Raw genomic sequence first — 72089 nt, forward strand, 5'->3', positions numbered from 1 at the left:
CTTTAAAAATTTTAATTTAAAGGAACCAAACAGTTTTCAAACCCCCAAACATATTAAATTTAAAAATTTTTTTAAAAAACTCAACCCCGGGGCACATAAAACAGATATATGATATTGAGAAATATACTTAGAAATAAAATGAAGATCGTACATTTGAGTGACGCAACATGTATCATGCCACTTTAAGAAGGATTAATTTTTTTTTGATCATGTAAAAATAACATTGTGATGAAGTACAAGGATTTCTTTTTACATCTGCCACATATCAAATTACGGTTTTAGAGCATAAAAATCTGTAAAAGGGGTAAATTATTCCTCTGTCTTTGTTTTTAATTTATTTAGACAATTTGCATTACATTTTATTGATTTAGAAGTCAGTGATATAAAGAGGCTAACTGGAATATTATGTTTGTATCTATCATGTTGACAATGATCATGTACAACAAAATGAAGGAATTTATTATAGTGACAAATATATCACAACAAATATTTCTCTAACAAAGTCTACAACCTTTCTAATTAACATTAATATGTTTTGAAGAACAAACAACAAATTTGGCACTTCTTACAAATAAAGTTACATGACATGATTTTGTTCTCTGTAGAAAATTGTATAAAAACATATCATTTTATCATGTCATAAGTGGACATAAAACAATTTAATTTTGATCAAATATGAAATGTGATGGTACCCTGATTGTTCGCTATAGAAAAAGCCTAGCACAGGTGACATATTAAATGTAACTGGCAAAATGTGTTAGAAATAATAAAGCACTGTAACTATAACTGTGCTTGGCGTGAACAAAATATTTTATGTCACACATTATCATGTGATATATCACTAAAACATTGTCCCAAATTTAGCAATATAAGGGTGCATAACTTATTCTATTCCACCTCACATTACTTGTTTACTAGTATGCTCAAAATATATACATCTCAACTGAGTTTAACAAACATTCGACAATCACTTAACAATGAGATAAATCAATCATTGTCTGTAAAATCTCATCAATAACAACAAAATTACATGAAAATTGCAGACACGGTTTTTATTGGGTTTGTACATAAATGATAATGAAGAAGTGGAACATTCCTCACTCCCTTTAGCACCGGCTTAAGCGGTACTCAATTTTCAACACTCAAAATTGTTGTAAGCCATGCTCAATTTCTTTATTAATTCTCACAAAGCGAGAAATATCAATGCCATAATCAGAATATGTGATATACTAAAAACTGTGATACCATCATTATTTACTCAAGTCCAATAAATTATAGTTTCCTGTCCAGATCAGAATACATTTTACCATCATTATTTACTTGAGTCCAATAAATTATAGTTTTCTGTTCTGATCAGAATACATATTACCATTTTTATTTTATTTTTATTTATTCAAGTCCAATAAATTGTAGTTTTCTTGTCAGGCTCAGAATATTTATACTATCATAAAGTACTGGAGTCCAATAAATCGTTGTTTCCTGTGCACGACTGTTGAGGAGAGGGTTTAGTCCAGTTTCTTATTTGTTGATTAATGTCCAATAACTGGCTATATAACAAACCAATATCAAACTCCACTTTTGTTAGTACAAATACACCTGAAACATAGCAATCATAGTAGTTTTAATATCTTGATAATTACATTTTTACATTAACAAGATATGTTTGTAAAACATGTATGCCCCCTATCGGCAGCCAATTAGTCATGTGATCAGGTTATTATGACTGACTTTTGACCTAGTGATCAAAAATCAATAAGGGTTAATTACTGGTCATGACTAGTCACTAGGTAATTGTAACTGCAAAGGTTGTGTGCAACAATTTTATGACAATGTTATTTCAAATCTTACCAAAAAATATATATGCATAAATTTTATGAATCACGTATGCCTCATTAATGACAGTCAAGTTGTTATATTACATAAGATGATAAGACCTGGAAATGTGCATACCAAAAGGATTTTAGGCAACTTGAGTTGTTGAGTTATTGGTCAGAATCAGTCTTTACATTCAAGGTCAATATGACATTGATCATTGACCCATAAATCATTAGGGGTTAACTACTGGCCAAGACCAATGCACCTGTGAAGTTTGAAGGTAAAAGGCCCGTGAGTTTGGATATTGATCAAAAAACGTTGTTACCTATATATCTTGACCTCTGACCCCTTAACGCCAAAAGTCCATTGAGGTCATCTTTTGACCAAAAGCAATGCATCTGTGAAGCTTCAAGGTCAATGGTCCATGGGTTGTCCAGTTATTGATAGAAAACCATTTTTAAATACATGGTCAATGCAACCTTGACCTTTGTTCCCCTGACCCCAAAATCAGTAGGGGTCATCTACTGGCTAAGACCAATGCATCTTCAAAACTTGAGAACCAACAGCACATAGCTTGTCAAGTTATTGATCAGAAACCGTTTTTACCTACAAGGTCAATGCAACCTTGATCTTTGACCCCTCAAGCCCAAAATCAATAGGGGTCATTTACTGGTCAAGTCCAATGCACCTACCAAGTCTGAGAGCCAACAGCCCATGGGTTGTCAAGTTATTGATCAGAAAGTGTTTATACATACAAAGTCAATGTGACCTAGGCCTTTGACCCCTTGATCCTAAAATCAAATAGGGTCATCTGCTGGCCATGAACAATCATCAAAGCAAGTTTGAAGTTCCTAGGCCTAAGCGTCCTTCTGTTATTGATTGGAAACCGTTTCAACCTATAAGGTCAATGTCACCTTGACCTTTAACCCCAAAATCAATAGGGATCATCTGTTGGTCATGAAAATTATCATACCAAGATTGAAGTTCCTAAGCATAAGTATGCTTTAGTTATTGTTTAGAAACAGTTTTTGCCTACAACGTCAATGTGTCCTTGACCTTTGATCCCTTGACCCCAAAATCAATAGGGGTCAACCACTGGTCATGAACAATTATCATACCAATTTTGTAGTTCCTAGGCGTAAGCGTTCTCTAGATATTGATCGGAAACCGTTTTTACCTACAAGGTAAATGTGACCTTGACCTTTGACCAACTGACCTTAAAATCAGTAGGGGTCCATCACTAGTCATGAACAATCATCATACCAAGTTTGTAGTTCCTAGGCCTAAGCATTTTTTAGTAATCTATCGAAAACCGTTTTTACCTACAAGGTCAATGTGACCTTGACCTTTGACCCCAAAAACAGTAGGGGTCATGTGCTGGTCATGAACAATCATCATACCAAGTTAAAGTTCCTAGGCCTAAGCATTCTTTATTTATCCAGCGGAAACCATTTTTACCAACAAGGTCAATGTAATCTTGACCTTTATTCCCTTGACCACAAAATCAATAGGGGTCATGTGCTGGTCATAACAGTCATCTTACCAAGTTTGAAGTTCCTAGGCCTAAGCATTCTTCAGTTATTGATTGGAAACCTTTTTTACCTACAAGGTCAATGTGACCTTGACCTTTGACCTTTTGACCCCAAAATCAATAGGGGTCATTTACTGGTCAATGAGCAATCATCATACCAAGTCTGAAGTTCCTAGACCTAAATGTTCTTTAGTTATCACTCGGAAACCATTTGGTCTACGGACCGACAGACAGACAAATGCAAATCAATATACCCCCACTTCTTTGAAGGGGGGCATAATTTATGATACAATAGTAACAATATTAAAGATAATCAAGAATAATTGCAGTTTGTTTAAGATAACTAACATGCTTGAAGGGATTTCTCTAAAAAAGATCTTTTACAACTATGAAATATTGATAATATGACAGTACTGGTACCTGTTTTCTTTTCAGCCATTTCAATACAAAATACGTTGAGCAGGGTTACAAGGTCATCATCCTGTGATTGTCCAAACATGTCACCAGGCCACATTGTCCTGAAATGTTTCTACATTCTTATAATAAACTGGAAACCTTAGAGTGAAGTTTGAATGTAACTTTTCCTTTAGTGATGAGCAACAAGGTGTCACCAATGTAATATAAAAGGATATATGTGTGCTGTAATGATGCAAGTGAGGCTTTAAATCGTTCCAAGACAAGGAAATTGAATTTAATGAAATGGAGAAATTTATATTTTAAATACTTGTCATAATAATTAGTTAGAAAGGTTTATTCATGTCAGTACCAGTGTTTATTGATAATTAGCATAAGACTGACATTTTTTTCCTTTATTTATGTTTACAACTGTTTTCAGATATCAAAAATATGGAAAAGTACTTTTAGTCCATTTTCTTGTGAAAATGGTTAGAAGTCATAGATTTTCTACAGATTAATACGCTGTTGATGTTAAATACTGGTTTCAATAAATTGCTTATAAACATAAATTTTTCTATGGATATCTAAAACAAAATACTTAAATAGTTCGCTACCAAACCATACCTGAAAGATCTGACAAGCTGTATTGCTTTTTGGTATTGTTGACTTTTGATATACTCTGTAAGACTGGAGAATGCATCTTGTTTTGTGACTGGTTTAGGGGAGTTTAGGGGAGTCAACATTCAGGCGTGATGCCTGACCATTCTCTAGCTCTGACATGGCAGCAGTGACTTCCCCTTTGATACTCTTCACTTGTACAGAAATATCATTTACCTAAATATAGCAAACGATACACATATTTTGTCAAGCATTTTAACTTTATTGCCTATAATTTAAGTTTTGTTCTATGCTAGTGTAATCAGCTGAATTTCCCTTAGAACAGACAAACAAAAGGGCAATGTTTTTCCATATTTAGGCAGTGTGACCTAGTTTTTGACCCCAGGTAACACATATTCAGACTTGACCTAGAAATCATCAAAACAAACTTGCCAACCATATATTAACAGGATATTTGGATCACAACAGTAGCCACTAAAGAGTTACTGTGCGTTTAGGATATTTATTTAGTGATGCGGTGGTCGAGACCACTATAAAGGTGTAAAACAGTTATTATCTTGTGTTTATTATCTTAATTTCAAGCAGGCTTGCCATACAAATTAAAATATTGACAAATTTACCAAATGTTGGCGTAACGCAGCAGGTACAGTTGTCAGGTAAATGTCTCGTTATGTATCATTGCAAGACAGCAAGGTTCGGTCCCAAAAAATTCTGTATAATTATCAATCGAGTAAGAATATGTAAGAATATTTTTTTTTCTTGTAAAGATTATATGTGCTGTGTTATTTTCTATTAACTTCTCATTTCACTTTGTTTTTAAATGTTGTCATATTTAGCAAGTTGGTGCGACCTTATACGGAATGCATACATGTACATAAATTGTTTCAACTATTGTTAAGTTGGCACGAAATATTTGTGCACTGCAAAAGTACAATGACTACTATACTAAATATATCACACTACACAGGATAAAAATCATTATTTCGGTTTATCAAGATCATTCATTTGGATATTATAACAAAACTGCCTTTATATTCCAATTCAATTGAGAAAGAAACAAGAGGGTCATGATGGCCCTGAGTCGCTCACCTGAAACAACTGCTTTACAGGGTTGAAATGTCAATATATTCTAATATTAAATTTGAGCATAGAATACGTTTAAACAATAATTTGAAGAAATGCCATGACCTGGGGCATTTAAGCTTGAGCTTAAACCTCGTGCTAATCAAATTAATATGAGCAAACTTGATAAAAGACTACCTAATAATGCTACAAAGTTTGGTGATCATCTATCAATTAGTTCAGTAGGAAATAATGTTCGAAGGTTTTTTCTATTTTTAGATTCAGTGGCCCCTAAAAGGGGCTAATCAAATTAATATAAACAAACTTGATAAAAGAGTACCCAAGAATTATACAGACAAAGTTTGGAGATCATCCATCAATTGGTTCTGAAGTAGGAGATGTTTCAAGGTTTTTCTATTTTTAGCTTTAGCGGCCCCTAAAAGGGGCCAATCAAATAAATGTAAGCAAACTTGATAAAAATAACCCAACAAGAGCTGTCGGTAGGACAGCAACGCTCGAGTATTCTTAGTGCTTAATAGTAAGAAAGCCTTGATAATGTAAAATTTCCTAAGTTTCCTAACAAAAGGGAATTTTTCTTTCTTTAAATCCATGTATCAGTTATAGGCCTTGGAGAGTGTCCTATTATGCTCTCAAAGAGTATAAAATTTCATCTTGTTTCAAAGCCCTATGTCAATTGACTTTTTTTTAGGTATTACAAAAACTTAAACAAAAATTCGAAGTAGAAAAAGGGGCATTTTTCTGTCAAAATGCATGATAGAGTTACATCCTCCTGTCTACAAGTTTGGGTCATGATGGTGAACAAGTGTGCAAAGTTTCGAAGCCATATGTCAATGGTTTTTGAAAATATTTGAGGTATTACGGAAACTTTTACATAAATTCTAAATCAAAAAAGGGGCATAATTCCGTCAAAATCCTTGATACAGTTACCTCTACCTGTCTACAGTTTGGGGTCATGATGGTGAATAAGTGTGCAAAGTTCCAAAGCCATATGTCGATGGACTTTGAAAATATTTGAGGTATTACAAAAACTTTAACATAAGTGGTTACGCGGACGCTGACGCTCAGGTGACTACAATAGCTCTACTTATTATTATCAAATAGTCAAGCTAAAAATGCTACAGACAAAGTTTGGTTATCATCCATTAATAGTTCTGTAGAAATAGACATTTAAAGGTATGTTTACTTTTAGCTGTTGTGGCCCCTAAAAGGGTCAAATCAAAATAATATCAGCAAACTTGATAAAAGACTACCCAAGATTGCTGCAGACAAATTTGGTGATCATCCATCAATTAGTTCTGTAGAAGAAGATGTCTAAGGGCTTTTCTTTGGTTCTGGTGAGCTAAAAAAAGGTTTGACAACTTGTGAGGCTCGAACTCATGATAAAAAATAATTTGTATGGCATCCTATTTACTTTACCAACATTGCCAATTAGCTTTCTTATCTTGAATCATATTCGCGTCTAAATACATGGTTTTACCTATTCAGACAAAGGTTGTAAACTTTTGTGTACACAAAAAAGCAACGTCACTCTCACATTATCATACACAAAAAATGCAACGTCACTCTCACATTATCATAGCAGCACTGTAACAAGAATTTTCTATTTTTAGCTCCAGTGACCTACTTTTCCATCAGAGATGACCAATGTTCAAACTCCTTCGAGCAATAAACTAGGCAAGCATCCTGACAAAGATTGATGATGAGAGTCAAAAATGTGACCACTAGAGTATTGTTTTTCCATATTTGGACAGTGTGACCTAGTTTTTGACCCCAGGTAAACAATTTTCGAACTTGACCTAGAAATCATCAAAACAAACTCTTTCAGACCAATATCCAGAATATTTGGATCAAAACAGTAGCCACTAGGGTGTTAAGAGTTTTCTATTATTAGCTCCTGTGACCTAGTTTTCATCCGAAATGACCCATGTTCGAACTCGTCTGAGCAATTACCTAGATAAGCCTTCTGACAATGTTTGATGTTGTAATGATGAAGAAATTCAAGAGGGTGCCATCATCGGGGGAAATGATGGCTTTACTTTTTTGGGATAGTCAGGGAATTATCATGATTGACTATCTTGAGCAAGGTCTAACCATTAACTGTACGTACAATGCAGATGAATTGAGACGTCTGTGTCAAGAAATCACGCGTAAAAAGAGGGGCAAACTGTCTCAAGGCTTTCTGCTCCTGCATGACAATGCCAATGCACCAGCTTACATATCCAAAGTTGTTATGGCTGCTGCAACTGACCGCGGTTTTAAAATTCTTCCCCATCCCCCATATTCTCCGGACTTGGCACCCTCTGACTTCTACCTGTTTTTGAAACTGAAAACCAAGCTTTGTGGTAGACCTCTTTGAAGCAATGAAGGTCTCAGGGAGGGGGTTAATGTGTTCTTTGAGGACCAAAATAGAGAGTTCTATTTTGAATGGTTAAACAAGTTGGAGCACAGGTGTGCAAAGTGCATTGATGTACAGGGCGATTATATTGAAAAGTAAGACAATTAGTTGGGTTCTCTGACTACTGGAAGTACATCGGGCGTGCAACTATGGCCTTGACCTTTAATGTAAGGTCAAGGTGTTATGAATGACATATCATCTTATTATTGTCAAAATTTGTGCAAGGTTATTTTTAAATCTCTTGATAGATGAAAAAGTTCTGGATCGGACATCACAAATGCCTTTGAATAGACAATGTTGACCTTTTATCACCAAGTGTGACCTTGATCTTGAAGTAGGCGTCTGGTTGTTGCGCTCAAAACATCATCTTCTTACTGTGAACATAGGTGCCAAGTATTTTCAAAAGCCCTTGATGGATGAGAAAGTTATGCACTTGAAATAAAATATACCCTGCAACAGACTATGTTAAACTTAAATGTCCAACTAAGGCCTTGACCTTGGAGGTAGACTAGTTGTTGCGCATGACACATCGTCTTACTATTGTGAACATTTGTGCTGAGTATTTATGGGTAAGAAAGTTATGGATCGGACACATATATACATGTACCTTCAAATAGACAATGTTGACCTCTAATCACCATGTGTGACCTTGACCTTGGAGGTAGGGGTCCGGTTGTTGCGCATGACACATCATTTTACTATTACAACTTGAACTATTACTAAATGTGATAAACCCTGAACATGCTGAATATTTTAAATGGACTTGTCCCACTATCATTTTTTGGGACTGTCCATTATCAATTTTAGGGATATCAATTTGAATATTTAAAGTTTGCTAGCTCTGTATAGAGCCTGTTCAGACTGCACGGACGTGCAAGCTGGCCTGGCTCTATACTGGTGGCAAAGGCTTAACCATTTCGGTTCCAGCACTTTAAGGGTGAATCCTTCGCAAGACAGCTTCGGAAATTAGGATGTTACTAGTAACAGAATACCTTGTACAAGAATTGAAATAGAGTTATTGTTATGGGCAAATAAAGATAGTTGCGGTTCTTGTGTGTTGCATTTCCTTTCAATGCAGTTGGCCATTGATGAAATTTTATTGATTTACTCTGTAATAAGTCCATAAAGACAAGGAAAAGGAACAAAGGGCAATAAATATTGAAGATGGAGTTATGGTTATTGTACACTGCACTTCCTCTCATTGTGCGTGACCATTGTAACAAGTTGTATTGAATTCCTACAACCAGTTTTCAAGTTATGCACTAGACAAAAAAGTAACAAAGGGCAATAACTGTAATAAGTCCAAATAGAGTTATGGTTCTTGTGCACTGCACTTCATCTCACTGCCCTTGATCATTGTATAAAGTTTCATTGAATTCCAACCATTAATTTTCAAGTTATGCACTGGACAATAAAAAGTAACAAAGGGCAAAAACTTTTAAATAAGTCAAGAATAGAGTTATAGTTTCTGTGCACTGCACTTCCTCTCAATATACTTGACCAGTGTATGAAATAGTATTGAACTCTAACTGGCAGTTTTCAAGTTATGCTCTGGACAAGAAAAAAGCAATGGAAAAGTAACAAGGGCAATAACTTTATAATTACTCCGGCAGGATTTGTACATGCATCAAATGCCAAAATTCAAGGACTTTTTAAGTACTATTTAAGCACATTTTCCCATTTTTCAAGCACAATTGTTGCACATATACCTACACAATCTTCAACCTAAAATGGATAGTTTATTCGACATTTTTTGTTGAATATTCATTTTCAGGAATTTATGGAAGGGCGTATCAAATACACATTAGTTTAAAACAACTGCAATTTGTCCACTTACTGTGACCTTGTGTAACATTTCATTGATTTTGATAGTAAATTGGAGCATTCTTTTTTATTTTGTTAACCATTTATTTGTATCGAAACTATGTCATTCTGTGATTTAAACTTTTTCAAGCACATTTTCAGCAAATTTTAGCACATTTTAAGCACTTTTCAAGAGAGTTACCAAATGCAAGGACTTTTAAACACTTTTTGCATTTTTAAGCACATTTTAAGAAAGGGACTCAAATTTAAGCAATTTTAAGACTGTACGAACCCTGTCTGGACAGAGTTATATTTCTTGTGCACTGCACTTCCTCCTATTGTGCTTGACCATTGTATGAAGTTGTTTTGAATGCCAACCAGTATGTTTTAAGTTATGCTCCGGGCAAGGATAAGTATCAAAGGGCAATATTTCTGTAATTTGTCAAACTTGAGTATTGGTTCTTGTGCACTGCACTTCCTCTTAATGAGCTTGACAACTTGGATTCCAACAAGTAGTTTTCAAGTTATGCTCCAGACAAGGAAAAGTAACAAAGGGCAATCACTCTGTATTGACAAGGAAAAGTAACAAAGGGCAGTTACACTGTAATTAGTCAAGATGGAGTTATGGTTCTTGTGCACTTTCTCTCAATGTGCTTGACCATTGTATGAAGTTATATTGAATCTAACTTTTAATCTTCAAGTTATGGCCCGTACAAAAGAAAGCAATGGAAAAGTAACAAAGGGCAATAACTCTGTAATTACTTTAGATAAAGTTATGTTTCTTTTGCACTGCACTTCCCCTTATTGTGCTTGACAACTGTATTAAGTTGTTTTGGATTCCAACCAGTAGTTTTCAAGTTATGCTCCGGAAAAGGAAAAGTTGCAAAGGGTAATAACTCTGTAATTAGTCAAGATGTAGTTATGGTTCTTGTGCACTGCACTTCCTCTCAATGTGCTTGACCACTGTATAAAGTTAAATTGAATTCAAACCATTAGTCTTCAAGTTATGCTCCGGACAAGGAAAATGCAACGAACCGCTGGACCGATAAATGACATAGTTATGGAAGGAGAGGGGACAAATACACACCGCAAGGAAGAGAATTACAAATAATATTTACCCAAAACTTATATGCAATTGTCACGGTTCAGAACTGTTCACTATTTAGGGGAGAAGATGTGTAAGCGGCCGGATAGCTCAGTCGGTAGAACCGCGGAACGGTATTCCGAGGGTCCCGGGTTCGAGTCCCGGTCAGGCTGCACATTTTTCTCACCCTGTGACATTTGGCGCCCAACGGGGGACCGTGACTGCTTATAGCTCAGAGTTCAATTAGCATTGCTCTGTAGCTTTGTGAAATTCGAGGACGAATTTCAATATTGTGGTGAAGTATGTCACGGTTCAGAACTGTTCACTATTTAGGGGAGAAGATGTGTAAGCGGCCGGATAGCTCAGTCGGTAGAACCGCGGAACGGTATTCCGAGGGTCCCGGGTTCGAGTCCCGGTCAGGCTGCACATTTTTCTCACCCTGTGACACAATCATAATGAAACAAGAGCTGTTGGTTTGACAGCAACGCTCGACTATTCTTAGTGCTTGATAGTAAAAGAGCCTTGATGATGTAAAGTTTCAAAAGGGCCAAATTTTCCTTTAAATCCATGTTACTGTTATAGGCCTTGAAGAGAGTCCTATTATGCTCTCAAAGAAGAGTATAAAATTTCAACTTGTTTCAATAGTATATGAAAATATCTGGTATGCAAACTTTAACGTAAATTCTAAGTCAGAAAAGGGGTATAATTCTGTCAAAATGCTTGAAACAGTTATCTCCTCCTGTCTACAGGTTGGGGTCATGATGGTGAACAAGTGTGCAAAGTTTCAAAGCCATATTTCAATGGACTTTGAAAATATTTGAGGTATTACAAAAACTTTTACATAAATTCTAAGTCAAAAAAGGGGCATAATTCTGTCAAAATGCTTGACACAGTTATCTCCCCAAGTCTATACCTTGAGGTTATAATGATGAACAAGTGTGCAAAGTTTCAAAGCCATATGTCTCTGGACTTTGAAAATATTTGAGGTATTACAAAAACATAAACGTAAATTCTAAGTCGAAAAAAGGGGCATAATTCTGTCAAAATGCTTAAAACAGCTATCTCCTCCTGTCTACAGGTTGGGGTCATGATGGTGAACAAGTGTGCAAAGTTTCAAAGCCGTATGTCTAAGGACTTTGAAAATATTTGAGGTATTACAAAAACTTTAACGTAAATTCTAAGTCGAAAAAGGGGCATAATTCTGTTCAAAATGCTTGATACAGTTATCTCCTCCTGTCTACAGGTTGGGGTCATGATGGTGAACAAGTGTGAGGGGTCATGATGGTGAACAAGTGTGCAAAGTTTCAAAGCCATATGAATGGACTTTGAAACTATTTGAGGTATTACAAAAACTTTAACGTAAATTCTAAGTCGAAAAAGGGACATAATTCTGTCAAAATGCTTGATACAGTTATGTCCTCCTATCTACTGGTTGGGGTCGTGATGGTGAACAAGTGTGCAAAGTTTCAAAGCCATATATCAATGGACTTTGAAGTATTACAAAAACTTTAACATAAGTGTTTACGCCGATGCGGACGCGGAAGCCGACGCTCGGGTGACTACAATAGCTTTACTTATTCTTATCGAATAGTCGAGCTAAAAATTATGCATTGAGATGTTCTACATATAATAAGGCAAAATATACTTAACATGGCAGCTATGATGACCCTAGATATCTCACATGACATCTTTTGCAAGAAAATGGTCAATTTTTTTCAATGTAGAAAAAGGTAATTGAGTCATATTTGGGTGTGTAATTTAATTGTTGTTTTGTATGAAAAAAAATCTTAAAAAGAAAGTTTAAACCACTTGAGCAAAACTAGAAAGGGTTTATGTCACAAAAACATAATTATGTCTCCCAAAACTAGTTATGGTACTGATCCCTTATGTCAATATTCCGCCAGCAGTTTGAACTGTTAAACTACACACAATATTTTCATATTTATAGTTCTAGCGGCCATTTTGTTCAGAGGGCCTGGACTTTCCAGCGATAGGAACAACTAGGGATTGTACTACTTTTTCCTGTGAAGTTTCATTAAGGTAGACCATGGGTAATGGGCACCATAAGGAACTGTAAAATTGACAACATAGGACAGTTATATGCCTTCAAGGTCACCTGTATGCAAAATTTAAATAAAATTTACCGTGTGGTGTATGAGTTATGGATATATTTCTGAACTAAGACTTTGCCATTAGAAGGACTTATTTTCAGAAATGAGGAAACTGTAAATAATCTGTAATATCATCATTATAAAAAATGTTTTTCTATTGCTCATTGTTAAGAAACAAATAATAACATTCAGGTAACACATTCACAAGCAAAATGTTTGTTTCTAAACAAAATGTTCTTAATACGTATAAAAATGTTACCCTACCCCACCCACTTTTAACACTAATTTTACCATTTCCCTATCTAAAATGCCTTATTCAAAATATCCCTTAAATTTATCGAAATGAGGGTCTGTTTTCAAAGTTTGCCTAAATTTTATCAAAGGTATATTAGTTGATCATGCGAAATATAAAATACTTTTACCGTGTAGTTTTTATTTTATCAAACTTTGAAAATATCTGGTATCATATTTGCTATAAATTTTGGCATTATTTAGCAAAAAAAACCTAAAATAATTATATAATTTAAATCAAACTTTTTTTCTTCCATAAGGGATCAGAGAGATACATAAATAACGTTAAAAAGAAAAAAAAAAGAAAGAAAAAAAAGTTGCCCCTTCTGGGGTTTGAACCCACGCCCCTCAATTTCAATGTAGTTTACAAGCGATTCTAGCCTATTTGAATACTCTTCATAGTACAGGTAATGCATTACCCATGGTCTACCTTAATATCCCATTACTACCAAAGGGGCGGGTCCCCTGAGGACAAATATTCCGATCCGAACCACAACATAAGACAGATTTTATTGTTACCAGTCAGCCATCAATTAGTTTATTTTTTCAAAACATATATATCGAAAAAAATATGTCCCTTTTACTTTTTTTATTTCACCACTTCTAAATAGTTTTTCGCCATACACCATGCACTTGAATCAAATCAGCTAAATAGAAGTCTGTTATCTTATTTATAATCTGCCAAGTTTGAAATTAATACAATTTTAGAAATCAGTGTTAACAAAAACAATGAAGTAATGACCCTATTAAAATGTCATAAAGGCAGAAATCCAATAGTAACAGCAAAATATTTACGTTAAACTTGTAGAAAAATAAAGACATTACAGTGGATGATTTCAAACCTGTGACACAATTTTGAGGAAAACTTAAGGTAGGATGATTTCCTTTTTGTTTCTTTTAATATTTAAATTAGGCATAAACTGCTCTTTTTAAAGCATAATGGTTTTGGTTTTAAGCTCTATGGTATTAAAATACTGTTAACAAATTTAGGTTAATGAAATTTCAACACATTATTGAATAGGACCTTTTTTAAACAATGTTTAATACATAAAAGAATATAAATAGCAGTTTTAAACAGTAATGATGATTGCACAAAATTCATGCGATTTTTATTCCATATTTTTTAGTTTTGTGCTGTCAGTCTGTCGGTATGTTTGTCTGCAGACAACATTTTTATTATATACTTATAAATGAAATATTGAGAAATATTGATGAAATAAAATGCGTATTTTCATTTTCCGTATTTTCACTATAAAAATTTATTTTTCACTGCAGTGAAACATATTTTCCGTATTTTCACTGGTGTCTTGCCGGACTACTTTCTTTTAAATTCTGCCAGTACACAAAATTTAAGGGAAAGTCTTTCAAATTTTAATGTCAAAAAAGAGAAAAATGTATATAATAAACAGAAAATTTAAGTTTTTATATAAATACATGATTTATTTTCATCTTGTGGCATGAAAATTACTATATTTCACTCGTGGCTACCGCCACTCATTTATTTTCATACCACTCGATGAAAATAAATCATGTATTTATAAAAAGAATTTGAATATCCTCTATATATTGAACACAACATCTAGTTTGTATAGGCTTGTCATAGTTAATTTATTTATATTGTTTCCCCTTTTACTACCTTATCAGAAATATAACTGCTGCCTAAAAATTAATTATCAATATAATAAAAACAGACAGAAAAAAATTATATGCAATATAAAAGAATATTTTGGATAAACAAATTTAATTGTTTTGGCTGGCCAGGAAACATTCGAAACAAAGGCTTTTCATTCTCACATACAAAACAAAATAACTTTGGCCCGAAAATGAGGTAAAAAAAAAACAAGAGGGCCATGATGGCCCTGAGGTCGCTCACCTGTATATAGGCCCCCAGAGTGGGCCAGTTTAAACCCCAGGGCTTTTATTTGAACAAACTTGGAAAACACCCATTAGAAGATGTTTCATGATGTTAAGTTTTTACTACACACATAAAATGAAAATCATATAATGAAAAACAATGACATCCTTCTTCTCCATCGCCCCCCCCCCCGGACAGGGCCAATTTTAACCCAAGGGTTTTTATTTGAACAAACTTGGTAGACACCCATAAGAAAATGGAAGATGTTTCATGCTAAACATCTAAGCTCTAGCTCATTGGGTTTTTTAAAAGAAGATTTTTTAAGTTTTTACTATACACATATAGTTAAAAACAATGACACCCCTGGGGCAGGGCCAGTTTTGACCCCAGGGCTTTTATTTGAACAAAATTTGTAGACACTTACTTAAGAAAATGTTTCATGCTTAATATCTAAACTCTAGCTATTTGGGTTTTTTCAAAGAAGATTTTAAGTTTTTGCTATACACATATAAGGAAAATCAATAATCCCCGGGGCGGGGCCAATTTTGACCCGAGGGCTTTTATTTGAACAAACTTTGTAGACACTCACTAGAAGATGTTTCATGCTTAATATCTAAACCCTAGCTATTTGGGTTTTTTCAAAGAAGATTTTTTAAGTTTTTGATATACACATATAAGGAAAATCAATGACCCCCGGGGCGGGGCCAATTTTGACCCCAGGGCTTTTATTTGAACAAACTTGGTAGATACTCATTAGAAGATGTTTCATGCTAAATATCTTAGCTCTAGCTCTTTGGGTTCTTTAAAAGAAGATATTTTAAGTTTTTACTATATGCATATAGGGAAAATCAATGACCCCCTGGGGCGGGGCCAATTTTGACCCCAGGGCTTTTATTTGAACAAACTTGGTAGTCACTCACTAGAAGATGTTTCATGCCAAATGGCTAAGCTCTAGCTCTTTGGATTTTTTTAAAAAGAAGACATTTAAAGTTTTTTTTCTTTTGGTTGCCATGGCAACCAGAGTTCTGCATGGAATTAAATTCTTTGAACAATTTTAAGAGGTGACTACCAAAGGTACATGCCTGTGAAGTTTGGATGAAATTGGCGTAGTGGTTTATGAGGAGATGTCATTTAAACTTTAAAGTAAAAGTTTACGGACGGACGACGGACGGACGACGGACGGACGACGAACGAAAAGCTATCACAAAAGCTCACCCTGTCACTTGGTGACAGGTGAGCTAAAAAAAGCTTAAGCATTAAGCATAAGTATATACAATTCAGTCAATAGCCCATATAAAATGAAATGCAGTTTTTATTTCTTCTTTTTATTAAATTTTGTAATAAATGAACCTTATATTTGATGTCAAAAAATGTAATAATTGTGATAATTTAGGCTCATGAAAGTTTCATTGATGAGGTACGAAATTCTCAATTCTTCAATTAAAATAGTTAATGTCATTTTGCCTGTCACAATATTTCATTTGCCTGTCAAAATGGCTTTCTGACATACATGTATTTGTACATATTTCATTTTTGTTTGTCACAATGGCATACTTACATATTTGTACATATTTCAATTTGTTTGTCAAATTTGCACTTTTATAGATGTGTACATGTCACAATGGCATACTTACATATTTGTACTTTATGTGTAAATTGTATACTTAAAAACCTGTAACAATTGCATATTTGTACATATTTTATTTTGTCTGGCACAATGGCATACTTAGTCATTTGTACATATTCTCTTTTGTCTGTCAAAATGGCATACTTATATATTTGTATATATTACTTTTTTGTCTGTCACAATGGTATTCTTACAAATTTGTACATTCGCCTTTAACAATGGCATACTTTTATATACAGTCGACTTTCGTTGTCTTGAAGTCATTGGGACCGTCCAAAAAATATCGAGATAACGAAATTTCGAGATAAACGTATAAGGTTTGAACAAGGTAGTAACTGATTTTTACAAAGGCATGTGTATACCTTAAGTCAAATAAATTAAAAGTATGATATCACCATGTCTTGTTTTTTTAGCCTTATATCCCAAAGTCTATATTTAACAATTTTAAATTAGCAGATGTTTACCAGCGGAAAAATGGAAGTCTGTGATAAAAACACATAGTGAGGTTTACTCAGTAATACACCACTATAGTGAAAACGTTTTCAACATGGTCGATCCAGACATCCTCCCGAGTTGGTTATCCAGACCATTCTCGAGATAGTTATACCGCTGTTTGATTTTTTTTGATGTTGTAAAACAATATTGCAACGATAATGTTTCTATACTGAATTTTTTTTTCATTTACATCTAAAGTCACAATGAATTTAATAGTGTTTAAATATTTTAAAAAATAGTGGAAGATTCACTCATTTTGGACATAAGTCAATCAATACATTAATTAGGTAAACTTTCATGAAAAAAGCTCGACTTGTTACAAACATAGTCATCCTTTTGACACATGCTATTAAGTGATTATTGTCTGGTTTGTGTTTTTCACACCTCTGCAGGGAGAGACAAAAAATTTATAGTTGAGATAAAGAAAGGATAATAGCGTGAAAATTACTGTCGGGGCTGAAATTTTACTTCGAGATACTGAAAATATCAAAATAAAAATATCGAGATAAACAAATATTTCCAATATAGATAAAGAAGGAAGAAAATCGGGACTTTCAAAATTTCATTGAGATAACGAAATATCGAGAAAAGCGATGTCAAGATAACGATAGTTGACTGTATTTGTACATCATAAATTAAGTGTTAGTTTGATGAGATATGATAACACAACAAATATTTTGACATTAACAAATACATAAATATAAATTTAAATGAAAACCAATATGGATCTTATTATGAAGTAAGAGTGTTATACATGTATTATAAGAACAAGTCTAAGATGTCTTATAGATAATAGATTTTTTTTGCTCAACCTTTTACCTCAAACAAGCCATAAATGTAAGCAAGGTACTACCTATGTTTTGAATTGTCTGCTAGAGTATGACATAATTACATATATACCAAAAGGCAATTTGACAAACATGCAATACACAGTAATCTATTATTATACATTTTAGGTAAAACATGGCAGTCTCAGGAAAGAAAGCATCAAAACAATTTTCATCATCTACAACATCCATGGCATCAGATGAAGATCTTCAAATTTACTGCCAGCCTTGTGACGAGGAAGGACCTAGACTACCTGCCCATGGTTACTGCACTGACTGCAAGGAACACCTCTGCAAGAATTGTTTTACAGCACATAAAGTGAGTAGGCTTTCAAAACATCACACACTTCAGGACGCTACTAATATGCCTAAAGTATTGCAGCAACCCTCAACATCCATTCACACAGGCCAGTCTGATGTCCTGACCACACCCTGTCTTAAACATCCACAAGAAATGATCAAGTTCTACTGCAATGACCATAAAAAATTACTTTGCAGTGTTTGTGTTACCCTTGAACATCAAGCTACTTCCTGCAAAGTTGATTATATACCAGACATTTCTGGTGATATAATAGACAGCAAACAATATCAAGATATTCTAAAAACATTGAATCACACTTCTGACCAATTTCAACAGATGGTAGAAGATGTCAAGAACATGACAAACAAATCAAACAGCTCTCTCAAAGATGCATTAGCAGCAATCAAAAAGTTTCGGCAAGAAATCAACCAAAGACTAGATGAACTTGAGAGACAGGCTGAAGATGCAGCTAAAGGCATAGAACAAGAAAACAACAAACATCTGAAAGCAGCAGAAACAACATATGAAGATATAACCAAATCTCTGAAAACATCATCAGATAACATCAAACAACTCAACACATCAAAACAGGCCAACAAACTTTTCATGGAACTTAAACTTGCAGAGAAAACAATACAGAATGTGGAGGGAAAAACTCAACAACTTTTATCATATGATATCAAAGAGCACAACTTTCGATCAAATGATGTCATATTAAATTTCCTTAAAACAGAGAAGTCACTGGGTACATTGTCACATAAAACTTTTCATAAAGAATGTCAGTCTGTACAAATAAAGTCTAGACAAACTTCACATGCGAGAAAGATCAGTGTGGAGACATCAAAAGATGAATACATATGCTATATAACAGGAATGACTCTGCTGACTCCTGGTCTTCTTATCATCACTGACTACAATAACGATGCTGTTAAGATGGTGGATATCAGCAGTCAATCTGTGTCTGATCAACTACAACTAGATGATATACCATGGGATATCACCACAGTAACCAGTACTGAACTTGCTGTCACACTTCCTGACAAACAAACAATACAATTTATATCAATCTCATCAAACAAACTCATAAAGAAGCACACTGTGAAGGTTGATGGAGAATGTTATGGTATAAGCTGTTATCAAGGTAAACTTGTTGTGTCATTCCTTAATCCTGCAAAACTTCAGATCTTTGATATGAATGGCACTATACTGACAACAATTGATGGAAAAAATATTTTCAAATATCCATGGTATATCACATGTAACAGAAGTTCTATCTATGTATCTGACTGGGACATGAAGACAGTAACAAGATTAAACTGGCAAGGTGATGTGATAGGTAGTTATAGTGGTATGAGTGATCCTAGAGGAATGTCACTGTCAGATGATGGTACTGTCTTTGTGTGTGACTGGGAGAGAAATGTTATAGAAGAGATATCAGGAGATTGTTCTACAGGAAAGGTGGTGCTGCAGGATCTGAAGAGACCATGGGCTGTATGTTGGTGTGGAGAAACAAAGAAGCTGTATTACAGCTGTAATGCTTTAGATGCAAAATATGACAACTTCATTCACATCTATAAACTGTCGTAGAACAATACAACTTTAACTGTATTTTATCAAAACCAGTTAATACCCAATTCACTGCCTATGTTTGTTATTTTGTCAACATTTAAGTGGGTAGATCTACAGTAAGCACATTTTCCATAAGTGTTTTAAAAAATTGCTATAAACAAAAGAAATGTATCATTTGGAAATTGTATTTAAATATTGCTTGGGAAAAAGTGTTATTAATGTTTTAACTAGTATACATAGTATGAAACATGTATATGATGGATAATAATATTTTGTTATAGAACATTTTTATTATCTGCAATATAAATATATGTATTATCGGATCATGTGTCTCACACCTGCCAACAAGATTCATAGAAATTTTTTTTGTGGTTTGTATTTATATCTAATACTAAACACTTTCAACATCATAATTTTTTGTTTTACAAATCATCCATTATAGACCGATTCACTTTACAGTAAGCCATTAAAAATAAAATTGGTTTTGTCATATAATCATATTACAAATTTAGGGAAGAACTGCTTTAAAATATTTAAAAGCCTATGTGATTTGGTCACATGCTCTTTAATTAACATTACGGTTGAATGATCTGAGGAAATCTTATGCTGATGAAGAACTTGTGTGATGATTTTACAAGAAAGCTACAATATTGAATAATGGTAATGAAAATACTGAATAATGATAAATTTTACATTTACTATCTGTAAATAGTAAAAAAATAATAAAAAAATAATTATTCAACTGCAAATTTTAAATACCTATTTTATGCATATTGATAATGTAATACATTTTTTGAAAAGACTTTTAAAAGAGATTTGCTTGGATATATCATTTGAATACTTTATCACCAAATGGAACAAATTGCAAAGTTCTGTTTTAATGCATTTCTCTTTTTATTTCTGTAAATAACTAAAAAGTATTTTTTATATACCTTAGTCGTTTTTTTAGTGTTTTTACTTAATAAAGTTTTACCAGTGTTTCACTTAATATTTGTTTTACTGGTGTTTCACTTAATATTTACTAACTGAAATACTTGAACAATCCTGAATTTAAGCGAGTAAGCACTGTGACTTAAATTTGTTTTCTTACATAGATACACATGTTATAATTTATGTATAAATTTTGTACAGGACAATGTGATGCTACATGCCAGATACCTATGCTCTTAACATTATAGTTTTATAGAAAAATTTGTAAAGATTTTATTTTTAAACATTTTTAGCTCATATATCCCATGTGTGCAATGGACTGACATAATCTATATAACTTTTGTACAGGACAATGTGATGTTACATACCAGATACCTATGCTCTTGACATTAAAGCTACATTTAATAAATTTCATAAAAAAACTGACATTGCATTAATAAATTGGGTTTCATATCGATACCAGGTCTTATTTTAGTGTCCAGGCAACTAAAATGAGTTTTAAAGGCATAAAAAAGGGTAACCTCATTGTGGCGAAATGGGAAATACAATTTCTGTTTGCATGAGAAACTCCGCCTTCGGATCATCCGTACATCAATATTGAATCAACAAACATGACTATAAGTAGTAATCCTAATTTAACGGTATATTTCCCACATTGTAACGGATGTTTTTATACAAATTTAATCTATTTATGAGATGATTACTTTTTCTGAACCCCAGGCTTAGTGCACCGTGAAGCTAAAACGGTAAAAGTGTGTTTGCACAAGAAAATATCATATTTGCTGTGTTCCGGATAGGAACTATTAAACTGTGACGTAGCGCATACATGAACTCATAATAGGCTTCATTTGCATGTTAAAATTCGTATACGAACTTTAGTGTTACCGTGGGGTTTTCCGTTTAAAATCCTAATTTATGAACAATATTTGATGAGATTTACAACAATACTGTTAAACATGTTAATGAAACTGTAGAATGCTTGATTTTTAGGCCGACGGCAAAATATTTTTAAAATATTTATTTAATGTAGCTTTAAAGTTTTATAGAAGATTTGTAAAGATTTTATTTTTAAACTATTATCAGCTCATGTGACATACTTGTGCATCGGACTGGCATCATTTATATATAACTTTTGTACAGGGTCATTTAAGGATCATTCCTTTAGGTCAAAATTCACACATTGTTTAAGTAAATGTTGTTATATGAATTGTTGAGAACAACAGACAAATTGCAATGAGTACTTGATGCTCAGGTGAGCTAAAAGAACATCAGAATATAAATCAGAGAATCTTTAGGATGTTTACCTGTGAGGCTGTCTGTACAAGTTTGAAACAATCTAGTAGCTTGATGTAACTTTCAAACAGCATAACTAGTTGGAAAATTAGTTTATATAACTTTTGGCACAGATCTAATTTCTGAAAAAAAGAGAAGAAAACCTGATAAACTGTATCAAATTTTTCTACATGTGATTTTTTGCTTGTATGCATTTTTAGAAAATAAAGTTTGATTTTACAAAGTGATAATTATTTTGAATCATGATTGTCCCCAATTTCTAACCTGAAATACATTGATGGCAGTCACACTTATTTAATATAAAAGCAATTTCGGGTTTAATGTCCCAACAACACTTTAGGTTATATGGCGACTTTCCATCCCTAGTTAGTAACAACACTTATGGTGACATAGTAATGTAATTTAAGTTTTGAGTCGTGTTCTATGTTTATATCCAGGGTATTGAATTCATTAAGATTTCTAAAAGAAACAAGAACGTGTTTGTTAAACACAAATGCCCCCGGCTCAGATTCTTGTCAGTAGCAATACTTCAAAAAATGTTTACCCATTCACTCAGTTATGGACAGAAAAATCACCAAAAAATTGTAAACACAAGTTTTATAACTTGACAAAGTCATGGCATTTTGTAATTGTGAAAAATATAAGTTGCCAAGTCATTGCTCTGACTTGTGAAGTTGAAAAATATTTAACTTCATGCAAGTTATCTTCCTACCAAATATGAAATACATCTGTCACTTAATAAAGGCTGTATGAGCAAATGTGTAAAAATCTATTTTAGCTTTGGTGACCTTGACCCAACTGACCACTAACTCCATCAAAGTTTATGTTTCTATCAATTATAAATAATATCTGTCTATAGAATAAGGTCAATACACCTGTAAAAATGTAAAAATCTATTTTTAACATTGGTGACCTTGACATTGGTTACATTGACCTTGACCCAAATGACCCCATACTACATCCAAAGAAGGAGGTGTTTGTATTAAACTAAGACATCAACTAAAAATCAAGGCTGTATGAGCAAAAAGGTTTATATTTATTTTTTAAACCAGTGACCTTGACCCTAGAGACCGCTTACTCCAATAAAAATTGGAGGACCATCAAAGGTATCCACAAACTAAATATGAAAGATATCAGTAAAGAAATTAAGCAATTAGGAGAAATTTAAGATAAATCCAACTTGCCGAAATAGGTTAACAAGACAAGGCCCTATTTTCAAAATGAAAAAAAGGGAAATAACTGGGAAATATGGATGACACAGTTATATAACTTGGCAATATCATGTGCTTTGTATTGATAAGTAAGTGTGGAAATTATAAAGCCATTAGTAAAGATAGCACTTAAGATATTTCCAACTTGCCGTTTTAGGTTAACCATTATTCATTTTCTAAGTGCTGAAAAGGGCAATAACTTGGTAAATATGAAAGCCAGAGTTATGAAACTTGCCCAGATTATGTACTTAGTATTGATTAGTAAGTGTGTAAACTTAGAAGCCATTGGTTTAGGTAGAAATGAAGAAAAATCCAACTTGCCGTTCTAGGTTAACCTCGTACGGACAGACGGACGGACAGACGGACGGTTCAATTACTATATGCCCGGGGCATAAAAAGGTTTCATATTAAAAGACACACATTCACCTTGCGGTCCTCTACAAATGTTACATAAATCGTTCCCTTTTTGTCAAAAATGGCCCACCCTATGTGTCACTTAGGCTATCAAAATATTACCTGTTCTTCACTACATTGTATAGGAAAGCTTCCACCATCACCAAGTGATTGTTGTTTACTTGATACCTTGATTTCTTCTAAACTCTAAAACATAAATTTACATCAATATGAAATAATTCAGAGATAGTTAATAATGACAGCTTATTTCCTAATTGTATGAGGAAGCATTACCTAATGGTTCTTATTGTTTTATTTAAAACTTTTAAAATTGAGATGGATTGAGTAGAAAGCTATACATTATCTTAAATTAATCCACGTAAATCTTAAAGGGTATAAAGCTTTGTCAGTAGAATAGTTATTTGTTTATTAATAAAATCATACCAAAGTAGCTAAAATGAAAGTATGTAAAGCTGATTGTGTATTCACAAATGCAAAAGTAATTTTCCAAAATTAGAAGCAATAAATGTTTTGTTTGGGAAAATTTTATTCTGGTTTCATTTATAATTCTTGCTTGAAATATACAGACGTTCTTAATGTTTCTCCAGGTATGACCATAATACTGTTTAATCCAATTCACTACTTACAGCTTTACACCAATTTTTCTCTAGAACAAAAATAACAAACCTGTTCAGCTTGGTCTTTCCTCATACAGTAGGTCTCAAAACATTCCTGCATCTCTAGTAAACAATACTTGTGTTTGTCTACCACTCTACTACCAACCAACTAAATATACAAATAGATAATATCATTAAATATATTACATCAATATTGTTCATTAAATAATATAACACCTATGTCACAAAATTTTCTTTTATAAAACATCACTTTCAGCTCATGACCAAAATATTACAATTATCACCTCTACACAGACGATCAATAAGATAATCATGAATAAATCAGTGACAATTATATTCTATTTTCATTCTGGACACTTTCGTTTTTTGTTGCGTATTACGGCAAACCAACACAGTTAATGTTATATAGCACCAGAACTTGAAAGACGATTTTGGCCAACCCTAGGTGTTACAAACATGGTTTTGTGAAAATAAATCGCTTTTTTAGGTAAAAATAGCTTCTTTAAGACTCATACATACCACATCGGTTTCAATGAAGAAATATGGACATTCCAGATGAGTGAACATGGTATCTAATGCCTGCAGTAAACTAAGTTAAGGTCAAATAAAATCAATAACTTTGGTTAGCGCTTACATCACTTTCAACAATATTAATTTACCTCCCATATAAAATGAGGCAAACATGTATACCCATGTATTCTGACAAGATCTTGTTCTATTTTGTTTGTTTTGTAACTTTAAATTCAAAGTGACTACGTAAAGGACATATGGATACTTTCCAAATTTTCAGATTTTACAGCTGACTAAAACCACAGACATACTAACCCCTCTGTAAATTAGGTGAATAGCTTTTTCTAATGAAAGAATTCTTGACACAATTTTGAACACAAAGTTGATTAATCTACATTGTTCACAGCTCGAAAGCACTATTTTAAATTAAGTTTTCATTGTAACAAAAACAAGCATATTATACAAATTCAGCCAGGGAAATGCCAATATTGATAGTTTTAGGAATAAATGCAAAGGCTTCTTAAATACTAATACAAGTTTGTGACTTCAAATCAAACTTAAGCTAAACTTTACAAAGGATATATAACTGAGCTCCAATATGTTTCAGTCCCTCTGTTTTGGAAATATAATACACAGCATCTTTAGTTAATGTAGCAAGTCTTCTCCTCAACTCCTGTAAATAATGTATCAACTTGAAATATTAAAATAACATTATGTTTATTTAGTTGGGTTTAACGTTACACCAACACAGTTAAGGTCATGGGGAGGTTCCAGCTTGACTGCTGGAGGAAGACCTCAGGTGCCCCTCTGTACACAAACAGGCCAGGCATGAAAAGGTACCTTAGTAGAACCACCAACGCTCAAGTTCTACAGCAGATAGGAGTGAATCTTCAAATTTCAAAAGCTCATAACCATATGCATCAATTCTACTATAAGTGTTCCATATCATTTGCACTAATTTAATGTAATATTTAACTAGACATTTTATCCATTATTAAAGCTGCATGCTTCTAGATGAGCCAAAATATGTCAAGGAAATTAAACTTGTAAAAAATGTACTGAGATTTCAAGAAAAGAGTAATCATTTCCATGTTATGTGCGATTTATGACCAATTTTACATTTTTTTTCACAATATTTCTACTGTGTGACTAACGCAGTAAGGGCTATTTTTACATGATTTGACCTCTTTCTGGTAAATTACATGGGTTGTAACTGCCCTTTGCAATGAGTAAATTATTTTCTTTGTTCACTTCGCAATATTTTACTTTTAAATACATTTCAAAATTTTCATGAAAATTAGCATGAATCTATGGGCGTGTTGCTTTAAGAGAAAACAGTTACCCTGTAAAGTTTGGGGAAGATCTGCGACGTATAAACTGTATTGGTCACAGATGACTCTGAGATGACCTTTGACACGTGTTGTTTCCACGTCTCGTCAACCTCGTCACCTTGGTTCATCAAGTACACATAGCTGACAAGAAAGTTTGGGAATGTTACAGATGAAGCGCTTGCTCCAAGGTCGACTAAATCTGGGTCATCGCTACAGATGCTGTCAACACTATGTCTGAAATAGGAAAGTCTCCCTCATTCAGTAATATCATTGTGATAACAACTACAGTCTGAGTCAACCAATATAATATGGATATGTAATTTGAAAATAAATATTGTAATCCGCAATATAAAAGGGATATGTAAAATAAAAATAAATATTCGAATCATTGATGTTAAAAACAGCATGCATCCAGGAGATGACAGAAAAAACTAACGACTTATAATATTTATGTTCATATATTATTATTTTTGCTCTGAAAACAGAAAGTTCAATTTTTTCCGCCATTGGATATACCTTCTTTTATTACACTATGAAATTTTTTCATCCAGGTTCTTTTTTTCTAGTAGCATGTGATGGTACAGGACAATGTCGTCACCTGTGATCTGGAGCCCAGGAATCTGAGATCGTTTCAAACATACAGGGAAACAAATAAACTGCTTTGGTTGTGATATTTGCTGTAATTTGTGACATAAAGAATTAGAATTGTATATAATTTGTAATATTACTATTTTCTTACACAGATTCAGTCATGGGACTATTTTATTGCTCCTCCATCAGTCTGTTCTGTATAAAAATCACATTGCTAGCACATGGTGTTATACTTCTGTGATGAAGCTCATCTGTGTCCGATGACACAGACTGGTAAAACAAGTTTAATCGATAAAGTGTTTGCCCCTCAACTTAAGTTTCGTGGGTTCGATTTCTCCTATGGAACATGTAGTGCTGAGCTCCGAGAAGCAGACTACAAGGTGAGTTACATGAACTTAAGATATTGGATGTATAATTAACACTTTTTCAAAAGGCTTTTAAAACTTAATATAAATAAACTGTACTTTATTATGGACATAAATATAAAAAATAACAAAAGTTTACCAAGGATACCGTCATTCACATTCAAGTTTAAATAAATATAGTTAAACTTAAACAAAGAAAATATTTTCAATACAGAAGGTTTAAAGGGAGATTTTTCACATTTAATTAAAATCATTTGCTGTTTTACGAATGAACAAGTGCATCTTTATTACCTCCCTTCCTTACAATGTATCCCTGTCTGTGTATATATATCATGTAAAATACTTTGATAGGCGAATTAAGATCTGACGCGCTGCCAAACTGTCACGACTTGTGTCTAGGATAATTCGGATAAGAAGAATCATTGAATAAATGATGTACTGAATGGGAATGAAGATAACCAAATGTGCTATGAATGATAATTTAGAAATTACCGTTGCCCTAAAACTTGGACATAAACAAGTGTGATAACCTTAAACATACATAAACTATATATTGTGTCATAATTGCGTGTACTTTCATTATGAGTCCAAAAAAATATTTAATGGACTCCTACTTTCAATTTAAAACTTTTATTTTTTGATTAAATGAATGTTGATATGTTAACGCTTATAATGAAATGCTTACAGTTTTAAGTCTTATAAGAGTGATGGACGTATTGATAGAGTCTCTGCTTGATGAGGCTTACAAACAATATCAACATAGAGAGACTTGTAAAAACTTGGGTATACAGTATAACCTATTTTCATACTGCTGGAAGTGCTGGTGGCATTGGTTTGTTGTTAACAATATATGCATTTTAAGAGGTTTAAATAAAGAACTAGCATTGTATACCTTGATGTTCATCAAATGAATGCTTTCTTTATTATAAATATAAAATGCAAGAAATGTTATTTTTGCCTGACATTGAAACAAAAGAACAAACATTTAACATAAGGTAAAGAAACAGCAAAAGTTAATAAAATGTTTTTTACAATTTAATTCTATCAATACATTAGGTTTTATATTACAATTAAGTTGTGGGATAATGATGACTAATACAAATACTATTTTTATCATCATAAAAATGGCATGAAAATGTGAAAAATGTGAAAAATCTGAATATGTTGAAAGACAAAATAGATGTGAAAATTACATAATCAAGAAATCATTATACACGTTCAATTGTATTAAATAAGATAAAACGATAGGTTTGTAAATGTAGTGAAACACACAGAATGAGAAAGGGTTGTCATCAAGATTAACAATAGCTAAAAGGCAATTCGTTTTGTGAAATGAAAAAACTGATAATTGAAAAGTACATTTAGATAAAGCAAATACATCAATACACATCAAAAGCATGTTGGTAAAAATACAAATTTTGGTAACAAAAGAGCAGATCCAGAAAGTTTAATAGTAAATCCAGACAAACTAAAAATCTAAAGGGAAATCCAGAAGTTTAAATAAAGATAGTTAAAAACTCAAGCAAATAAATCCAGATAGATAAATAATAGATCCTGATACTATTAAAAGCAATTCATAAAGAACATGTTTTTATTTATTTACCTAACTTCTCAATTTGAATTAAGTGTTGAAAAACTGCTGATATAATGGCTTAAAGGAGTGACTAGGACAAAGAGACAATGACTCACAATCCTGGTACATGTTTTCTTTTCAGCCAATAATTAAAGCCATGATTGATAACTGAACAGTAAAACAGTTTTACGCCAGACAAAACTGTACAATGAGGGGGTATCCATCTTATTAACTGGTTGCAAAGATTTACTGACTGTATACATAAATAGAAGTATATATGGCCTGGGTCTAGAGAATTGTCAATAATGCCCATATTGCTCCCAAGATTTACGGAGAAGAAAAAAACGTTCTTATTTATTTTAAAATAAAATAAGGAGCATTTCATCATTCAATGCTTTAATATTTGATTATATACTATTTAAGAATCTAAATGTACACTTACTGAAATAATATGGTAAACATTGCAGTAAAATATACCTTTCAAATAAATATTATATTAATTTGAATATACCAAAATGAAGATTGGCTTTGCCATCATTTTTTTCAAAGACACACACAAGATATAACACAGAAATAATTTATAAATAACTTAAACTACTAAATTAGCACATTCAAATAAAAAGACCTAGTAGGAAAAGGATGTGTATGTAGCTATAATGTTTCAATAATAGATATAGATACAAATGAATTGTTTTATTTATTTCAAATTTATTTATCAACCTTTATCTTAAACCTGTTTAAATGTGTCTGCATTTAAAGGAACCCCACTAGGGTCCAAAAAGCATCAAAAACATTAAATTTGAGTTTTTTACATAGATCAACTCTGGCACAGAGATATTCAAAATATTATTGAGAAATATACTCGGAAATAGATTAAAAACTGTATGAAAATCGATGCAGCATGTATCGTGCCTTTTTAGCAGTATTAAATTTTCAACACGAAAATCAACATAATCAATGATCCTGTAAAAATAACACTGTAATGAAGTATAGGGAACTTGAAATTATTTTACATCTGCCACACATTATATTACACGATTTTAGAGCGTTAAAATCTGTAACAGGTAAAAATTATTTCCATGTCTTTGTTGATAATTTGTTTAAAAAATTTGCATTTTATTTTATCGATTTATTTGTCAATGCATCTCATACACTATCATTATTTTATTTCATGATTTCGATGAACAAAAATTCATTTATATATAGAGACTAAGTGGAATCTAATGTTTGTATGTATCATGTTGACAATGATCATGTACAACAAAATGAGGGAATTTACAATAGTGACATACTGTATATATCACAACAAATATTTCTCTAACAAAGTCTACAACCTTTCTAATTAACATTAACATATTTAGAAGGACAAACAACAAATTTGGCACTTCTTACAAATAAAGTAACATGACATGATTTTGTTCTCTGTAGAAAATTGTTAAAACATATCATTTTATCATATCATAAGTAGACATTAAACAATTTAATTTTGCTCAATTATGAAATGTAATGGTACCCTGATTGTTTGATGTAGAAAAAGCCTAGCACAGGTGACACACTATAACTATGACTGTGCTTGACAAGAAAAAAATACATTTTTGTTCACACATTACCATATGATATATCATTAAAAAAATATACAAAAATTGTCCCAAATTTAGCAATAAGGATGTATACTTATTCTATTTCATCCCATATTAGTTTACTAGTATTCTCAAAATATAAACATCTCAACTGAGTTTAATACACATTCAACAATCACTTAACAATGAGATAAAATCAATCCTTGTCTGAAAAAAATGTGATCCCTCGGAAGCATCAATTACAACAAAATTACATGAAAATTGCAGACTCTGTTTGATTGAGCCTGTACATAAGGGATACTGAAAAAGTGCATCATCCCACACTCCTTCTAGCACCAGCTTAAGCGGTACTCAATTTCCAACACTTAAAAGTGTTGTAAGCCATGTTTACTTTCTTTATAAACTCTCTCACAAAGCAAGAAATATTGATGATGTAATCAAAATATGTGATATACTAAATACTGTGATACCATCATTATTTACTCAAGTCCAATAAACTGTAGTTTTCTGTCCAGATCAGAATACATTTCACCATCATTATTTACTCGAGTCCAGTAAATTATAGTTTTCTGTTCTGATCAGAATACATATTATCATTTTTATTTTATTTTTATTTATTCAAGTCCAATTAATTGTAGTTTTCTTGTCAACCTTTTAATATTTATACTATCATAATGTACTGGAGTCCAATAAATCGTTGTTTCCTGTGCATGATTGTTGAGGAGAGGGTATAGTCCAGTTTCTAATTTGTTGATTAATGTCCAATAACTGGCTATATAACAAACCAATGTCAAACTCCACCTTTGTTAATACAAATACACCTGAAACATAACAAACATAGTTGATTTAATCTTGATAATAACATTCAACATTAATAATTATTGCAACATTTCTCTAAAAAAATTCCAAGATCTTGTACAACTATGAAATATTGATAATTTGAGAGTACTGTTACCTGTTTTCTTTTCAGCCATTTCAATACAAAATACATTGAGCAGGGTAACTAAGTCATCATCTTGTGATTGTCCAAACATGTCACCAGGCCACATTGTCCTGAAATGTCAATGAATTGCTAATAATAAACTGGAAGGCACAGAGTAAAGTGTGAGTGTAACATTTCGTTTAGTGATATAAAGAATGTAAGGGTGCTGTAATGATACAAGCTTGATATTAAAATCGTTCCAAGACAAGCAATTATGCTGTTTTCAGGTCCATTTCGTCTTAAAAAATCCTTCTAATTTTAGTGAAATGAAGGAATTTATATTTTAAATACTAACAACTATGAGCTTTGGTCATCATGTTCAGTAAGAAAGTTTATTTTTTATTTTTTTATCATTTGTTCATGTAAGTTCCAATGTCTATTTATCAATTAGCCCTGATCGATAAGAATTTTTTACCCATTTATCTATGTTTACAACTGTTTTCACATATCAAACATATTAACAAGTAATTTTAGTTCATTTACATGTGAAAATGGTTAGAAGTCATAGTTTTTCTGCAGATTAAATATCCTGTTGATGTTAAATACTGGTTTTAATAAATTACTTATAGAGATTAATTTTTCTATGGATAACTATAACAAAATATTTTAATCTATACCTGAAAGATCTGACAAGCTGTATTGCTTTTTGGTATTGTTGACTTTTGATATACTCTGTAAGACTGGAGAATGCATCTTGTTTTGTGACTGGTTTAGGGGAGTCAACATTCAGTGGTGATGCCTGACCATTCTCTAGCTCTGACATGGCAGCAGTGACCTCCCCTTTGATACTCTCCACTTGTCCAGAAATATCATTTACCTAAATATAGCAAACGGTACACATATTTTATCAAGCATTTTAACTTTATTGCCTATAATTAAAGTTTTGTTCTATGCTAGTGTACTCAGCTGAATTTCCCTTAGAACAGACAAACAAGAGGGCCAAGATGGTCCTAGATCGCTCACCTGACCCATCAAACTCAGCAGTTACCTAGACAAGCATTTTGACCAAATGTGATGACAATTGAGTAAACAAGGAGGCCATGATGGCCCTGAAGTCCCTCACCTGTATTTAGGCCCCCGAAGTGGGGCCAGTTAAAACCCCAGGGCTTTTATTTGAACAAACTTGGTAGACACCCATTAGAAGATGTTTCATGCTAAACATCTAAGGTCTAGCTCGTTGGGTTTTTAAAAAGAAGATTTTTAAGTTTTTTCTTTACACATATAGTTAAAAATAATGCATCCCTGGAACAGGGCCAGTTTTGACCCCAGGGCTTTTATTTGAACATTCTTTGTAGACACTTACTATAAAATGTTTCATGCTTAATATCTAAACTCTAGCTATTCAAGTTTTTTCAAAGAAGATTTTTAAGGTTTTTCTTTACACATATAAGGAAAATCAATGTCCCCCGGGGCGGGGCCAATTTTGACCCCAGGGCTTTTATTTGAACAAACTTTGTAGACACTCACTAGAAGATGCTTCATGCTGAATATCTAAACTCTAGCTATTTGAGGTTTTTCAAAGAAGATTTTTTTAAGTTTTTGCTATACACATATAAGGAAAATCAATGACCCCCAGGGTGGGGCCAATTTTGACCCCAGGGCTTTTATTTAAACAAACCTTGTAGACATACATTAGCACATGTTTCATGGTAAATATCTTAGCTATAGCTCTTTGGGTTCTTTAAATGAAGATTTTTTAAGTTTTTACTATATGCAAATAGGAAAAAATTAATGACACCCTGGGGCGGGGCCAATTTTGACCCCAGGGCTTTTATTTGAATAAAATTGGTAGACATTCACTAGAAGATGTTTCATGCCATATATCTAAGCACTAGCTCTTTGGGTATTTTAGAAGAAGATATTTAAATTCTTTCTTTTGGTTGCCATGGCAACCAGAGTTTTGCATGGAATTAAATTCTTTGAACAATTTTCAAAGGTGACCACCAAAGGAACATTCCTGTGAAGTTTGGATGAAATTGGCTTAGTGGTTTATGACGAGATGTCATTTAAAGTAAAAGTTTACGGCCGACGGACGGACGCCGGACGAAAAGCGATGTTTATCCATATTTAGGCAGTGTGACCTAGTTTTCGACCCCAGGTAACACATATTCAAACTTGACCCAGAAATCATCAAAACAAACTTGCCAACCATATATTAACAGGATATTTTGATCACAACAGTAGTAAGGAATCTTAAGTTATTGGGCGGACAAAAAAAACCGACGGACGGCAGGACGGCCGGACAGCCGGACGGACGGACGGACAAGCTGATTCCAGTATACCCCCCCCCTCCTTACAACTTTGTTGTGAGGGGGTATAACAAGAGGGTCATGATGGCCCTGAGTCGCTCACCAGAAACAACTGCTTTATAGTGTTGGAATGTCAATATATTCTAATATTAAATTTGAGCATAGAATATGTTTAAGGAATAATTTGAAGAAATGCCATGACCTGGGGCATTTAAGCTTGAGCTTAAACCTCAGGCTATCAAATAAATATGAGCAAACTTGATAAAAGACTACCTAAGAATGCTACAAAGTTTGGTGATCATCTATCAATTAGTTCAGTAGGAAATAATGTTCTAAGGTTTTTTCTATTTTTAGCTTCAGTGACCCCTAAATAGGGCTAATCAAATTAATATAAGCAAACTTGATAAAAGAGTGCCCAAGAATGCTACAGACAAAGTTTGGAGATCATCCATCAATTGGTTCTAAAGAAGGAGATGTTTAAAGGTTTTTCTATTTTTTGGTTTAGCGGCCCCTAAATGGGGCCAATCAAATTAATGTGAGCAAACTTGATAAAAGTTTACCCAACAAGAGCTGTCGGTAAGACAGCAACGCACGATTATTCTTAGTGCTTGTTAGTAAGAAAGCCTTGATAATGTAAAATTTCCTAAGTTAACAAAAGGGAATTTTTTCCCCTTTAAATCCATGTAACAGTTATAGGCCTTGGAGAGTGTCCTATTATGGTCTCAAAGAGTATTAAATTTCATCTTGTTTCAAAGCCATATGGCAATTGCTACAAAAACTTAAACGAAAATTCTAAGTAGAAAAAGGGGCAATATTCTGTCAAAATGCATGAAAGAGTTACCTCCTCCTGTCTACAGGTGTCGGTCATGATGGTGAAAAAGTGTGCAAAGTTTAAAATCCATATGTCAATGGACTTCGAAAATATATGAGGTATTACAAAACTTTAACATAAATTCTAAGTCAAAAAAAGGGGCATAATTCCGTCAAAATGCTTGATACAGTTACATCTACCTGTCTACAGTTTGGAGTCATGATGGTGAATAAGTGTGCAAAGTTCCAAAGCCATATGTCGATGGACTTTGAAAATATTTTAGGTATTCAAACACTTTAACATAAATTCGAAGTCAAAAAAGAGGCATAATTCTGTCAAAATGCTTGATACAGTTACCTCCACCTAAGTACAGTTTGGGTCATGATTGTGAACAAGTGTGCAAAGTTTCAAAGCCATATGTCAATGGACTTTGAAAATATTTGAGGTATTACAAAAACTTTAACGTCAATTATAAGTCCAAAAAGGGGCATAACTCTGTCAAAATGCTTGATACAGTTATCTCCTCCTGTCTACAGGTCGGGGTCATGATGGTGAACAAGTGTGCAAAGTTTCAAAGCCATATATCAATGGACTTTGAAAATATTTGAGGTATTACAACTAGAACTGCCACTATCATGACGTGAATACCCCCGCATACCACTTTGTCAGAATCAACAGTGGCCATTTAGAGCTCAAGGACAACCTCCCTGCCAAATCTGAGGTTACTAAGCCAGTGCATTGCTAAGTTATGTATTCTGCATGCTTCAAATGTGAAAATGTCAAAATCAATACATTGTGGACAGGACATTCTTTAGCAATTGAGAAGAAAAGCTTTTTTTGTCAAGGTCCCTGTGACCTTGACCTTTGACCCAGTGACCTCAAAATCAATAGGGGTAACCTTATAGTCATGATAAACATCCATGCCAAATATGAAGACTGTGGGTCAAAGGAATCTTAAGCTAATGGGTGGACAAACATTTTGAAGTCAAAGTCCCTATGACCTTGACCTTTGATCTAGTGACCTCAAAATCAAAAGGGGTCATCTACTAATCATGACTAACCTCCATGCCAAACATGAAGACTGTGGGTCAAAGGAATCTTAAGTTATAGGGCGGACAAGCTTTTTGAAGTCAAGGCCCCTGTGACCTTGACCTTTGACCTGGTGACCACAAAGTCAATAGGGGTCATCTACTAATCATGACTAACCTCAATGCCAAAAATAAAGACTGTGGGTCAAAGGAATCTTAAGTTATTGGGCGGACAAGCTTTTTGAAGTTAAGGCCCCTGTGACCTTGACCTTTTACCTGGTGACCTCAAAGTCAATAGGGGTCATCTACTAATCATGACTAACCGCCATGCCAAACATGAAGACTGTGGGTCAAAGGGATCTTAAGTTATAGGGCGGACAATCTTTTTGAAGTCAAGGCCCCTGTGACCTTGACCTTTGACCTGGTGACCTCAAAGTCAAAAGGGGTCATCTACTAATCATGACTAACCTCCATGCCAAACATGAAGACTGTGGGTCAAAGGGATCTTAAGTTATAAGGCGGACAATCTTTTTGAAGTCAAGGCCCCTGTGACCTTGACCTTTGACCTGGTGACCTCAAAGTCAATAGGGGTCATCTACTAATCATGACTAACCTCCATGCCAAACATGAAGACTGTGGGTCAAAGGAATCTTAAGTTATAGGGCGGACAAGCTTTTTGAAGTCAAGGCCCCTGTGACCTTAACCTTTGACCTGGTGACCTCAAAATCAATAGGGGTCATCTACTAGTCATTACTAACCTCCATGCCAAATATAAAGAATGTGGGTCAAAGGAATCTTAAGTTATAGGGCGGACAAGCTTTTTGAAGTCAAGGCCCCTGTGACCTTGACCTTTGACCTGGTGACCTCAAAATCAAGAGGGGTCATCTTCTAATCATGACTAACCTCAATGTCAAATATAAAGACTATGGGTCAAAGGAATCTTAAGTTATTGGGCGGACAAGCTTTTTGAAGTCAAGGCCCCTGTGATCTTGACCTTTGACCTTGTGACCTCAAAATCAATAGAGGTCATGTACTAATCATGACTAACCTCCATGCCAAATATGACTACTATAGGTCAAAGGAATCTTAAGTTATTGGACGGACAATTTTTTTGAAGTCAAGGCCCCTGTGACATTGACCTTTAACCTGGTGACCTCAAAATCAATAGGGGTCATCTACTAATCATGACTAACCTCCATGCCAAATATGAAGACTGTAGGTCAAAGGAATCTTAAGTTATTGGGCGGACAAGAAAAAACCGACGGACAGCCGGACGGACGGCCAGACGGACGGCCGGACGGACAAGCTGATTCCAGTTTACCCCCCTTACAACTTTGTTGTGCGGGGGTATAAAAACTTTAACATAAGTGGTTACGCCGACGCGGACGCGGAATCCGACGCACGGGTGACTACAATAGCTCTAGTTATTCTTATCGAAAAGTCGAGCTAAAAATGATGCCTTGAGATGTTCTACATATAATAAGGCAAAATATACTTAACATGGCAGCTATGATGACCATAGATATTTCAGATGACATCTTTTGCAAGAAAATGGTCAAAATTTTTCAATGTAGAAGAAGGTAATTGAGTCATATTTGGGTGTGTAATTTAATTGTTGTTTTGTATGAACAAAAAATCTTAAAAAGAAAGTTTAAACCACTTGAGCAAAATTAGAAAGGGGTTTCTGTCACAAAAACATAATTATGTCTCGCAAAACTAGTTATGGAACTGATCCTTATGTAATATTCCGCCAACAGTTTGAACTGTTAAACTACACACAATATTTTCATATTTATAGTTCTAGCGGCCATTTTGTTCAGAGGGCCTGGACTTTCCAGCGAAAGGAACAACTAGGGATTTTACTACTTTTTCCTGTGAAGTTTCATTAATATCCCATTACTAACAAATGGGCGGGTCCCTCAGGACAGATATTCCGATCCGAACCACAACATAAGACAGATATTATTGATCTTCATTTATCAGTCGGCGATCAATTAGTTTATTTTTTCAAAACATATCGAAAAAAATATGTCCCTTTTACTTTTTTTATTTCACCACTTCTAAATAGTTTTTCGCCATACACCATGCACTTGAATCAAATCAGCTAAATAGAAGTCAGTTATCTTATTTATAATCTGCCAAGTTTGAAATTAATACAATTTTAGAAATCAGTGTTAACAAAAACAATGAAGTAAATGACCCCATTAAATTCCTTAAAGGCAGAAATACAATAGTAACAGCAAAATATTTACGTTAAACCTTTAGAAAAATAAAGACATTACAGTGGATGATTTCAAACCTGTGACACAATTTTGAGGATAACTCAAGGTAGGATGATTTCCTTTTCGTTTCTCTTAATATTTAAATTATGCGTTAACTGCTCTTTTAAAAGCATAATGGTTTTGGTTTTAAGCTCTATGGTAATAAAATACTGTTAACAAATTTAGGTTTATGAAATTTCAACACATTATTGAATAGGACCTTTTTTAAACAATGTTTAATACATAAAAGAATATAAATAGCACTTTTAAACAGTAATGATGATTGCACAAAATTCATGCGATTTTTATTCCATATTTTTTAGTTTTGTGCTGTCAGTCTGTCGGTATGTTTGTCTGCAGACAACATTTATATTGAACACAACATCTAGTTTGTATAGGCTTGTCATAGTTAATTTATTTATATTGTTTCCCCTTCCACTACTTTATCAGAAATATAATTGCTGCCTTAAAAAATAATTATCAATATAATAAAAACACACAGAAAAAAAATTATATGCAATATATGGAGAATATTTGTTTAGTTCAGTGTAAGATCGGAATATATTTCACCGAGTGAGCACCAAAAGGTATATTTGACAAGTGGCGCAGCCACGAGTGAAATATGAACTTTTTGTGTTCCCAAGGTGAAATATATTTCGATGTTACACTAAACTAAACAAATTTTCTTTTTATTATATGCAAAGAAACATTTTAAAAAGACATTAAACCTAATACTGAATGAAAAGCGCGCCAAATAATAATACAACGTGACGTCATTTACGACGTCACGTCATTAAGTTGGTACCCAACACTGTGCACGCTGTTATTCACTGAAACAACGTAAGGGGCTTAAATTCAAAACAGTGAAATTATCAAAGTGGTAATTTCACTGTTTCAAACAGTGAAATTACCAGTTTTCTATCACTGATATATATCTATAAACCACCGAAAAGCATGTTATAAACAAGGTTGCATTTGAGAAAAATGCTATGCCACCGCATTAATACAAAACTAAATAGTAGTGTAGGAACCTATTTTTTTTGTTTCTATACAATTGAAGATTGTCATAATGCATAGATCCCTGACCTATTTAATTCTTATTATCAGATTAGTGGTTAAATCTATTGTTAATCCAATAAAAGATCAGAGTAGGAATATATCAATGCACTTGAGTCTGGTGAATTTGGCGGTGAAGGTCATATTTTACACAGCCTAAATATCATGACTACATCAAAGGACAACACAGTAAGACACTTTGTCAAAATCTAGGTCAGCTGATATCAAAGTTCACTTTACATCTTAATCTGTGCACATGGTTCAAATTTCATAGCTGTACATGAAAGGACAAGAAAGTAGGTCACATCATCAAAATCTAGGTCACCTGATATCAAAGTTCAATTTTACAATTTAAACTGTGCACATGGTCAAAATTCCATTGCTATACATCAAAGGACAAGAAAGTAGGTCACTTTCCCCTTGGGCAAGGCAAAATTTTGACCCAAGGGTTTAATTCAAAACAATCTTGATACAGGTCCACCAAACAACATTTCAAGACAAATATCTGAGCTGTAGCTTTCTCCCATATTTTCTGTTTTTACTATGTGTACATAATAAGAATCACGGCCCCAGGGCAGGGCCAATTTTGACACCAAGGGAAAAGTTTGAACAACTTTGGTAGAGGACCTATAGATGATATTATATAGCAAACATCAAAGCTCTATGCCTTGTACCTTCAGACAAAAATATTTTTTTTGTACATAATGAAAATCAATGACCCCTTGGGTGGAACCAATTTTGACCCCAGGGCAATAATTTGTACAATCTTGGTAGAGGTTCAAGCCTCATAAAGTCTCATGCCATATATTTAACCTCTAGCCTTTGTCAATTCAGAGAAGAAGTTTTCAAGTTTTTACTTTATACATATAAGGAAAACTATCGCCTCTGGGGCAGGGCAATTTTAACACTAGGGGCATAATTAAAACAACTTTAGTAGAGGACCCATAGATGATATTATATACCAAATATCAAAGCTCTAAGCCTTGTTCCTTCAGACAAGAAGTTTTTTTTTACTATATGTACATAGTGAAAATCAATGACCCCTGTGCCAATTTTGACCCCAGGGCTTTAATTTGTACACTTTTGCAAGAGTTCACTACACAATGTTTCATGCAAAATATCTTAACTCTAGCCTTTGTAAATTTAGAGAAAATGATTTTTTAAGTTTTTACTATATACATATAAGGAAAACCTATGGCCCCCGGGGCGGGGCTAATTTTGACACTAGAGGCAAAAGTTGAACAACTTAGGTAGAGTAACTATAGATGATATCATTTAACAAATATTAAAGCTTTAAGCATTGTTCCTCCAGACAATAAGATTTTTTACTATATGTATATATTGAAAATCAATGACTCCCGGGCGGGGGCAATTTTGACCCCAGGGCTATAATTTGAACAATCTTGCTAGAGGTTTACTTCACAATGCTTCATGCAAAATATCTAACCTCTAGCATTTGTCAATTGCTAGAATTTTTTTTTTAAGTTTTTACTATAAGTTTTTACTATATACATATAAGAAAAACCAATGACCCCATGGGCGGGGCCGATTTTGACACCAGGGCTATAATTTGAACAATCTGGGTAGAGGTCTACTAGACAATGCCTTATGCAAAATATCTAAGCTCTAGGCCTTTTGGGTCTTTATAAGAAGGTATTTTAAGTTTTTACTATATGTACATATAGTGAAAATCAATGACCCCCGGGGCGGGGCCGATTTTGACCCAGGGGCTATAATTTGAACAATCTTGGTAGAGGTCTACCAGACAATGCTTTATGCAAAATATCTAAGCTCTAGGCCTTTTGGGTCTTTACAAGAAGATTTTTTAAATTTATTCTTATAATTCATTTTGGTTGCCATGGCAACCAGATTTCTGCATGGAATGAAATTCTTTGAACAACTTTGGAAGCCCTTGAACCAAGGATCAATCCTGCCAAGTTTGGTTGAAATTGGACTAGTGGTATTTCACAAGAAGATTTTTTGAAGTTCACTATATAATCTATATAACACACACACACACACACACACACTCACGCACGCACACACACACGCACGCACGCACGCACGTGTTTGGATAAACAAACTTAATTGTTTTGGCTGGCCAGGAAAAATTCGAAACAAAAGCTTTTCATTTTCACATACAAAACAAAATAACTTTGGCCCGAAAGTGAGGTAAAAATAAAAAAGCTAAAGCACTCAAATGTATATACAATTCAGTGAATAGCCAATATAAGATAAAATGCAGTTTTTTATTTCTTGTTTTTTTAAAATTGTGTAATAAATGAACCTGATATAAGATGTCAAAAAATGTAACAATTGTGATAATTTTGGCTCATGAAAGTTTCATTGATGAGGTACTCAATTCTTTAATTAAAATAGTTAATGTCATTTACCCTGTCACAGTATTTCATTTGCGTGTCACAATGGCATACTTACATATTTGTACATATTTTATTTTGTTTGTCAAAATTGCACTTTTATATATATGTACATGTCAAAATGGCATACTTATATATTTGTACTTTTTTGTGACAATTGTATACTTAAATACCTGTAACAATGACATATTTGTACATATTTTATTTTGTCTGGCATAATGGCATACTTATTCATTTGTACATATTTTCTTTTGTCTGTCAAAATGGCATACTTATATATTTGTACATATTACTTTTTTGTCTGTCACAATGGTATTCTTACAATTTGTACATATTCGCCTTTAACAATGGCATACTTTTATATACAGTCGACTTTTGTTATCTCAAAGTCATCGGGACCGTTCAAAATGAGATAACGAAATGTCGAGATAATCGTATAAGGTTTGAACAAGGCAGTAACTGATTTTTACAAAGGCATGTGCATACCTTAAGTCAAATAAATAAATAGTATGATATCTCCAGCTCTTGTTTTCTTGAGCCTTATATCCCAAAGCCGATATTTAACAAAGTTAAATTAGGGGATGTTTACCAGCAGAAAGATGGAAGTCTGTGATAAAAACACATAGTGAGATTTATTCAGTAAAACACCACTATAGTGACAACGTTTTCAACATGGTCGATCCAGATATCCTCCTGGGTTGGTTATCGAACCATTCTCGAGATAGTTCTACTGCTGTTTGATATTTTTTCGATGTTGTAAAACAATATTGCAACGAAAATGTGTCTATACTGACCACTTTTTCATTTATATCTAAAGTCAAAATAAATTTAATATAAAAATCAAATATTTTAAAAATAACGAAGATTCAATTATTTTGGACATAAGTCAATCAATACGTTTATTAGGTTAACTTTTATAAACAAAGCTCGACTTGTTACAAACATAGTCATCATTTTGACACATGTTATTAAGTGATTAACATCTGGTTTGTGTTTTTCAGACCTCTGCAGGGGAGAGACAAAACATTATTAGTCGAGATAAAGAAAGGATAATAGCATGAAAATTACTGTTGGGCTGAAATTTTACTTCGATTTACTGAAAATATCGAACTAAAAATATCGAGCTAAACAAATATTTCCAATATAGATAAAGAAGGAAGAAAATTTCATTGAGATAACGAAATATCGAGAAAAGCTGTGTCAAGATAACGATAGTTGACTGTATTTGTACATCATAAATTAAGTGTTAGTTTGATGAGATATGATAACATAACAAATATTTTGACATTAAAAAATACATAGATATAAATGAGAACCATATGAATCTTATTATGAAGTAAGAGTGTTACACATGTATTATAAGAACAAGTCTAAGATGTCTTATAGCTAATAGATATTTTTTTGCTCAACCTTTTACGTCAAACAAGCCATAAATGTTAGCCAGGTACTACCTTTGTTTTGAATTGTCTGCTAGAGTATGACATAATTACATATATACCAAAAGGCAATTTGAAAAACATGCAATACATTATACATTTTAGGTAAAACATGGCAGTCTCAGGAAAGAAAGCATCAAAACAATTTTTATCATCTACAACATCCATGGCATCAGATGAAGATTTTCAAATTTACTGCCAGCCTTGTGACGAGGAAGGACATAGACTACCTGTCCATGGTTACTGCACTGACTGCAAGGAACACCTCTGCAAGAATTGTTATACAGCACACAAAGTCAGTAGGCTTTCCAAACACCACACACTTCAGGACGCTACTAATATGCCTAAAGTATTGCAGCAACCCTCAACATCTATTCACACAGGCCAGTCTGATGTCCTGACCACACCCTGTCTTAAACATCCACAAGAAAGGATCAAGTTCTACTGCAATGACCATAAAAAACTACTTTGCAGTGTTTGTGTTGCGCTTGAACATCAAGCTACTTCCTGCAAAGTTGATTATATACCAGACATTTCTGGTGATATAGTTGACAGCAAACAATATCAAGTTATCTTGAATGCAGTAAATACCACTTCTGACAAATTTCAACAGAGGGTAGATGATGTCAAGAACATGACAAACAAATCAAACAGCTCTCTAAAAGATGCATTAGCAGCAATCAAAAAGTTTCGGCAAGAAATCAACCAAAGACTAGATGATTTTGAGAGACAGACTGAAGATGCAGCTAAAGTTATAGAACAGGAAAATAACAAACATCTGAAAGCAGCAGAAACAACATGTAAAGATATGAAAAAATCGCTGAAAACATCATTAGATAACATCAAACAACTTAACATATCAAAACAGGCCAACAAACTTTTCATGGAACTTAAACTTGCAGAGAAAACAATACAGAATATGGAGGGAAAAACACAACAACTTTTATCATATGATATCAAAGAGCACAACTTTCGATCCAATAATGTAATATTAAATTTGATTAAAACAGAAAAGTCACTGGGTACATTGACACAGAAAACTTTTTATACAGAATCTCAATCTGTACAAATAAAGTCTAGACAATTTTCACATGAGGGAAAGATCTGTGTGAAGACATCAAAAGATAAATCCAGATGCTATATAACAGGAATGACTCTGCTGACTCCTGATCTTCTTATCATCACTGACTGCAATAACAATGCTGTAAAGATGGTGGATACCAGCAGTCAATCTGTGTCTGATCAACTACAACTAGATAATGAACCATGGGATATCACCACAGTAACCAGTACTGAACTTGCTGTCACACTTCCTGACAAACAAACAATACAGTTTATATCAATCTCATCAAACAAACTCATAAAGAAGCACACTGTGAAGGTTGGTGGAGACTGTTATGGTGTAAGCTGTTACCAAGGTAAACTTGTTGTGTCATTGCTTTATCCTGCAAAACTTCAGATCCTTGATATGAATGGCACAATACTGACAACAATTGATGGAAAAAATATATTCAAAAATCCATGGTATATCATATATAACAGAAGTTCTATCTATGTATCTGACTGTTACAGGAAGACAGTAACAATATTAAACTGGCAAGGTGATGCGATGGGTAGTTATAGTGGTATGAGTGATCCTAGAGGAATGTCACTGTCAGATGATGGTACTGTCTTTTTGTGTGACATGGACAGAAATGTTATAGAAGAGATATCAGGAGATTGTTCTACAGGAAAAGTGGTGCTGCAGGATCTTAAGAGACCACAGGCTGTATGTTGGTGTAGAGAAACAAAGAAGCTGTATTACAGCTGTTCTGCTGTAGATACAAAATATTACAACTCCATTCACATCTATAAACTGTCGTAGAACAATACAACTTTAACTGTATTATCAAAACCAGTTAATACCCAATTCACTGCCTATGTTTGTTATTTTGTCAACATTTAAGTGGGTAGATTTACAGTAAGCACATTTTCCATAAGTGTTTTAAAAAATTGCTATAAACAAAAGATTATGTATCATTTGGAAGTTGTACATGTTGTATTTAAAAATTGCTTGGGAAAAAGTGTTATTAATGATTTACCTAGTATACTGGGGTCCTTCATATTACCGGACAATCAGTTTACCGGACAAAAGCTAGTCCTGCCAAATAGTTTTTTATGTTTTGCTTTGATTAAAAAATCATACAGTCTGAATCGTACACACACATTCTATTTCAAAGGAAATAATAACAAAACCATTCTCAGGTAAATATTGTTGATTCAGTTCTTTATCTACAAACACGCCCTTTTGGTTACTAGTTATTTCACGACCTGGTCATGCGGGGGAATAATCTGTTCTGCGCAGGCCCGAATATGGAGACCCTGAATGGGTTATTTTAGATAGGTTTTACTTTTAATTCTTCCACGATTATTTCAGGAGACAATCGTAACATATTTCTATGATTAAAAAAATTTTAATTTAGTCCAAACAGTATCTCGATGTTGTCGTTTACAAAGAAATGCAAATTAAAAGCCATATTAGGAAACGGGTTACGCCAATGGGAGGAAACTCTACATGAAATTTAAATCAAATAGATTTTATGGCTTTTGTAACATGCTACATGATGACAAAAAGGAAACTGTATGACAAAGAACAGATTTCCATTTGAACATCAAATCGTTTCATACGTTTAAGATTCATGAAGAATCAATACGTTAATTGAGTTAAAAGTGTTAATTTCAATTACACGCCACATATTGGCCTCTTCATAAAAAGCGTAGCTGACGTGTCTAGTTTTAGAGACATACTAGTTTTTCCAATATCTTAACCTTGTCTTTCAATAGTCGTCGTTTCCTTGCTGATTTTTTAAAGATTAATTTCAATTCACGACTTCAAAACATTTTGAAACGCAATGTCCGGTAAATTGAGCTGTCTACACGATTTTCTCTCTATCATAATGCCCTACTTTAAAGACACATCTCTACGGTCAAATGTTTAATTTCAAGTATTGTTTACTTGTATTAAGAACCCAATATTACTTAGGTAAAATTCCATTCTTTTTTATTGTTTTAAATAAAGGTTACAGGGAAAAAACATCATATTTTGTCCGATAATATGAAGGATCCCAGTACATAGTATGAAACATGTATATGATGGATAATAATATGTTGTTATAGAACATTTTTATTATCTGCAATATAAATATATGTATTATCGGATCATGTGTCTCACGCCTGCCAACAATATTAATGGAAAATTCTTTTGTGGTTTGTATATAAATCTAATACTAAACACTACCAACGTAATAATTTTTTGTATCAAAAACCATCCATTTTAGACCAATTTACTTTAAGTCATTGAAAAATAAAGTTGGTTTTGTCATCAAACACATTATACAAATTAGGAAAATAATATTAATGGAAGAACTGCTTTAAAATATTTAAAAGCTTATTTGATTTGGTTACATTTTCTTTAATAAACGTTACAGTTGAATGATCTCAAGAAATTTTATACTGAAGAAGAATAACTTGTGTGATAAGTTTACAAGAAAGCTACTATATTGATCAATTGTAATAACAAGAGGGCGATGATAGCCCTGAAGTCGCTCACATGTATATAGGCTCCCAGAGCGGGGCCAGTTTAAACCCCAGGGCTTTTATTTGAACAAACTTGGTAGACACCCATTAGAAGATGTTTCATGCTAAACATATAAGGTCTAGCTCATTGGGTTTTTTAAAAGAAGATTTTTTTTTCAGTTTTATCTTTACACGTATAGTTTAAAACAATGACACACCTGCTGCAGGGCCAGTTTTCACCACAGGGCTTTTATTTGAACAATCTTTGTAGACACTTACTATAACTTGTCTCATGCTTAATATCTAAACTCTAGCATTCGGGTTTTTTCAAAGAAGATTTTTAAGTTTTTGCTATACACATATAAGGAAATCAATGTCCCCCGGGGCCAGCCAATTTTGACCCCAGGGCTTTTATTTGAACAAACTTTGTAGACACTCACTAGAAGATGCTTTGTGCTTAATATCTAAACTTTAGCTATTTGAGTTTTTTCAAAGAAGATTTTTTTTGTTTGTTATACACATATAAGGAAAATGATTGACCCCCAGGGCGGGGCCAATTTTGACCCCAGGGCTTTTATTTGAACAAACTTGGTAGACACTCACTAGAAGATGTTTCATGCTTAGTATCTTAACTCTAGCTATTTGGTTTTTTTTTCAAAAAAGATTTTTTAAGTTTTTGCTATGCACATATGAGGAAAATCAATGACCCCTGGGGCGGGGCCAATTTTGACAGAACTAGTTGGAAAATTAGTTTATATGACTTTTGGCACAGATCTAATTTCTGAAAAAAGAGAAGAAAATCTGATAAACTGTATCAAATTTTTACTACATGTGATTTTTTACTTGTATGCATTTTTAGAAAATAAAGTTTGATTTTACAAAGTGATAGTTATTTTAAATCATGATTGTCCCCAATTTCTAACCTGAAATACATTGATGGCAGTCACAATTATTTCATGTAAAAGCATTTTCGGGTTTAATGTCCCAACAACACTTAAGGTCATATGACGACTTTCCATCTTTAGCGTTGGAGAAGACTTCAAATGGCCTTCCATGATTTATTTCAGGTATGAACGGGCACTTCAGAAGAATGAAAGACATTCCAAAAGCTGGCTTGATAACTTTATCACATGAAGAATTGAAAGTTCTTGTCAGGATTCAGTAATTACAGTGGTGAGGGGCAAGTGGTTTGAAGTCAAAAACCTTAACTATTTGACCACAAACGTCTCTTAGTACATGATGACATTTTTGACCCAGGTTGCATAATGTTTTTAACATTTGTAGATCAGATGTATTCTAGAAAATGCTATATATATGTACCAAACCATCAAAGCATTGTCATTTCAGACAAGATGAAATAAATGTGTTGTTATATTTTTCTGGTCCTTGGGGATCATTGAGTCCAGCACTTTTAAGTGTTGAGAATTAAGTAATGCTCAAGTCGGTGCTAGTATAGGGGGTGTGAGTGATGTTGTACTTTTTTATTATCCCTCATACATGACTCAATTACGCCCAGCATGCAATCTATATAATTTTGCAGTTTTTAAAGCTTCGAAGGGATCACTTTTTTCCAGATATTAACAATAGTGCTATATATACTGTGACCCTAAGGCAGGACCATTTCGACCCCAGGGGCATAATTTATTTAAATTTTGTAAAGGATCACGAAGCAAATACTACATACATTTGTACTCAATTTAAATTCTAGGCAATATGATTTTACAAAAGACAACTTAAATGTGTTTTCCTATACAATTACACAAAAATTACACAACAAATAAGTGACCAAAGGTCTGGGCGAATTTTGGACTAAGGGGCAAGACTTATATAACTTCTGTTGAGGTTCACAAGGCAAATATTCTTGCCAAAAATTCTGGGCTTTGTAGATTTTGAGAAGACCACTTTAAACTATTTTCCTATAAAAGTTAATATAAACTAATTCAGTATTGATACCCTGGGTTAGAACCAATTTTGGCCCAAGGGTGGGATTTATAAACCTTTTGTAGAGGACAATAGTGTGCCAAAAATGTCAGCTTTTGTCATTGAAGTTTAAAAAATATTAGACTGTATTTTTCCTATACAAGTCTATATAACTCAATGACCTAGGGACTAGGGAAATTTTGACCCAAAAGGTACCAGGGCTGGGTCATTTTTTACCAATGAACATTATTTACGAGGGGTGTCACAGAATTACGTGGACTTTTGCTGTAACTCAAAAACTACTGAAAATAAAAACAAACAAAATTAACATGAACAAAATGCAACTTTATTGCATTAGTACAAAAAAATTTAAAGTTGTCCGGCAACTTGATCAGTGTCTGTGGGCAGGGTAATGAGACAAAGGGTAGCGGGTGCGGGGCAGTCCATTCCGAACTTACGACGTCATTCCGGTGGCGTCGCTAGTTGTTAATTGCGTGGCGTCGAATGTCAGTTTTTCTCAACATAGTCGCCGCCTAACTCAATACACAATATAAAAGAATAATAATAATAATAATAAAGCATACTATTAACTTTGTTACGATAAAAGTGTTAAAGACGACGGTGATAATGCTGACGCCGTATTATCATTATTATTATTATTATTAATTATTATTTATCATTATTATTTTTTTATTATTATTATTATTATTATTATTATTTATTTATTATTATTATTATTATTATTATTATTATTTATTATTATTATAATTATTATTATTATTATTATTATTATTATTATTGTGGAGTTTATTTTGTACGCAAAAACAATGTGCGTTAACAAGGGTAATAACCAATCATGGGAACTGCTTACTATAGCAGTTTGAGTTCACTTTCTTAAAAGAAAGGTACCCAGCGAGAGCTAAGTTTCTTTATGTTCAGGTGGATAGTTAGTATGTGGTGGACCCTTCCTCTTCCCAAACCCGTGATGTCGCACACGTCCCACACAGTGTAACGCCTGTCCCGATCTATGACGTCCTTGACTTCCTTAATTGACGCCGCAGTCAACGTTGACTTTCTCCCACGACCTTTGTCGTCTTCAATGTCCTCCCAGCCGTCTCGAAAACGCTTATGCCACTTGAAAACGAGTGATCGACAAACAAGAGGTCTCACTTTTGTAGTCTCCGACATTTTTTACGTATAAATACGCAAGATACACGAAAGTAAAGACAACTTATTAATACAAAATATTGGACTGCCCCGCCCTGCGCATACCGCGTTACTATAGCGACGTTAAATATAGAGAAGCAATGTTAGAAATTTAAAAATAATAGACATATTCATTAAGGATATGTTAAAGGTATTGTGTACAAATTTGCTAAGAAATGCATTAAAAAATAAAAATGTTATAGCAAAAGTCCACGTAATTCTGGGACACCCCTCGTACATATTTTTATAGCGGACCATAAGGTAATGCTACATGCCATATACTTCAGCTCCCACCATTGTTATTTCCAAGCAGAATTTAAAGGCATTTTTACTTTTAAAGTCTATTTACACCTTTATTCTATAAGTCTATGTAAACTAAGTGACACATAGGGTGGGCTATTTTTAACAAAATGGGAATGAATTTATGTAACATTTGTAGAGGACCACAAGATGAATGTGTGTCTTTTAATATGAAAACTATATTCTTTTAAAAATTATAATAAAACTCAATACCCTAGATATAAACATAGAACACGATTTAAAACTTAAATTACATTACTATGTCACCATACTATAGGCTATCATAATATTACCTGTTTCTCACTACATTGTACAGGAAAGCTTCCACCATCACCAAGTGATTGCTGTTTAATTGATACCTTGATTTCTTCTAAACTCTAAAACATAAATTTACATTAATATGAAATAAATCAACAATAATTAATACCGACAGCTTAAATCCTAATTGTATGAGAAAGCATTAACTAATGGTTCTTATTCTTTTATTTCAAACTTTTAAAATTGAGATGGATTGAGTAGAAAGCTATAAATTATCTTAATCCATGTCACTCTTAAAGGGTATTTATCAGTAGAATAGCGGTTTGTTTATTGATAAAATCATACCAAAGTATCGAAAATGAAATTATGTAAAGTTAATGGGGGTTTCACAAATGCAAAGGAAGACTTTCTCAAATCAGCAGTAGAAAATGTTTTGTCTGGGAAAATTTTATTCTAGCTTCATTTATAATTCATGCTTAAAATATACAGACATCTTAAAATTTTTCTCCAGGTATGATCTCAATACTGTAAAAAACAATTAATGTTACAGTTTTGAATTTTTTAGTATATTTCATCACTTCCAGCTTTACAACAGGTAAAGCCAAAACATTCAACACTCATACAGGAATAGAACCTTACCTAAAAAAAGATTAATAGGATATAAATAGTTGTTTTTTATATTTTTCTCTAGAACAAAAATAACAAACCTGTTCAGCATGATATAGGTCTCAAAACATTCTTGCATCTCTAGAAGACAATACTTGTGTTTGTCTACCACTCTACTACCAACCAACTTAATATATAAATAGATAATATCATTATTTATCACATAAACTGCGGCGCAGGAGTGTAATAAAGCCATTTAATAATCAAAGCACAGAAGCCGCTGAATTTGTTTGGGTCTCAGAATGTCAGAAAGGTGAAGGTTGTGAGATTATAAAACAATTTAATTTTGTATAGTGCCACCAATGCTTTCCAGCATTTTACTTGTAGTAGATTGGCTATAAGACAAATTGCAACACGATATTCAATCCAATGTTTATTTGACTTAAACAATTTGAAAAAAATGAGTTGCCTTTACTGGGATTTGAATTCCAGACCTCTCGCTTACTAAGCCACGGTGAATTTATATATTAACGGCCTGAAGAAAACCATATAATTCTAAATTAGGGTTTGTAACGAGGCTAACTGTTGTTTAACACTTGTGTAAATAATCATGGCGCTTACTATAAGCATGTATATCTATAAAGAATAAAACAATATTAGAAATCTTCGACCATTCGGGAATTATTTTGCTTGAAAATAAATGCGCCTGTCATGTGACCATATCTACGCAGTGATTTCCCCTGATTTTTTTCGGCCTTAGTGTTACATATAAAGGGAAGTAACCGCTTCAAAAAAGCGGCCTACTTTCGGCATTTGCAATTAACAGCATTAGGCTCTGAAATTTCGCTAACATTATTTGTTTGGTCTGACGACCAAAACAAATAAAAACGATATTAAACTAGTGTAATAACACTTTGACGTGACGTCATTTGCGCTATATAGAAACATAGCGTCAAAGCGCGCTAATGTTAGCGTTACACTATAGGCGCGTCATTGAAAATTACTCATTTTAACAGTTTACCATTCTTATTTTATATATGTGATAAGCAGAATATTATATTCGTGAAGATTCATTACTAAATTTATTGAACTCGTTGAATAAAACAATATAATGCTCACCAGAGGCTCGCACAATATGATTTTATTCAACTTGTTCAATAAATTTAGTATTGAATCTACATGAATTCAATATCCTCTCTATATATTAATATTAATAATGTTCATTAAATCATATCACACCTATGTCACAAAATTTTCTTTTATAAAACATCACTTTCAGCTGAAGACCAATATATATCACAATTATCACCTCTACACAGAGGATCAATTAGATAATGCGGAATAAACCGGTGAGAATTATTTTCTATTTTCATTCTGAAAAGGACACTTTGTTTTTTTTGTTCAGTATTACGGAGCACCAACACAGTTTACGTGATAAAGGGCTGGAACAGGAAAGATGATTTTGGCCAACCTCGGGTGTAACAAACTTTAAGCAACACCAAAAGTGTTAAAACTACTTCACCTGCTGGAGGTAAAAGATGCATAGAATCCAACAATTCGAACACATTTAGTCACCTCTAATGATCATGCAAGGCCAATGGCTACGATTCTGATACCTCAATATGAAAAGGCAACCCCTCAGCCACAAGAGGTGCTTAAAATAACACAAGGATACAATTAGATTGATTTGGATTGACTAAAAAGTGCGCACAATGTTGATTATAACTCATTAAGTTTATTTGAATAGACTTGAAATGGCAATTTAAAATAATTTCAATATACATTTTGTATTAGATCTAATATTTAAAAAAATCAACATAGATCATGGTTTTGTGAAAATAAATCGCATTTTTAGGTAAAAATAGCTTTTTTAAGATATAATATGTGTACTCGTACATACCACATCGGTTTCAACGAAGAAATATGGACATTCTAGATGAGTGAACATGGTATCAAATGCCTGCAGTAATCTTAATTAAGGTCAAATAAAAACAATAACTTTGGTTAGCGCTTACATCACTTGCAACAATATTAATTTACCTATACCTCCTATATAAAACGAGGCAAACCTGTATATACCCATGCAGTCTGAGAAGATCCTATACTGTTTTGTTTGTTTTGTAAGTTTGTGACTACAAATCAAACTTAAAATATACTTTACAAAGGATATATAATAAGCTCCGATTTTTTCAGTCCCTCTGTTTTTGAAATATTTATACACAGCATATTTAGTTTATGTAGCAAGTCATCTCCTCAGCTCCAATCGCAATTACTGGGCCCTTTCCGTCAGTCTTCGGAACGGATGAGGTATTTCGGTCTAACCAACGCTAAGAAACTAAACATGTAAGCAAATAGTAATTTAATGCTAGGAGTTGTTGACAAGTTTATTTCCAGTAAATATAGTAAAAAGTCCCCTAAAAATAAGTGAATTCATAGGTACAAAAGCAAACAATACATTATTTCTATCTTAATTATTATGGTTGTAGAAACCGAAAGTACAAAAAACCAATCTGTTGACATTTAGTCGGATTTGTTTAAAATTGAACATCAGTGGGCATAATTAAAATTGTTGTCAGACATATTTTCAAGCAAATGAGTATCGGAACAGACATTAGATGTCAAATATATACATTCGTTTAAGACTATCTCTGTATTCCGAATGCCTCAGCTCCTGTAAATAATGTATAAAGTAGTATATTAAAGTGACATTATATGCTTCTTTTTTGCTGTCGAGTTGAAATAGTAATTTATTTGAAATACTGGCTATTATAATGGCAATGACCATCAATTGATGATGAAAAATGGTAATGATAAAAATACCAATAGTACTTCCGAATGATATTTTCAGTTGGTTGATTGAATTATTATTTTTTAAAGTAAAATTAAAAATCTGAACCAAAATATGGTAAATAACAACTTATTTGTATCTTAACTGTTCACTGATCATTAATTGGATGGGCTCACTTCATTATCTAATGACCTAGACACAGACTGGTAAAACAAGTTAATCGATAATTTTAAAAGTATTTGCCACTCAATCTTAGTTTTGTGGGTTCGACTTCTCCATTGAAACATGTACTTGTAAGCTCCGGGAAGCAGACTCCAAGGTGAGTTGCATAAATTTAAGATATTGGATATATAATTAACACTTTTTCAAAAGGCATTTAAAACTGTATATTGATAAACTGTACTATATTCTGGACATAAATACAAAAAATAACAAAAGTTTACTAAGGATACCTTCATTCACATTCAAGTTTAAATAAATATATTCAAACTTAAACAAAGAAAAAGATTTTAATACAGAAGGTTTAGAGGGAGATTATTTCACATTTAATTAAAATCATCTGCTGTTTTGCGATAGAAAAAGTGCATCTTAATTACCTCCCTTCCTTACATTATTAATATCATGTTGAAATACTATGGCAGGTGAATTAAGATCTGGCGTGCTGCCAAACTGTGACGACCTGTGTCCAAGATAATAAGGATAAAGCGAATCATTGAATAAATAATGTCCTGAATGGGAATGAGGATTACAAAATGTGGCATAAATGATCATTTTGAAATTACCGTTGCCCTAAAAAATGGACATTAACAAATGTGGTAACCTTAAACATACATAACCAGTCTATATATTTATCATAATTTAATTGTTTGAACTTTCATTATGAGTCAAATTTCATTTGTAATATGTGTAGAATGATGTATATGATCCAATGCAAAACATCATCAATAACAACAAACAAGCGGAGAAATGGCCTCAAAGCACTCACCTGAGGACAGAATGTTATTTGTGTAAAAACAATGAAAACTTGTGGTTATTTTAAGAATTTGAACGATGCTGGTCACTAGTCCATATTTCATGCAAACTATTTTTTTAATTTATCATAGACATGGTTCTTATTTCATAGCCGTACATAAAAGCAAGCCAATATATCACATTGTCAATATTTAAGTCATTTAATACCAGATGTTATTTCTTCACCGGAACCTTCAAAATTGGTCAAAATATCCTAACTGTACGTACAAAAGCGAGAAGGGACATCACTAGATAAAAATCTATGTCAGCTGATATCAAAGTAGTCAAGTATGTTTGAAAAAATATGGATCTAGACATGAAATGAAAAATATCCATTTTTTCTAACATTTTATCTCCACCAACTTGTGCAAATCTGGATTTGAAGACATTAATATTTACATTGAGGCGATAGACGAGAAAGATCATCGCCTAATTTCAATAAACATTAATCATATACATGTATCATGATAATATTAACCAAATTTAAACAGACTTTGGTATAAAATGTGTATAGATATCTTAAAGGAGTGAAATCGTGATATTAGATAAGTAATGGCTCTACAAATTCATTGCAAGCAAAAGAACACATATAAAACACCACGCTTTGTACGAGTCAACCCTGATTATCATTAAACAAACTTGATAAGAAATGAATGCACAACTAATTTGTCACTGTTTATCGACTGATTGCTATCATGGTTTACATTGGAGGCTTGTTTATTTGTTTTAAAGCATTTAATATATTGATTAAAATATCTGTCAAGGGTATGACATTTGAAATTCTACAATCAAAATATCATGTATATTGATGACAAATTTATATCACTTAAATTTGATTGAGGACAGTTTACGTGAAAAAGACTGCCTGAAAGCTTTAAATTAGTAAATGTTCAACATCTCTCATGCCCCCATCGCTAGCTCGAGTGGTACTCTATTCTCAACACTAAAAAGTATTTGAGCCAATGGTCCCGAAAGATGGGAAAACTATAACAAGACTGAAGTGAAGTGCAGGTCAACTAAGGTATTCTTAAAACAAGTAAAAGCAGGCCAATGACTTCAGATCTACAATTGATTTTCGTGAAATAAGACTATATAGCAGATTTTAGGTCACCTGAGCAAAACGTGTTCAAGGTAAATTATTGTTTTAGGGCTGTGTCCGTTTAACGGACAACAACTCTTTCTAACCTGCTATAATAATGTTTAAACTTGTGGCAGAAACTAGAGCTTGTCACAAGTGCAGAATACCCAAGACACGCGCTTGTCAGAAAACATACTTTTTTGTTCAAACTTTGCATATAGGGAGAATATTGTAGTTTATTGATTTTCTTTAATGTTTTTTGAATTATTTGTCCTACATCAATAAGATAGATTACAGTTTGGATTTGGAGTTTTCGGTTCTTATGCAATGCACTTCTACTCATTCGTATCTATCACTAAGAAAGTTTCAAGTTGATACTTTTTATAGTTCTCAAGTTATGTCCCATACAAAGTTCAAAGGGTAAAAATGAACTAAGGGCAATAAATCTAAAGTAAGGGAAAGAGAGTTACAGTTCTTATGCACCGCACGTATACTCATTTTAATCTATCTACCTACAAGATGTGAAGCTGATAACTCTTGCACATTCTGAGTTGTGTCCCGGACAAGAAATCTGCAACGGACCAACAAACGGACCGAATGGCCACAAGCTGACTCCAGTATACTTCCACAACTGATACCTTTGATGTCTACCAATTTTGTCTAAATTATAGCCTCGGAATAACAAAGTAAGCCCCTACGCGGTTGTTATTGCTTTTCCTTATACTAGTATGTGTTACATAAAAACATACAAATATACTTAAATAATCTTGAAGACAAAAGCTTTGATATTTGGTTTAAACAATTGTCTAGTTGACCACAGCCAAGTTTTTTTCCATATTAAAGCCTTGAAGTCATAATTGGCTTCTCTGTCTGGCGACCATTGGCTCCAATAGCAATAGCTTACGGTCCTACTCAGGTACCCATTTGTGCCTGATATAATGCACAGAAGGGCAAGTGAGGTCAGCCTCCACATGTATAGCTGGAACATCGATATAAAACCAATATTGTATCGGTGTGACGTAAAACCCAAACAAACAACCTCCAGTAGCCACCAGTGACTTTCAATAGAAACCTGTTACTTTCAATAACAACCACTGACTCTCCTCAGCAACTATTGACTTCCATAGCAACACTGACTTTCCTTAACAACCAGTGACTTTTCAAAGGAACCATTGACTTACAGTATGAATTAGAAATTGCCATAGCAATACAACTTTCCATAGCAACCAATTAATTTCAAAAGCAGCTATTAATTTAAATAACAACAATTTACTTATACGAAACCAGTAATCCCCAATTTGGTTTCTATAGTAACAATTAACTTTCTATACGAACCCTTGATGTTTCAAAGCAATCAGTGATTTCTGTAGCAAAAATTGATTTTCCTTTGCAAAAAGCGACCTCAATTGAACCAGTGGCTTACAGTAGCAACCATTGACTTACAAAGCAACAAATGACTTTTACTTTTTATGGCAACCCTTGGTTCTATTTGGATGGGTTTTACGTCCCACCAAAAACAGTGGTAATACAGCGACTTTACAGCTTTACTGCAGAAGAAAGATCTCTGGTGCCTATATGTGTATTATTTAAGGCACTAACGGGCACCTGAATGTAACCAACTGCATTGCGTAAGCAAGCTTCATAGCTTTCTCGCATGAAAGAATCTGAAGTGGCTTGCGCGACTCGAACTTACAGCAGTTAAAAAATGTTTTGAAACTAACGACCTTAACCACTCCGTCACAGACGCCCCTCAGGATCCATTGACTTTCCATAGCAACTAATGACTTGTCATAGAAACAATTCACTTTCTTTAGCAAACATATTTTTCCTTAGCAACTGTAGACTTCAATAGCTAATATTGCCTTTCCAAAGTCATTTCACAGAATTAATATTTTACCTTAGCAACTAGAGAATTGCACAGCAACCATTGACTTCATAACAACCCAGAACTTCTTAACATTTGGCTTGTCAACAAGTGACTTTTACATGTGCAATATTTCAGTTGAAGATTTGAACTTTTATATTTGTTGACCTAGACTTTGACTGAATACCTGCATTTCAATCATGGTTATTAGTACAATAGACTCATACTTTCAATTAGAGACTTTTTATATTTTTATAAAAGGAATGTTGATATTAAAATGCTTATAATGAAATGCTTACAGTTTAAAGCCTTATAAGAGTGATGGACGTATGGATGTAGTCTATGCTTGATGAGGCTTACAAACAATACCAACATAGAGAGTCTTGTAAAAACTTATGGGTATACAGTATAGCCTATCTTCATACTGCTGGAAGTGCTGGTGGCATAGGTTTGTTGTTATCAATATTTGCATTATAAAGAACTTGCTTTGTACACCTTGAAGTTCACCAAATGATGTTCTTACTCATTCTAAATATAAAATGCTAGAAATGTTATTTTTGCCTTACATTAAACATAAAACAAACATTTAAATTAGGGTAAATAAACAGCAAAAGTTAATAAAGTGTTTTTTACAATTTAATTCTATCAATACATTAGGTTTTATATTACAATGAAGTAGTGGGATAATGATGTCTAATAAAAGTACTATTTTTATCATCATAAAAATGGCATGAAAATGTGAAAATCTGAATATGTTGAAAGACAAAATAGATGTGGAAATTACATGATCAGGAAAACATTATCACGTTCAATTGTATTAAATAAGATAAAACGATAGGTTTGTAAATGTACTGAAACACACATAATGAGAAAGGGTTGTCATCAAGATTAACAATAGCTAAAAAGCAATTCGTTTTGTGAAATGAAAAAACTGATAATTAAAAAGTACATTTAGATAAAGCAAATACATCAATACACATCAAAAGCATGTTGTTAAAATACATTCTTTTGTAACAAAAGAGCAGATCCAGAAAGTTTAATAGTAAATCCAGACAAACTAAAAAACTAAATGAAAATCTAGAAGTTTAAATAAAGATAGTTAAAAACTAAAGCTAGTAAATACAGATAGATAAATAATAGATCCTGATACTATTTAAAGCTATTCATAAAGAACATGTTTTTATTTATTTATCTAACTTCTCAATTTGAATTAAATGTTGAAAAACTGCTGATATAATGGCTTAAAGGAGTGACTAGGACAAAGAGACCATGACTCACAATCCTGGTACCTGTTTTCTTTTCAGCCAATAATTAAAGCCATGATTGATAACTGAACAGTAAAACAGTTTTACGTCAGACAAAACTGTGCCATGAGGGGGTATCCATCTTATGTTAAAATAACTGGTTGCATAGATTTACTGACTGTATACATAAATAGAAGTATATATTGCCTGGGTCTACAGAATTGTCAATAATGCCCATATTGCTCCCAAGATTTACTGAGAAGAAAAAAACGTTCTTATTTATTTTAAGATAAAATAAAGAGCATTTCATCATTCAATGCTTTAATATTTGATTATATACTATTTAAGAATCTAAATGTACACTTACTGAAATAATATGGTAAATATTGCAGTAAAATATACCTTTCAAATAAATATCATATTAATTTGAATATACCAAAATGAAGATTGACTTTGCCATCATTTTTTTTTCAAAGACACACACAAGATATAACACAGAAATAATTTATAAATAACTTAAACAACTAAATTAGCACATTCAAATAAAAAGACCTAGTGGACAAAGGATGTGTATGTTTCAATATTAGATATAGATACAAATGAATTGTTTTATTTATTTCAAATTCATTTATCAACCTTTATCTTAAACCTGTTTAAATGTGTCTGAATTTAAAGGAACCTCACTAGGGTCCAAAAAGCATAAAAAACATTAAATTTGAGTTTTTAACATAGATCTGCCACACATTATACGTATTACACGATTTTAGAGCGTTAAAATCTGTAACAGGTAAAAATTATTTCCATGTCTTTGTTGATAATTTGTTTAAAAAATATGCATTTTATTTTATCGATTTATTTGTCAATGCATCTCATACACTATCATTATTTTATTTCATGATTTCGATGAACAAAAATTCATTTATATATAGAGTCTAAGTGGAATCTAATGTTTGTATGTATCATGTTGTCGATGATGATCATGTACAACAAAATGAGGGAATTTAAAATAGTGACAAATATATCACAACAAATATTTTTCTAACAAAGTCTACAACCTTTCTAATTAACATTAACATGTTTTGAAGAACAAACAACAAATTTGGCACTTCTTACAAATAAAGTAACATGACATGATTTGGTTCTCTGTTAAAACATATCATTTCATTAGTAGACATTAAACAATTTAATTTTGCTCAATTATGAAATGTAATGGTACCCTGATTTTTTGATGTAGAAAAAGCCTAGCACAGGTGACACACTATAACTATGACTGTGCTTGACAAGAAAAAAATACTTTTTTGTTCACACATTACCATATGATATATCATTAAAAAATATACAAAAATTCTTCCTAATTTAGCAATAAGGATGCATACTTATCCTATTTTATCCAATATTACTTGTTCACTAGTATTCTCAAAATATAAACATCTCAACTTAGTTTAATACAAATTCATCAATTACTTAACAATGAGATAAAATCAATCCTTGTCTGGAAAAAAATTGGACAAAATGTAATCCCTCAGAACCATCTAAAACAACAAAATAACATGAAAATTGCAGACACGGTTTAATTGAGTCTGTACATGAGGGATAATAATGAAAAAAAATGCAACATCCCTTACTCCCTAAAGCATCGGCTTAAGCAGAACTCAATATTCAACTCTTTAAAGTGTTGTAAGCCATGTTTACTGTCTTCATAAATTCACACAAAGCAAGAAATATAAATGCCATAATCAGAATATGTGATACATTTTTGTACTTCTATACTAAATATTGTGATTCCATCATTTTTTACTCAAGTCCAATAAATTGTAATTTTCTGTCCTGACCAGAATAGTATTTTACCATCATTATTTATTTAAGTCCAATAAACTATAGTTTTCTGTCCAGATCAGAATTCATTCTACCATCATTATTTACTTGAGTTCAATAAATTGTAGTTTTTTGTCACATTCAGAATACAGTTACATTATCATAATGTACTAGAGTCCAATAAATCGTTGTTTCCTGTGCACGACTGTTGAGGAGAGGGTATAGTCCAGTTTCTAATTTGTTGATTAATGTCCAATAACTGGCTATATAACAAACCAATATCAAACTCCACCTTTGTTAATACAAATACACCTGAAACATAACAAACATAGTAGATTTAATATCTTGATAATTACATTTCTACATTAATTAATGATACAATATTTTAGGTAATCAATAATAATTGCAGTTTGTTTCTTTAACAGAAATAACATGCTTGAAAACTGAAGAGATTTCTCTAAAAATATGACCGAGATATTTTACAACTATGAGATATTGATAATATGACTGTACTGGTACCTGTTTTCTTTTCAGCCATTTCAATACAAAACACATTGAGCAGGGTAACAAGGTCATCATCCTGTGATTGTCCAAACATGTCACCAGGCCACATTGTCCTGAAATGTTTACAAATTCTAATAATATACTGGAAAGCATATAGTGAAGTTTGAAGGTAACTTTTCATTTAGTGATGAGCAACAATTTTTCATCAATGTTATTTACAAGGATATAATTATGCTGTAATGATACAAGGGTGTCTTTAAAAACATTTCAGGACAAGCAATTATACTGTTTTTAGGTCCGTTTTGTCATAACAATCCTTATCTTGGTGAAATTGAGGAATTTGTATTCTAATTACAGACAACTATGAGCTTTGGTCATAATGTTCAGTAAGAATGGGTATTTTTTTTATAATTTTTCATGTAAGTACATTTTGTACCAGTGTTCATTTATCAATTAGCCCTAGATAAAACATTTTATTCATTTATTTATGTTAAGAACTGTTTTTAACAAAAACCGGTTGCCATCAAGACTTACAATACCCTAATAGGTTTTGAACACAGAAAAGAATACCTCTTGTAGTGTCAGATTTATGTCCCGGACAAAGTTCAAAGTGTAACTAGAAATGTGTCATCATGCCACGGATGCCCCCGCATGCAGCCAAAATTTCAGATGCCAAAATTTCAGATGTTATAATATTTAGTTCCAAATTTGTTTGCACAAATTATTTTTTTCATTTTAAGTTCAAAGCCCTTAAAACTTTTCAATGTTAACACAAACCATTTTTATACAATGTTCAAGGCACTGAAATTATTTAGTCTTAACCTTTTGTAAATTGCATATTGCATATTTGTAGTCAATACAATGGCTATATACATTTCCACAAAAGTACGAGTGCTGAAACTTTCAAAATTTTTCCAACATTTAGGAAAGATAAGTTTGTCCAAAATCATTGAACCACGACCAAATTCAAACTTAAACTGCTATTCCTAAGATGTATCTATATGTTAAATTTGAGTTGAATGTGTACAACTATTGGGGAGATAATGAACGGAAACTTAAAATTTCTGATTTTTTTCAAAGTTCAAGAGGGATAACTCTGTCAACTATCATCAAACCATGACCAAATTCGAAATTGACCAATGCATTCTTATCATATCTTTAATTTGAGTTGAATATGTACAACTGTTGGGGAGGTAATGAATGGGAACTGAAAATAACTCTGCCAAAAATCATCAAACCATGACAAAATTCAAACTTGACCTGCGCATTTCTTTGATGTATCCATATGTCAAATTTGACTTGAATGTGTAATACCCTAGAGGAGAAAATGAACGGAAACTGAAAATTTCATATTATTTTCAAAGTGGAAGGGACAAAACTCTGCCAAAAATTCATCGAACCATGACCAAATTCCAACTTGACCTGCCCATTCCTTTGACATATCAGCATGTCAAATTTGAGTTGAATATGTAACACTGTTGGAGAGATAATGAACAGAAACTGTAATTTTCATTTTATTTTCAAAGTGAAAGGGGGCATTACTCTGCCAAAAATCATTGAACAATGATTAAATTCCAAATTGTTCTGCACATTCTATTGACATATCTGTATGTCAAATTTGAGTTGAATGTGTTATACTGTTGGGGAGATAATAAACAGAAACTGAAAATTTCATATTATTTTCAATGTGAAAGGGGCATAACTCTGCTAAAAATCATTGAACCACGACCAAATTTGAACTTGACCTGCGCATACTTTTGAAGTATACATATGTCATGTTTGAGTTGAATGTGTTATACCATTGGGGAGATAATGAATGGAAACTGAGAATTTCATATTATTTTCAAAGTAAAAGGGGCATAACTCTGCCAAAAATCATCGAACCATGAACAAATTCGAATCTGACCTGCATTTTCTCATGACATATCTATATGTCAAATTTGAGTTGAATGTGTGCAACCGTTACTAAGATAATGAACAGAAACTGATGATGACGGAATGACAGAATGACGGAACAGGGTAACACTATATGCCCCGGCCATTATATGGCGGGGCATAAAAATGAACAAAGGGCAATAACTCCAATTTAAGGCAAGGCAGAGTTATGGTTATTTTGCACTGCATATCTACCCAATGAGATCTATCTTCCAACATAGTGTCTTGTTCATATCTATCCTACATTCAGAATAATATCCTGGACAATGTTAAAAGTGTAAAAATGAACAAAGGGCAATAACTCCAAAATTAAGCAAAGCAGAGCTACTGTTCGTTTGCACTGCACATCTATTTACTGAGATCTATCTACCTACAAAGTTCCTTGTTAATACCTTTCATGATTTCAGAGCTATGTCCCAAACAAAGTTCAAAGTGAAAAAATGAACAAAGGGCAATAACTTCCAAATTAGGCAAGGCAGAGTTATGGTTCTTTTGCACTGCACCTAAAACCAATAAGATCTATCTACTCATAAAGTTTCATGTTGATATCACTTATAGTTTTAGAGTTATGTCCCAGACAATGTTCAAAGTATTAAAATGAACAAAGGGCAATAACTCCAAAATTAAGCAAAACAAAGTCACAGTTCTTGTGCACTAAACATCTACCCAATGAGATCTATCTACCTACAAAGTTTCATGTTGATACCTCTTGTTGTTTTAGAGTTATGTCCCGGACAAGAATAGCAGATGGACAGACGGAAGGATGTTCCAACATTTTGGGTTAAGGGGCTTTATTCTTTTGTCTGCTTAAGGGCTACTAGCCAATACACCCTTTGATCACGAAATGAACCTATTGTTCTCTTTTGTTCTTTTTACTGTTATATAGCCCCTAAACCCAATATGTTTGCTCGGACAAAGAGATGAAAAAGCGGCCACTATAATTTCATCATTTCGAGTAGGATAAAAATATGGACAAGAACTTCAGTCCATTTTTTTGTGAAATTGTTTATAAGTCATAGATTTTCAACAGATTAAATATACTGTTGATATCAAATAGGTTTTAAATAAATTACTTAACAAAACAAGATATGTTCGTAAAACATGTATGCCCCTATCGGCAGCCAATTAGTCATGTGATCAGGTTATTATGCATGACTTCTGACCTAGTGAACAAAAAACAAAAAATCAATAAGGGTTATCTACTGGTCATGACTAGTCATAAGGTAATAATTATTGTGACCGCATAGCAGCAATTTAAGTTTTTACAAATTTTACCAAATAATACATGTATATGCATAAATTTTATGAATCATGTAGGCCTCATTAATGACAGCCAAGTTGTTATATTACATAAGACTTTCAAATGTGTACAGGAAAAGCATTTTTAGTTTAATTATTATAAAAATATCAACCAAGGGCTACTTGAGTTGTTGAGTAATTGGTAAGAAACCATCTTTAGATGCCATCAAGACTCACAATAACCCAATAGGTTTTGAACACAGAAAAGAATACCTCTTGTAGTGTCAGAGTTATGTCCCGGACAAAGTTCAAAGTGTACCTACAAGGTCAATGTGACCTTGACCTTAGACCCCTTGACTCCAAAATCAATAGGGGTCATCTGCTGGTCATTACCAATCATCATACCAAGCTTGAAGTTCCTAGGTTTAAGCATTCTTTAGTAAAGTCAATATGACACTGACCCCTTGACCCCAAAATCAGGGGTCATCTACTGGCCAAGACCAATGCACAAACAAAGTTTGAGGGCCAGCAGATATAAGCTTGTCAAGTTATTAATCGGAAACGGTTTTCACCTACAAAGTTAATATGACCTTGACCCCAAAATCATTTTTTGTGGGGGTTACGTCGCATCAACACAGTATAGGTCATATCGCGACGTTCCAGCTTTACTGGTGGAGGAAGACCTCAGGTGCCCTTTCTTGCATTATTTCAGGTAGAACGGGCACCTGAGTAAAACCATTGACGTTCCGTAAGCTAGCTGGACCCCAAAATCAATAGGGTCATCTGCTGGTCATGACCAATCATCACACCAAGTTTGAAGTTCCTAGGTCTAAGCATTCTTTAGTTACTGATCAGAAACCTTTTTTACCTACAAGGTCAATGTGACCTTGACCTTTGACCCCTTGACTCCAAAATCAATAGGGGTCATCTGCTGGTCATGACCAATCATCATACCAAGCTTGAAGTTCCTAGGTCTAAGCATTCTTTAGTAAATGATTGGAAACCGTTTTTACCTACAAGAACAATGTGACCTTGACCTTTGACCCCAAAATCAATAGGGGTCATCTGATGGTCATGACCAATCATCATACCAAGTTTGAAGTTCCCAGGCTTAAGTGTTCATAAGTTATTGATCGTCAACCGTTTTTACTTACAAGGTCAATGTGACCTTGATCTTTGACCCCTTGACCCCAAAATCAATAGGGGTCATCTGCTGGTCATGACCAATCATCATACCAAGTTTGAAGTTCCTAGGCCTAAGCGTTCTTTAGCTATTGATCGGAAACCATTTTTACTTACAAGGTCAATGTGACCTTGACCTTTGACCCCAAAATCAAAAGGGGTCATCTGCTGGTCATGACCAATCATCATACCAAGTTTGAAGTTCCTAGGCCTAAGCATTCTTTAGCTATTGATCGGAAACCGTTTTTACTTACAAGGTCAATGTGACCTTGACCTTTGACCCCTTGACCCCAAAATCAATAGGGTCATCTACTGGTCATGACCAATTATCATACCAAGTTTGAAGTTCCTAGGCCTAAGCATTCTTTAGTTATCACCCGGAAACCAATTGGTCGACTGACGGACGGAGAGACAAAAGCAAAGCAATATACCCCCTCTTCTTTGAAGTGGGGGCATAATTACTCTTCAAAGGATATCTAAAACAAAATAATTAAATAGTTCCCTAACATACCATACCTGAAAGATCTGACAAGCTGTATTGCTTTTTGGTATTGTTGACTTTTGATATACTCTGTAAGACTGGAGAATGCATCTTGTTTTGTGACAGGTTTCGGGGAGTCAACATTCAGTGGTGATGCCTGGCCATTCTCTAGCTCTGACATGGCAGCAGTGACTTCCCCTTTAATACTCTCAACTTGTCCAGAAATATCATTCACCTAAATAAAGCAAAAGGTATACATATTTTACTTGTTCAGAAATATCATTCACCTAAATATAGCAAAATGTACACATATTTTGCCCATCATTAAAATTTTATTAATCTGTCACTATAAAGCAATGTGGCTCTCAGTGGTAATTAATATTTCTAAATGATGAAAACTAGAAACATTAACTTTTATGTGTACATCTTATAATTATAAAATGAAACGGGACAAATGAGGCAAGTAATTCTTTACAAATCACAGACAACTATGTCTAGGTAAGTAGCTTTAAACCTATGAGTTTTGCGAGTGGTTTTGAGAGTGGTTTAAAATAAGCGATTAGAAAGATAGTTTAAGAGCAGCATTTAGCACATTCAAACTTCTGAGCTAAATGAACCGTAACCTTGAAATCATCATTAAAATTATATGAAGGCGATGTCAAATCATCTTAATGATATACCCATATATCATAAATCATAATTATCTTTCAATGGAAGTTAAAAACCCTAATTTGGGGGTCTATTCAATCTGCTGTAAATGCTTTAAACACACATTTACAACCCCTTCAATTTATATAAATATCATTTGTGATCCTTATACATGTATAAATCATTTTAAACAATGTGGACAAGTATAACCTAACAGAAGAGTTAATGATTTATAAAACAATCAACAATGAATAAGAACAAAAGATTTAAATCTCATATAAAAACTAGGTCTCTTAAATATACTAGTTTTAAACACAATACCAAAATCTGATTAATTTTCAAACCCTATGCACTTGTATCAACTAAATAAAAGACTGTTATCTCTAATAGTTTGAAATGTATACAATTCTAATAATCAATGTTAACCTTATGCTCTGCTCAGAGCGATGAGAATAGGTAGGTAGGTAAGGTTAGTAAATGACTCTATTAAATTCCATGAAGGCATAAATCCAATAGTTACAGCAAAATATTTACATTATACCTTGCGAAAAATTAAGACATTACAGTGGATGATTTCAAACCCGTGACACAATTTTGAGGATAACTTAAGGTAGGATGATTTCCTTTTTGTTTCTCTTAATATTTAAATTATGCATAAACTGCTCTTTTTAAAGCATGGTGGTTTTGGTTTTAAGTTCTATGGTAAGAAAATATTGTTGACAAATTTAGGTTTATGAAATTTCAACACATAATTGAATAGGACTTTTTTAACAATGTTTAATACATAAAAGCATATAAATAGTACTTTTTAAACAGTAATGATGATCGCACAAAATTAAAGATTTTTATTCCATATGTTTGGGTTTTGTGCTGTCTGTCTGTCTGTCTGTATGTCTGTCTGAAGACAACATTTACATTGAACACAGCATCTACTTTGTATAAACTTGTCATAATTGATTAATTTATAGTGTTTGTTTCCCCTCCCACTTCCTTATCAGAAATATAATTGCTGCCTAAAAAATTAATTATCAATATAATAAAAACACACAGAAAAAAATTATATGCAATATAAAAGAATATTTTAAAATAGCGGAAGATTCACTCATTTTGGACATAAGTCAATCAATACGTTAATTAGGTAAACTTTTATAAACAAAGCTCGACTTGTTACAAACATAGTCATCATTTTGACACATGCTATTAAGTGATTATCGTCTGGTTTGTGTTTTTCACACCTCTGCAGGGGAGTGACAAAAAATTATTAGTCGAGATAAAGAAAAGATAATATAGCATGAAAATTACTGTCGGGGCTGAAATTTTACTTCGAGATACTGAAAATATCGAAATAAAAATATCGATCTAAACAAATATTTCCAATAAACATAAAGAATGAAATAAATCGGGACTTTCAAAATTTAATTGAGATAACGAAATATTGAGAAAAGCAAGTCAAGATAACGATCGTTGACTGTATTTGTACATCTTAATTGATGAGGTATCATAACACAACAAATATTTTAACATTAACAAATACATAAATATAAATTTAAATGAAAACCATATGGATCTTATTATGTAGTAAGAGTGTTATACATGTATTATACGAACAAGTCTAAGATGTCTTATAGCTAATATATATATTTTTTGCTCAACCTTTTACCTCAAACAAGCCATAAATGTTAGCAAGTTACTACCTATGTTTTGAATTGTCTGCTAGAGTATGATTTAATTACATATATACCAAAAGGCAATTTGCCAAACATTCAATACATAGTAATCTATTATTATACATTTTAGGTAAAACATGGCAGTCTCAGGAAAGAAAGCATCAAAACAATTTTCATCATCTACAACATCCATGGCATCAGATGAAGATCTTCAAATTTACTGCCAGCCTTGTGACGAGGAAGGACCTAGACTACCTGCCCATGGTTACTGCACTGACTGCAAGGAACACCTCTGCAAGAATTGTTTTACAGCACATAAAGTGAGTAGGCTTTCAAAACATCATACACTTCAGGACGCTGCTAATATGCCTAAAGTATTGAAGCAACCATCAACACCCACCCACACAGACCAGTCTGATGTCCTGACCTCACCATGTCTTAAACATCCACAAGAAATGATCAAGTTCTACTGCATTGACCATAAAAAATTACTTTGCAGTGTTTGTGTTACCCTTGAACATCAAGCCTCTTCCTGCAAAGTTGATTATATACCAGACATCTCTGGTGATATAAAAGACAGCAAAGAATATCAAGTTATCTTGAATGCAGTAAATACCACTTCTGACCAATTTCAACAGATATTAAAAGATGTCAAGAGCATGACATACAAATCCAACAGCTCTCTCAAAGATACCTTAGCAGCAATCAAAGGGTTTCGGCAAGAAATCAACCGAAGACTAGATGTACTTGAGAGACAGGTTGAAGATGAAGCTAAAGTCATAGAACAAAAAAACAACAAACATCTGAAAGCAGCAGAAACAACATGTGAAGATATGAGCAAATTTCTGAGAACATCATCAGATAACATCAAACGACTAAAACACATCAAAACAGGCCAACAAACTTTTTCATGGGAACTTAAACTTGCAGAGAAAAACAATACAAAATGTGGAGGGAAAAATGCAACAACTTTTATCGTATGATATAGAAGAGTATATCTTTCAATCCAATGATGTAATATTAAATTTCCTTAAAACAGAAAAGTCACTGGGTAAATTGACACATAAAACTTTAAATGAAAAAAATCCTCAATCTGTACAAGTAAAGTCCTAGGGCATATCTTCACATGAGGGAGAAATTCTGTGTGGGAATACTCAAAAATAAAAATTATGGTGCTGGTAAACAGGAATGATTATGTTTGGTTCTCCTGAAATTCTTCCCTTATCATCAACTGACCTTAAACAAGGGGCTGTAAAGCTGTTGGATACCAGGCAGTGGTCCCTTTGTTTGATCAACTAAATAGAGACGTACCGCGGGAATCACCCAGTAACCAGTATGAACTTGCCTGTCCCTTTCCTGAATACAAACAAACAATTTATTTTTCAATTCATTAAACAAACTCAAATTAAGAAGCACACTGTGAAAGGTTTATGGGAAATTGTTATGGTGTAGCTGTTTACCAAAGTAAATTGTTTGTGGTCCATTCCTTGGATCTGCAAAAACCTTTTAGATCCCTTGATATAAAATTGGCACTATGCTGAAAACAATTGAATGGAAATAATAATATTTTTCAATATGCCGCCCATTTTTATGTCACATGTAACAGAAGTTCTATCTAATAGTATCTGACTGTGACATGAAGGACAGTAAAAGATTAAACTGGCAAGGGTGAATGTGAATAGGTAGTTAATAGTGGTTGTATGGGGTTTACCCTTTTAGGAATGTCCACAGTCAGATGATGGTACTGTCTTTGGTGAGTGACCCGGACAGAAAATGTTATAGAAGGGGAATATCAGGAGAACTGTTTCTAACAGGAAATGTTGGTGATGCAGGATTCTGAAGAGTCCCAAGGGCTGATATGTTCGGTGCGGAAAAACAAAGAAGCTGTATTACAGCTTGTAATATTGCAGATGAAAAAAGTATGGCAACCCCCCTTCACATCTCTAAACTGTCGTAGAACAATAAACTTTACTGTTTTTATCAAGACAGGTTACCCCAATTAACTGGTACGTTTGTTATTTTTGTCCAACATTAAAGTGGGTTTAGATTTTTCCCGTAAAACACATTTTCCATAAGGGTTTTAAAAAAATTTCTAAAAACAAAAAAAATGTATCATTTTTGGAATTGTTTTAATATTGCTTGGAAATTTTTTTAATGTTTTACCCCAGTATAAAATAGTAAAGAAACATGTAAAATGATGGAAAAAAAATATGTTTTTATTTGAAATTTTTTTTTTTTTTGAATACAAATATATTATTTCGGATCAAAGTGTTTTCCCACCTGCCCAAAAATTCCCTGTTTTAGTTTTTTGTGGATTTGGAAAGTTTTAAATCTAATTAAATTTAAAACTATCAGCAAAAATTTTTTTTATTTTTATTACATTACAAAAAATCCCCTTAAGACTGTTTCCCCTTTTTAAATTTTAAAAAAAATTAAAATTTTTGGTTTTTTTTATCAAAAACATTATACAAAAATTAAAGGAAAAAAAATTTTAAAGGAAGAACTTTCTTTAAAATATTTTAAAAAATTATTTTATTTTTGGTTTTTTTTTTTAAAAAAAATTAAAAGTTGAATTTTTCAAGAAATTTTTTTATGGAAGGGAAAAACTTGTTGATAAATTTTTTCAAAAAAGCTCTTATTTTAAAAATGGGGAACAAAAAAAACCCAATAATGAAAATCTTTTTTCTACCGTAAAAAGTAAAAAAATTAAAACAAATGCAAATTTTTAAAATTCCCCTTTTTAAAAAACCCCTTTTTAAAGCCCATTTTTAATTTTAATAAAATTCCCTTTTAAAATACTTTTCAAAGAAACTTGCTGGATATATCACTTGGATACTTTATCACTATAGGAACAAATTCTAAAGTTCTGTTTTAATATCAGTCTCTCTATATATGTATCTGTCAATTACTAAAGTCAGTTATACTGGTGGTTTTACTATTTACTAACTGTGAAATACTTGAACAATCTTAAATTTATTTTCTTACATAGATACACACAAAACATATATATACCCTAAACTTAGTGATAACTAATGTAATAATTTATATATTACTTTAATTTAGTACAGGACAATGTCAAGTTACATGTCAGATACCTATGCTCTTGACATAATTTTATAGAAGATTTGTAAAGATTTTATTTTTAAACTATTATCAGCTCATGTGAATTACTTGTGCATCGGACTGGCATCATTTATATATAACTTTTTTACAGGGTCATTTTAGGATCATTCCTTCGGGTCAAAATTCACACATTGTTTAAGTAAATGCTGTTTATATGAATTGTTGAGAACAACAGACAATTTGCAATGAGTACTTGATGCTCATGTGAGCTAAAAAAACAAAATATAAATCAGAGAATCTTTAGGATGTTTACCTGTGAGGCTGTCTGTACAAGTTTGAAACAATCTAGTAGCTTGATGTAACTTTCAAACAGCATAACGAGTTTGAAAATTAGTTTATATAACTTTTGACACAGATCTAATTTCTGTGAAAAAAAAGAGAAAAAAACCTGATAAAATGTATCAAATTTTTCTACATGTGATTTTTTGTTTGTTGCAAAATAAAGTTTGATTTTACAAAGTGATAATTATTTTGAATCATGATTGTCCCCAATCTCTAACCTGAAATACATTGATGGCAGTCACACTTATTTAATATAAAAGAAATTTTGGGTTTAATGTCCCAACAACACTTTAGGTTATATGGCGACTTTCCATCCCTAGTTAGTAACACTTATGGTGACACAGTAATGTAATTTAAGTTTTGAGTCGTGTTCTATGTTTATATCAAGGGTATTGAATTAATTAAGATTTCTAAAAGAATAAAGGTTTCATATTAAAAGACACACATTCACCTTGTGGTCCTCTACAAATGTTACATAAATCGTTCCCTTTTTGTCAAAAATGGCCCACCCTATGTGTCACTTAGGCTATCAAAATATTACCTGTTCTTCACTACATTGTATAGGAAAGCTTCCACCATCACCAAGTGATTGTTGTTTAATTGATACCTTGATTTCTTCTAAACTCTAAAACATAAATTTACATTAATATGAAATAATTCAGTGATAGTTAATACTGACAGCTTAATTCCTAATTGTATGAGAAAGCATTACCTAATGGTTCTTATTGTTTTATTTCAAAATTTTAAAATTGAGATGGATTGAGTAGAAAGCTATAAATTATCTTAATCCAAGTCAGTATTAAAGGGTATCAATCTTTGTCAGTAGAATTGTTGTTTTTTTATTGATAAAATCAATAAAATCATACCAAAGTATCGAAAATGAAAGGCTGTTTAGTTGATGGGGTATTCACAAATGCAAAGCAAGACTTTCTAAAATCAGCAGTAGAAAATGTTTTGTCTGGGAAA

The 72089-nt window shown here is 32.9% G+C and overlaps 7 protein-coding genes across 7 annotated transcripts in view; 2 read left to right on the forward strand and 5 right to left on the reverse strand.

Moving 5' to 3' along the window:
• Positions 1-96: 96 nt before the first annotated feature.
• On the reverse strand, positions 97-4485 carry LOC132726937 (protein furry homolog). The gene is made up of 3 exons (XM_060712386.1): positions 4367-4485; positions 3767-3864; positions 97-1596 (listed from the first exon to the last, which is right to left on the reverse strand). Exons 1-3 carry the CDS (start codon positions 4483-4485, stop codon positions 1445-1447), a joined length of 369 nt encoding a protein of 122 aa, XP_060568369.1. The 3' UTR covers positions 97-1444.
• A 9405-nt stretch (positions 4486-13890) lies between these two features.
• On the forward strand, positions 13891-20122 carry LOC132727043 (uncharacterized). The gene is made up of 2 exons (XM_060712490.1): positions 13891-13998; positions 18061-20122. Exon 2 carries the CDS (start codon positions 18068-18070, stop codon positions 19817-19819), a length of 1752 nt encoding a protein of 583 aa, XP_060568473.1. The 5' UTR covers positions 13891-13998; positions 18061-18067; the 3' UTR covers positions 19820-20122.
• A 1690-nt stretch (positions 20123-21812) lies between these two features.
• On the reverse strand, positions 21813-24848 carry LOC132727143 (protein furry homolog). The gene is made up of 4 exons (XM_060712598.1): positions 24786-24848; positions 24316-24414; positions 23752-23835; positions 21813-22146 (listed from the first exon to the last, which is right to left on the reverse strand). The coding sequence occupies exons 1-4, from the start codon at positions 24831-24833 to the stop codon at positions 22012-22014; spliced, it is 366 nt and encodes a 121-aa protein (XP_060568581.1). The 5' UTR covers positions 24834-24848; the 3' UTR covers positions 21813-22011.
• A 475-nt stretch (positions 24849-25323) lies between these two features.
• On the reverse strand, positions 25324-26889 carry LOC132727241 (uncharacterized). The gene is made up of 3 exons (XM_060712699.1): positions 26847-26889; positions 26119-26341; positions 25324-25449 (listed from the first exon to the last, which is right to left on the reverse strand). Exons 1-3 carry the CDS (start codon positions 26858-26860, stop codon positions 25339-25341), a joined length of 348 nt encoding a protein of 115 aa, XP_060568682.1. The 5' UTR covers positions 26861-26889; the 3' UTR covers positions 25324-25338.
• A 3077-nt stretch (positions 26890-29966) lies between these two features.
• LOC132727907 (protein furry homolog-like) lies at positions 29967-34479 on the reverse strand. Its single transcript, XM_060713540.1, has 4 exons — positions 34459-34479; positions 31816-32015; positions 31172-31269; positions 29967-31037 (listed from the first exon to the last, which is right to left on the reverse strand). The coding sequence occupies exons 1-4, from the start codon at positions 34477-34479 to the stop codon at positions 30886-30888; spliced, it is 471 nt and encodes a 156-aa protein (XP_060569523.1). The 3' UTR covers positions 29967-30885.
• A 3023-nt stretch (positions 34480-37502) lies between these two features.
• Positions 37503-44434, forward strand: LOC132727327 (uncharacterized). Its single transcript, XM_060712798.1, has 2 exons — positions 37503-37614; positions 42523-44434. The coding sequence occupies exon 2, from the start codon at positions 42530-42532 to the stop codon at positions 44279-44281; it is 1752 nt and encodes a 583-aa protein (XP_060568781.1). The 5' UTR covers positions 37503-37614; positions 42523-42529; the 3' UTR covers positions 44282-44434.
• A 15578-nt stretch (positions 44435-60012) lies between these two features.
• The window catches only part of LOC132727657 (protein furry homolog), a 12456-nt gene continuing 379 nt past the window's right edge, over positions 60013-72089 (reverse strand). Inside the window, exons 2-6 of the mRNA XM_060713259.1 lie at positions 71665-71748; positions 71095-71205; positions 65439-65638; positions 60582-60679; positions 60013-60374 (exon numbers count right to left, since the gene is read on the reverse strand). Coding sequence (XP_060569242.1) covers positions 60223-60374; positions 60582-60679; positions 65439-65638; positions 71095-71205; positions 71665-71748 — 645 coding nt within the window. The 3' untranslated portion in view covers positions 60013-60222. The remainder of the gene's footprint in view (positions 60375-60581; positions 60680-65438; positions 65639-71094; positions 71206-71664; positions 71749-72089) is intronic.

This window comes from Ruditapes philippinarum, unplaced genomic scaffold, assembly GCF_026571515.1.
Source record: "Ruditapes philippinarum isolate M1 unplaced genomic scaffold, ASM2657151v2 ctg2991_1_1_1_1, whole genome shotgun sequence".
Classification (NCBI taxonomy): Eukaryota; Metazoa; Mollusca; class Bivalvia; order Venerida; family Veneridae; genus Ruditapes; species Ruditapes philippinarum.

Bases quoted from the DNA above. Each gene is read 5' to 3' on its own strand.
- LOC132726937 (XM_060712386.1), bottom strand. From the start codon at position 4,485: ATGTTGACTCCCCTAAACTCCCCTAAACCAGTCACAAAACAAGATGCA. The intron at 3,865-4,366 runs GTATGGTTTGGT...GAAACATTTCAG, and splicing joins CAGCTTGTCAGATCTTTCAG to GACAATGTGGCCTGGTGACA. The intron at 1,597-3,766 runs GTACCAGTACTG...GCTATGTTTCAG, and splicing joins AATGGCTGAAAAGAAAACAG to GTGTATTTGTACTAACAAAA.
- LOC132727043 (XM_060712490.1), top strand. From the start codon at position 18,068: ATGGCAGTCTCAGGAAAGAAAGCATCAAAACAATTTTCATCATCTACA.
- LOC132727143 (XM_060712598.1), bottom strand. From the start codon at position 24,833: ATGTTCACTCATCTGGAATGTCCATATTTCTTCATTGAAACCGATGTG. The intron at 24,415-24,785 runs GTATGTATGAGT...TTGTATATTTAG, and splicing joins TCTTCATTGAAACCGATGTG to TTGGTTGGTAGTAGAGTGGT. The intron at 23,836-24,315 runs GTTTGTTATTTT...TTTATGTTTTAG, and splicing joins GGAAAGACCAAGCTGAACAG to AGTTTAGAAGAAATCAAGGT.
- LOC132727241 (XM_060712699.1), bottom strand. The intron at 25,450-26,118 runs GTAACTGTTTTC...CATTATTTACAG, and splicing joins TCTTCCCCAAACTTTACAGG to GAGTTGAGGAGAAGACTTGC.
- LOC132727907 (XM_060713540.1), bottom strand. From the start codon at position 34,479: ATGACTCCAAACTGTAGACAG. The intron at 31,270-31,815 runs GTATAGATTAAA...TTGACATTTCAG, and splicing joins CAGCTTGTCAGATCTTTCAG to GACAATGTGGCCTGGTGACA. The intron at 31,038-31,171 runs GTAACAGTACTC...GTTATGTTTCAG, and splicing joins AATGGCTGAAAAGAAAACAG to GTGTATTTGTATTAACAAAG.
- LOC132727327 (XM_060712798.1), top strand. From the start codon at position 42,530: ATGGCAGTCTCAGGAAAGAAAGCATCAAAACAATTTTTATCATCTACA.